At 45.2% G+C, this 72,089-nt stretch overlaps 4 protein-coding genes across 9 annotated transcripts in view; all 4 read right to left on the bottom strand.

Moving 5' to 3' along the window:
• slc8a3 (solute carrier family 8 member 3) overlaps window positions 1–1,771 on the bottom strand; it is a 97,320-nt gene extending 95,549 nt beyond the window's left edge. For 4 of the 5 annotated variants that reach the window (XM_013137553.3, XM_020053785.2, XM_020053786.2 and 1 more), the window contains exon 1: window positions 1,125–1,771. The gene's annotated coding sequence lies outside the window, so the exon portion shown is untranslated. Of the gene's footprint in view, window positions 1–959; window positions 1,102–1,124 lie in introns of those variants that run through there. The other variant, XM_020053784.2, reaches the window with a different exon arrangement.
• A 14,003-nt stretch (window positions 1,772–15,774) lies between these two features.
• Window positions 15,775–18,608, bottom strand: LOC105025528 (cytochrome c oxidase assembly protein COX16 homolog, mitochondrial). The gene is given in 4 exon segments (NM_001304233.1): window positions 15,775–16,756; window positions 16,885–16,953; window positions 17,526–17,603; window positions 18,471–18,608. Coding segments are annotated over 4 exon segments (321 nt in total). The 5' UTR covers window positions 18,531–18,608; the 3' UTR covers window positions 15,775–16,642.
• Window positions 18,609–22,290: 3,682 nt separating this feature from the next.
• On the bottom strand, window positions 22,291–64,435 carry actn1 (actinin, alpha 1). The gene is given in 24 exon segments (XM_034297570.1): window positions 22,291–22,979; window positions 22,982–23,099; window positions 23,640–23,798; window positions 24,458–24,523; window positions 24,937–25,017; window positions 27,060–27,206; window positions 27,586–27,765; window positions 29,145–29,279; window positions 29,504–29,686; window positions 29,785–29,925; window positions 30,211–30,319; window positions 30,498–30,648; window positions 30,985–31,132; window positions 31,786–31,890; window positions 32,359–32,484; window positions 33,604–33,696; window positions 38,173–38,258; window positions 39,892–39,973; window positions 40,572–40,650; window positions 41,706–41,793; window positions 42,258–42,344; window positions 45,384–45,503; window positions 46,870–46,984; window positions 63,963–64,435. Coding segments are annotated over 24 exon segments (2,748 nt in total). The 5' UTR covers window positions 64,080–64,435; the 3' UTR covers window positions 22,291–22,947.
• Window positions 64,436–68,982: 4,547 nt separating this feature from the next.
• The window catches only part of dcaf5 (ddb1 and cul4 associated factor 5), a 13,344-nt gene continuing 10,237 nt past the window's right edge, over window positions 68,983–72,089 (bottom strand). The window contains exons 9-10 of one of the 2 annotated variants that reach the window (XM_029125685.2): window positions 71,499–71,645; window positions 68,983–71,365 (exon numbers count right to left, since the gene is read on the bottom strand). In XM_029125685.2, coding sequence (XP_028981518.1) covers window positions 70,100–71,365; window positions 71,499–71,645 — 1,413 coding nt within the window. In that variant the 3' untranslated portion in view covers window positions 68,983–70,099. Of the gene's footprint in view, window positions 71,375–71,498; window positions 71,646–72,089 lie in introns of both variants that reach the window. The other variant, XM_029125683.2, reaches the window with a different exon arrangement.

Here is a 72,089-nt window from a genome sequence, read left to right as displayed (position 1 = left end):
TGAGTGAGCTTTGTAAATTTCTCCCCAGAGAAGAAGCCTTTTTTTTCGAGTTATTTGGATTTCTGAAATCCAAAATGCTCCTACCGGGAAATCAAAAGGTTCTATCGTATTTTAAAGGTTCCTCCAAGCCAAGTGGGGACACCCAAAGAACCGTTATGGAACTTTTTTCTGAGGGTATACCTTCACTATCAGAAACATTCCTCAACCTCATTCAGTACAGTGACAGGCTGGTCTAATACATACAGAGAGCTGATAGTGGTGGCCTAATTAATCGTAGCTTATCACAGTCAGGGGTAGGCCACCCGGTGTTGGTCAATCAGCAATAGAAATACCTACATACCATATAAAATGTGTAGCCATAAATTTTTTAAATAATCCAGCTGTTATTTAACTGTCCTGGGGTGTGGACCAAACCGATATAGTGATTGCGTTGTTTCTGTGCATGCAAACAGTCAGCATCCAGAGAGGCGGCGCAATGGTGACCCCCCCCCCCCCACACACACACACACACACACACACCCCTACCACCGTTTTAGCATGGCACACCGATTTAGTAAACAGAGAGATCGCCAATCCACAACGCATCAATTTCATCCTCAACTCTACATGGACCGGTTCATGAGGCATAGCGCGAGGCAACGACTGCTGTGATGCTGTCAAGCCATCCTCCCTAGTCGCGAATAGCCAAGCGGGGAATCGGATGCGGGTGGGTTTAAGGAACACGCCGCCGTTGGCTTCATTATAGGCTGGCATAATTAATTATCATAGGCAAATACATAAAGCACACCGAACGCGTCATCATTTCAATCATGCCGCCTCTAGGATATAGGTAGTAGGCTAGTCTCTCTGCACCGCTCCCTAGAAACGCTGTAGTCTGTCCTAGAAGGAGCCCTATTGCATGCGGATTATTGAGTTACAGCCACAAACGAGACAGGCAAATTAATTTCATTACAGCCTACCCGAAGGCCTATCCGTATCCTGAAGTGTTTTGGGACGACACTGCGTAATGCCTCTTTCCAATCGACCTTTCTTTACCCCGAGTAATCTATTTGGTCTGCTGTTAACTGTTATATCGTTTGCACCTCCTCCTCAAGTCAAACGTGTGCTGTTGCGGAGGCTCTTACCGTTGAAAGAATACTCCCAGAGGCTATATTGGTTTCCTCGCGCACAATCAAGCTAGTCTTGAAGCCTGTTCTGTATCCGACAGATCGACCAAAACTGAGAAGTGATGGCTTGCTCTTCTCCCCTCCTCTAGCTGTTAGCCCGGCAAAAGCCCACCGCCACTGGTCAGATATTTGGACCAAAACCGTAAAGCTGTTATTCTCAAGTCGAAGCCGTAATAAGCGATGGAACGTTACAATCCGAGTCCAAGCAAACCAAATGTCTCTTCCCACAAGCGGAGTGCTCGTCTCCTCTCCTTCTTGTCTCCTCTGCGTTAACGCAGACAATTTAGAATGAAGGTCTCTGTATAGCTGTGCAGTTCGTTTTCTGTCCAGTCCGATTAGCAACTTAAAATAGGAATAAAAAAATGTCACACTAGTCTTGCGAAATAAGCGACCAAAGCCTATAACGAATGTTACGACCTCAAATAAAGAATATACAAATATTCCATTTGATAATAAATGGAAATCATTTTGGCATACATACTGTTGGAAGCTGCAGATCTATTTTACAGAAGACACCCTACAATTCTGATGGAATATAGTATTCTCCACTATTCAATTCTAAAGATGACATGTCTGTATTCGGAAGCATCGCAGTTGTCTTGCGGTTCAAATAGCTAATCTTAAGTGAGCAATGCTTCTCGCCCCTGCATGCCTCTCCTACCGCCCCCTTCTCCAAAAGTCACACAGACACACACGCGTGTCTACGTCACTATCAGCTGGGGAAGCAAGAAAACGAGCTACACCACAGAACATGAATATTGTGTATCATTGCAATGGTGCAGACGGGGCCGCGCGGGCAGTGATGAGAGGGGAGGAAGACGCAGACGACAGGGGATAAACCATCACCTAGCAGGAGAAAATTATCATGTGGAACGTTATAATCCATCAGAATTATATTAGATCACGGTACGAATTATATTCTGAATTTTAACGGAACTATTCAATGGTCGCTGTTGAAATCAGCCACATTGTTTTCCATAGACACGGATCGTTCTGGAATGTTTCAAAATGATCAGTGGTTTTGACCCTAGATGTAGTGATTCTATAATTCATCATTCTCGCATTATCTCACCTCATTTTATGTGGGTATAATGGGACAGCGTCTCGTAAAATGGATTCACTCCAACAATTGACATGGGCCATTTTGTGGGATCTCCACAACTACACTTACTGTCTATTGTTAAATGAATGTCTGCTGTTACATCTGCTGTAACTACTCTGTTCAAACATCAAATGGCATCTTGGCTGATATATTTGAATGTGGGGTGTTACAGTGTATATAAGGGGATCAAACTATTGCAGTGTAAATCGGGGGGAATTGGCCCATGATTTCAGTTTCACAGTAGATGTTAATCAGACATTACAGTAGATGTGATACTAAATGTTCTGACAGATGTTCAAGTATACATTGCATAAAACATTACATTAGATATTACAGTAGTCACTATAGTAAATGTTACAGAAGACATTACAGTAAATGTTACAGTAGACATTTTGATAGTTGTTTAAGTATACATTAAATGTTGCAGTAGATATTACAGTAGACACTATAGTAAATGTTACAGAAGATATTACAGTAAATGTTACAGTTGTCATTATAATAGACATTACAAGAGATGTGTAGTAAACATTACAGTAGATGATACATTTCATAGACTTAATATTTTATACAAAATAAAATCCCATTTGTGGTACGCTGGATGTTTCTAGTACTGTAAATTATTGTGTGCTTTACCACACAGAGATCCTAACAATTGTATTGTGCTCACTTTGATCCAAGAATAGTCTGTTCTGCTGTTTTTATTTACTGGTCATAAATTATCTTCAAATACATTTTGATTTGATGCTACACCAAACCAACCCTCATAATGGGAAAAATATTCTTGGGTTTTCACCACAGGGCAGTGAGATGAGGCGCAGACTGTAACATCTCCCAAGTCAAACAGGCATATTTCCTAGCTGTAGTCGATACAAATACTCCCCACTCCTCATTTATACATACATGTAATATTCACACATTTTAAAGTCAATATGTTCTGACCATCATAGTTTAGGTGAAGTTTTGTCTCAGCAACTTCAGTAGACACATCTCTTACATTATTAGTTGTGGTTCAGGATTCTCAGTCATATAATAACTTGGTTGAAATACTATGCTTTTGATTTAAGATATGTCTACAACTAGATTTTTAAAGCCACCCATCCTTTGTTTATAATATTTAAATTCACCAGTTGTGGCTGCTGATGTCTATATTGTTGAGTCATTGGAATGCATGGACACAAAACTAGTGGAAGATCATCTGCAAAAGAACTGAAAACAGTGCCGTCCCATGCAAGCTCCCTTGTGGAACGCCACACTTCAAATGAGGAAAATTGGAGTATCATCTGTTAAAGAGACTCTCCCGGGAAAGAAAACAGCTATATGCAGCAGCAGCATTAAAGAGACCCTCCAGGGAGAGAAAATAGTGATGTGCAATGCCAGTGAAATGAATCCCGTCTGACTGTAATCACAGTGGTGCTCAGCTCTGAAGCACGCTGATTAGCTACTGATAGAGAAGCAGTTACTCTTCCTTACTGTTGAGTAAACAGTAGACAGCACCAGTGTTCTGTAAACACCAGACAGAACCTGACAGCACCAGGGTTCTGTAAACACCAGACAGAACCTGACAGCACCAGTGTTCTGTAAACACTAGACTGAACCTGACAGCACCAGGGTTCTGTAAACACCAGACAGAACCTGACAGCACCAGTGTTCTGTAAACACTAGACGGAACCTGACAGCACCAGAGTTCTGTAAACACCAGACAGAACCTGACAGCACCAGGGTTCTGTAAACACCAGACAGAAATTGACAGCACCAGGGTTCTGTAAACACCAGACAGAACCGGACAGCAAGTGTTCTATAAACACCAATAATGCCTAGAATTCAAATTAGGTTTCAAATGATACAGTAACTGTGTGTCCTTCCCTCTGGTGCCCTCTGTCTCTGTCTCCACTCCTCCCTCCGTCCATCTTTCTTCCCCTCCCTCCGTCCATCTCTCTCCCCCCTTCCCTGCTTCCATCTGTCTTCCCATCCTCCCTCCCATCTCTGTTTATCTCCTCCCTCTTTCCATCTCTCTTTCCTTCCTTCCACCTCTCTTTCTCTACTTCATCTCACTTCCTTTCCTCCGTCCTTCCATCTCTCTTCCCCTTGTCCACTAATTTATCCTCTCCACTGGTGAGATGGAGCCTTTAATTAGCATGGGGAAAATGGCAGCTTGTTTTAATGAAAATTCCTTATCTCCACTGGAAGGCAGGGAGGGATGGAGGGATTGAGGGAGGGGTTGAGGAACTGAAGGAGGGATGGAGGAAGAAATAAAGAAATGATGCAATGGCCACTTTGCTCATCAGGGGTCATCACTGCAGACCCCATATACCTTGAAGGTTTCCATTTTACTCTGAGAGATTGGAATTCAATGTATACCCCTGACATTTCGAAGGCATTCGTGTTAATGGAATATGCTTGTAAAAAACACACCAGGAATGTGTACTCGGGCAGAAGACGGACAGGCAGACAGACGGTGCTAGCTGATGTGGCTGTGGCAGTGTTAGAAGTAGGACGAGGAGGAAGACAATTAGTATTGGTAGTGGTAGTAACAGTAGCAGTGTTGTAGTTGTAGTAACAGTAGTAGCAACAACATCTGTTGCAGTATAGGGGCAGTATTGATAGAAATATTGTGGTGGTGGTTGTAGTAGTGGTAATGTAGTGAGGGGTGAGAGAGTGGTTTGAAAGGTTTGCCACTCAGAAGGTTACCGTGGGACAGCTAGGGAAATTAGTGCAAGGGAACGTAATCTTAGTGATAAATACATATATAAGTGCATAATCTGACTCCATATTGTTAGTGAATAAATGTTATCGTAAATGACCATATGTTGGAAGTTCTTAGTAAAGGTTAGCTACTCCTTGCATCACGAGGCTAACATTAAAATGACGTGTTTCCGGATCCATCTGGACTGGTCAGAAACCCAGAACTCAGGGATTCCCACAATGGCATGTGTCCCTGGGACCAACCTAGAACCAGAACTCAGGGATTCCCACAATGGCATGTGTCCCTGGGACCAACCTAGAACCAGAACTCAGGGATTCCCACAATGGCATGTGTCCCTGGGACCAACCTAGAACCAGAACTCAGGGATTCTCACAATGGCATGTGTCCCTGGGACCACCCAGACTGTTCAGAGACCCAGAACTCAGGGATGTCAGGTCTGGTCACTTCGACATGTATGTGTGTGATTATCAGTAGCCTTACGAGCTCGAGTGTGAAGATAAATGAGGAATGCCGTAGTAATGCAATTAATTCCAATCAAGTAAAGTTACAATACAAACTATAGTTACATACCACCCCTATTCAACGTCCTCCCAACTAGACTAAAAGTCTACTAAGTATACTATAAGACACATTATCGCACGAAGCTGTGCTAGGAGTTAGACTCCTAAATATGATAACACAAGAGAGGTCTCTTAAACAATGACAAACACAAATAACTTTTAAGAGACATGGCTATTTATCCTAAAATCAGACATATCTAAAACACTCCCCCGAGTAGTCATTAGCATTACTTAACCCTGGCCAACACAATGAACACAAAGGACAGGAACTGTCCCACATAATCAATGGAAAAACATTGAATGGATGGGGCGTTGCCACCAGTTGTTGTCAGACATGCAACAAGGACAATCATTTCTACAATGTTCTTGTGAAGTTTGATCCATAATTCGTACAGAACTAGACTACAGACTATTATGCCCTTCATGGGGAACAGGGGAAATCCAGACACTACAGATAAATGTCAACAATATCATGCATTAGGGTACATTCCACTTTGCTCAGAGTTTCACACCTCTCCAGGTGAGCTCTGGAGGGTGGGGCTGATGGCCCACACCTGGTGTTCCAGATTTTTAGAGACACAAATGTTATGCATGACCCCTGATTAACGTGACCAAGACATGGTGACATGATGGTTAAATACAATGCCACTCTTCCTCAACTGACATTTCTTAATACACTACAGTAGTAGTAGTAACAGAAGAAGTAATAATGGTATTGTATCATATTATATATTATTTAATTTCATTGGTTTTTAACCACAAGTTGATTGTGAACCAGTTCTAATTCTCACATGACAAGGCCTTTAACAAAACAACACAATGCCCTACAGAATGATCGGCATCCTAGGTAGATATGAACAAAAAGACTGAACTGTTGATGTTTATCAGTTTGAGCTTACACTCCAGAAATCATATGAATCAAGAAATATTTTATCCCAAAACATTGGCAACCCAAGAAATCTTATGAACAAAATCAAATTGATGTGTATTCCAATGAAGATTGTACATTTTAAAGTTCATCTGAGTCTTTGGGAACTTACATGTCATCCATGATGTCCTGTTTTACTGGGGTATAAATATGAGGTAACATACAGCCTAAACCCCCGTAGTCAACACAAGTAAGGCCAGAGAATACACAAATCAAATGGGACAAAAGTTTGTTGACAAATCAGCCAATGGCTATGAAGATAATATCTTAAAATACCCATCTCCACTATTAGGGCAATAATTAAGAAATGGAAAACAACTGCAGCTGTTATGAACCTGCCTGGAAGAGGGTGCGTGTGGTTTTTGCCTCCACACACTTTGACAAGGATGGTGCAAGTGGTAAAGAAATAATCTCCAAGGATCACTGTTGGAGAATTGCTTCAGCAATTTTCCCAAATTGTGACTAGACACAACTTACTTGCCAACAAGTCATTTGGAAGGGTTGCCAGAATGAGGCTACTGCTGTCATCAAACCAAAAACATAAGTGACTGATGTTGGATGAAACAAAGGCAACTTAAATAGGCAGCACAGCCCCAATTGGGCACAACCAAAATAGTAACACAGAGATTGCCTAGAGGCCCCTCTGCTGTCAGGCCCTGACTGTGGCCCCCAGGCGCATAGAGATGCCTAGAGGCCCTCAGCCAGAACCTGACAACATGTGGTGTAAAAATTGTCCTGGTCAAGCAATTGAAAGAAAAAAAACACTGTGAAGTATGGTGGTAGATCAGTGATGTTGTGGGCCTGTTTTATTTCCAAAGACACTGGGAACCTTGTTAGGTTTCATGGCAACATGGACGCCATGTACTAGGACATTATAAGCCAAAACCCATCTGCCTCTGCCAGCAGGACAAAACTGGGTTGTCCTTTGACAGGGGTATTCAAATCTAACATTACGAGGGCCGGAGCCTGCTTGTTTTTTGTTCTACCTCATCATTAATTGGACCCACCTGGTGTCTTAAGTCTGAAAAAATGGAGTGGAACTGGCTTCAAGGGCCAGATTTGAATACCCCTGTCCTATGATAATCCAGCAGACCAACAAACAAGCATTCCTCCAAACACATGAAAATGGTTCACTGATCATAGTGTCAAGTTTTGCGATGGCCGTCATAGTCACCTGACCTAAATCCCATGAAAAATCCCTTGGGGTGAGCTGAAGAGGAGATTCCCCAAGCAAGGGGACCACTGATCAATAACAAAAACATTTTCACAGTAAATTTTTTTGTGTAGATTTACTTAGGGTGCTAATAATTTCTTAAAAACATAGTTTCTTAAAAATAGAAAGTAAAAAATCAAGCGTTGTTTCTACATCATATCTTGGGTTCTATAAAAGTTTCAAACATGCAGGACAGGAGAGCAACAAATCAATCATTTCTCACTACGATCACTTCTGGGGGGACATAGTTCCCTAGCATAGAGCGACTGCTTGCTGATTGGTTACTGACTGCTTTCTGACAGTTGTCTGGTAACCACAGGCGATGATAACTGGTGTAAGGTGATATAAGCAGGTCAAGCGCAGCAAACACTTCAACAGGACTGTGCCTTTCATCACAGCTGTGAGGTCAGGGGTCAACATGGTTTCAACAGGCCCTGTTTTTCTGTCCTTTTACTCTGTGTGTGGCTGGAGGTCAGGGGTCAAACTAGACCATTCAGGTTGAGAGGTGAGAACTCAAACTTGCAAACCGTGCGCAGGTATACACGCAACACACACAAAGCACACACACATTCACAACACTGCCTGGGTGTCAGGATGTACTGTAGCAGCTCTGTGGAATGACAGCTCTGATGTCATGCCCATACCAGGATCCTGGCTCAAGACACAGTATCATATTATGTGATGTTAGCAACACACACAGCCAGCCACATGACTTAGTGAGCCTAAGACCTGGAGAACATACAGTTTGTCAAAACTATCTACATTTAATAGAAGAATTTGAGAGAATTCTGAGGTAATTTTGCGTTGTTATAGGTTCTGCAGGCTACGTCCCGATCTCAGCACTCCGTTTTCCTGTTGAGTCAATGGCATCGTATCACCTTCGGTCACTTTCTGTTGTGAGTCTTTGCTGCCCTGTACTATTGCTTTATTTTCTTTATTTTAACAGGGATCTGTTTGTTAGATCGAATGAAAACCATTACGAGAAGCCTAAAGACTAAGCAAATTATAGGTTACACATCGCCATTCAAAACAGAACAACATGCTGCGTTTCCACACCATGTAGCGCGTTAATACACAAATCCCGCCCTAAAGTCCTAAGGTTCGGGGCTTGGCCCCAAACGTGAGAGCCGGGCTACTCGGTCATAGCCTAGTGCAGTTGTTCCCAACCAGGGGTACTAGGACCCTTAGGGGTACTTGGCCTCTCCACAAGGGGTACTTGAAAACATTCATGACACATAGTACTGAAATTAACATGAGGGGTACTTCAGGGGGACTCTGAGCAGAGCAACATTCTGTCAGTGGTACTGTAACTGAAAAGGGTTGGGAACCACCGGCCTAGTGGCTGACTGGCCCTGACCGGTGTCATTGGAAACAGAAAAAAACACCAGTGTTTGGCACCAGTGGAAATGTGGCACAAGTCCGGGACCTTGAGAACACACAGCTAGCCCAGAACCTAGAGAACACTCACCCAGTCCAGGATCTAGAGAATACACAGCTAGCCCAGAACCTAGAAAACATATACCCACCCATTGCTAAATTTTAAGTTATCCATTTCTATTTCCTGTGGTTCCTGTGATCTATCACTATGATGTTAAATGTTTCTATGTTCGAAATGTATATGATTCCACACAAATATGGGTTCTTCGGATGTTCTTGTGGGGGAACCCTCTTTCTGATTTCAGGTGTTCTTTCCTTAGATGTTCCATCTCTTCTCATGGACCCACAACCATTCATCTGTCCTCAAATATCCCCAATAAATTCATTCTGTCGTCAGGGACTCCACATTATTCATACTCTTCACGTGGTCCCTGACACATTCCTTCTCCCTTCAGGGATCCAGAAACATTCCTTCTGTTCTCAGGGACACCCAGACATTACTTCTCTCTTCAGGGACTCCCAGATATTCCTCCTGTATTCAGGGACCCCCAGAGTTTCATTCTCTCCTCAGGGACCCCCAGATGTTCCTTCTCAATGACCCAGAGACAGTCCAATTCTCAAGGACCACCAGGTATATTGCATCTGTCCTTAGAGACCCCTAGGTTTTTCAACTGTCCTCAGGGATCCATAGACATTTCTTCAATTTTCAGGGACCCACAAAAATTCCTTCCGACCTCAGGGACCGCCAGAAACCACTTACGTGTTCAGGGACCCCCCCAGACATCTCACAGTTCCGTAGTTGTCCTGAACATCACCAGACTAACCTGTTCAAGGGCTTGAAGATTAGCTGACGGGTTGAATCAGGGGTATTGTCTCTGTAATAGATCGAACACATGGAACAACTGGGGGGTCCCCGAGGAGAGGCGGGACCACTGATCTAGGACCATTTTGGTCAGACTATGATGTCACTGAGCAGTGTGATCTTCAGTCATTGCCTCACCCAGCCCTCTGCCCGATCATGGTCTCCATGGCAACACGTGGCCCTGGCTGGCTCCTGGGGAGAGTGGCAACGACGGGGGCCATGGTGGGTGTGTGTGTGTGTGTTGAAGTGAGACAGCCAGGAGGTGTCTGTGTGTCAGTGTGTGTGTTGAAGTGAGACAGCCAGGAGGTGTGTGTGTGTGTCGGTGTGTGCGTGTGTGTCAGCATGTGGGTTGGTGTGTGTGTGTTGAAGTGAGACAGCCAGGAGGTGTGTGTGTTCTGCATGGACTCCTCCCCTTTAGCTCCCAAGCCTCACTCTATTTTTAGACAGAAATGGAAAGAATAAAAAAGAGAAGAAATAAAGGAAGCAGAGGGGCCATTTCTTTGCTCACTCCCCTCCCCTTGTTACAGAGCGTGTCCCCATCATTAGCTCTGAATCTGGTTTTAAGGTTCTCCATTAATAGCATGCTTTTGTTCTTGAGGTTCTCCGTCATTAGCATGCATCTGAGTTGGATCTTTAGGTTCTTGCTCTCTCTCTCTGTTTTCCTTCTTGCTGTTCTTTTCAATTTTCTCTTTCTGTTCTCTGTGTGAGACAGAGTGGTAGAAAGACAGAGGCTGGTCTAATGAAGGGCAGATAAATAGATGGCTAGAAAGACAGAGGAGTAAAAAGAAAAGAGGGGCAGAAAAACAGGGTGTCATTGAGGAGCAGTAGGTCCACAGTCCAGCATGTCAATAAGACACAAGTTTTGTTTTAGCCAGAAAGTTACTAAAGATGTTCGAACTGTTGTGTCAAATCTCTGTCATGTTCTCCGGTAGGGAAATGTATAACGAGGAGTTTTGGTTCTGTCACTTCTGATACAACATAATAGGCTATGTGGTAAAACACTGAGGAGGCATTATTCTGACTACTTAAGCAGAACTGGGTCTGACAAGAGACAACCTTAAGTAGCTGGCTGCCTTCAGAGAAGCGGAGAAGAAGAGGTAAATGGAATTGGGTGGAATATTGTATTGAGCAAACCCAGTGTGTAGGTGTGGGGGGGTTAAGTAACCCACACTCGGCTTTCAAATGACCCTTCAAAATCATTTCAAGGACTTCAGTTGGGTCTGAGCCTGAGGTTGTCTGTTAAAACGGAACCAACAGAGATGTTTAAAAAGCGTGAACTCTGTTGACATGACACGTTAAGGCCGTTTAAAGGGAAAGCTTAACGTATGTATGAAATAAAGATTTAATCTCAACAAGCCTGCAAATAACTCTCTAACATTATTCACAGCCTTTTCACACTACTCCTCAAAAACTTTGTCTGAGCTGCTACCTGATTACTACACCTGCTACGTGTCTTATCTGTATGTACTGTATATGTCACCTCAGTGGGGGCAACTTATGTATATGTCACTTCAGATGGTGTAATTCATGTACGTCACTTTACATGGTATAACTTATGTACAGTGGATATAAAAAACACACCCCTGTTAAAATGGCAGGTTTTTGTGATGTAAATGACAAAGATAAATCATGTCAAAACTTCTCCCATTTTTAATGTGACCTATAATGTGAACAATTCAATTGAAAAACAGAAACCTTTGAGGGGGTAAAATAAAAAATAAAAACCTTACAATAACCTGGTTTCATAAGTGTGCACACCCTCTTGTAACTGGGGATGTGTGTTCAGAATTAACCAATCACATTCAAATTCATGTTAAATAGAAGTCATTACACACCTGCCATCATTTAAAGTGACTCTGATTAATCACAAATTAAGTACAGCTGTTCTCCTGACATTTGATTAGTTGCATGTCATAGCAAAAGCCATGGTCAGCAGAGAGCTTCCAAAGCATCAGAGGGATCTCATTGTTGAAAGATATCAGTCAGGAGAAGGGTACAAAAGAATTTCCAAAGCATTACCATGGATCTACCATGGAACACAGTGAAGACAGTCATCATCAAGTGGTGAAAATATGGCACAACAGAGACATTACCTAGAACTGGATGTCCCTCCAATATTTATGAAAAGACGAGGAGAAAACTGGTCAGGGAGGTGTCTAAGAGGCCTACAGCAACATCAAAGGAACTGTAGGAATTTCTGTCAAGTACTGGCTGTGTGCTACAATGTGACTACTATCTCCTGTATTCTTCAAATGAATGGGCTATAGATAAGGGTGGACAGATGGAAGTATTTTCTTACAAAGAAAAAAATTCAAGCCCGGCTGAAGTTTGCAAAAACAAACATCAAGTCTCCCAAAATGTGTTATGGTCTGATGTTACCAAGGTTTAACTTTTTGGCCATAATTCCAAAAGGTATGTTTGATGCAAAAACAACACTGCACGTCACCTAAAGAACACCATACCCACAGTGAAGCATGGTGGTGGCAGCATCATGCTTTGGGGCTGTTTTTCTTCAGCTGGAACCTCCTTGGAGGGAATTATGAACAGTTCCAAATACCAGGCACTTTTGGCTAATAGTCTCCTACCCAAAAAGACTGAGTGCTGTAAGAAAATCCAAAGGTGCTTCAACAAAGTATTAGTTTAAGGGTGTGCACAATTATGCAACCAGTTATTTATTTTCCCCCCTCAAAGATTTCAGTTTGTTTTTCAATTGAATTGTTCACGTTATAGGTCACATTAAAGGTGGAAAAAGTTCTGACATGATTTATCTTTGTCTCATTCTTTTTTATATCCACTGTATATGTCACTTCAGATGGTGTAACTTATGCATATGTCACCTCAGATGGTGTAACTTATGCATATGTCACTTCAGATGGGGTAACTTATGTATATGTCACTTCAGATGGTGTAACTTATGTACATGTCACTTCAGATGGTGTAACTTATGTATATGTCACTTCAGATGGTGTAACCTATGTATATGTCACTTCAGATGGTGTAACTTATGTATATGTCACTTCAGATGGTGTAACTTATGTATGTAACTTCAGATGGTGTAACTTATGCATATGTCACTTCAGATGTTGTAACGTATGTATATGTCACTTCAGATGGTGTAACTTATGCATATGTCACTTCAGATGGTGTAACTTATGCATATGTCACTTCAGATGGTGTAACTTATGCATATGTCACTTCAGATGGTGTAACTTATGTATATGTCACTTCAGATGGTGTAACCTATGTATATGTCACTTCAGATGGTGTAACTTATGTATATGTCACTTCAGATGGTGTAACCTATGTATATGTCACTTCAGATGGTGTAACCTATGTATATGTCACTTCAGATGGTGTAACCATTGGACTTTTTATTATGGTGTACAATGTATTGTCATTGTATTCACGTGTAACTGAGTGTTGAAATCAATATGGTCGTCTTTACAAATGAGAATCAATTTTCAATGAGCTTACCTGCACTTCAACTCCAATCACAGCCCCTAAACCCCACACCCTCAGGCCATGAGTTGTGTTTTACAGCGTCACATCAGAATCTACTGGAAGGTCCACTTGCCCAAGCAAGGAGGAGTGATGATCAGTGTAAACCAACTTGCTACAGCGTTCAGTAGCATGCTACGTACCTCACAAGGGGCCGGACCAGTGAGTTTCACAAAAAAAATTGCAGTGTTGATTACATTTGACTACAGATTACATTGAATTCCAACCCTTTAAGTGAGCGAAGCAGTTATCTTGTTCCCTCAAGCTGAATCAAGGGCCGAGAGGGGAGCTTCTTCAAATTGGACTGGCACTTAAGATGGCAAGCAAAAGTCCCACTGGTCTAGATAGGGGATTCCCCTGAGAGATAGCTACTAGGGTGAGTGCCTTGGGACTGACAGTAGAGTTCAGGTGAATTAAGGTGAAAAGCTTTTATTTGCGTGTCACTCTACAGTGCTAAGGTACAAGTCAATGTGACGGTTATATGCGCGTCAACTCATCTTATGCTCACGTCATAATCACCCACTGCTGTTAACAGTAATTGCTGCAAAAAAAATTGCCATTTCTTTTTTTATTGCACAAATATCCTGCACCACACCAGGCCATACTGGACCAATTATTTGACAGGATATGAACTCAGGCTGCAGTACTTACACCGCACTGCAGTGAAGTGCATACATATAAAATGCCAGAGTTTAGCTTCTCAATGTCCAGAACTACATCAGCTGTTTCTCTCTCTCTGACTCCCCCCTGTCTCTCTGTCTCCCCTCTGTGTCTGTCTGTCTCTCCTCTGTGTCTGTCTCCCTGTGTCTCTTTGTGTCTGTCTCTCTGTCTTTGCTTTGTATCTAACTCACGACCTCTGTCACTCTGTCTATCTATCTGTCTCAGTTCAATTCCAGTTCAAATGGCTTAATTGGCATGAGAAACATTTGTTTTCAACATTTGTTGCCAAAGCAAGCGGAAAATAATAACTTAAAAAAGCTATAATAGCTAACAAATGTGTCTCTCTGTCTTTCTGTCTGTCTGTCTCTCCCCCTCTCGGTCTGTCTGCCGGGCTAATGAGTAATCTCATCTCTGTGGAGCAGTGTTCAGCAGAGTCCACATGTGGTAAATATTGAATTTGATTTATTCTTTTCTTAGCCTTGTCGCATTAATATTTGATAGCGTTCTCTTGCATTCTTGCAATGGAAAATTGAAGAGCGTGTGACAGGGTGGTGTGGAGAGAACCAACTTTTTGGATCTGGATTGGGTCAGGATGTCTGGGCCCCCTGTCAACCAAAGACATTCATCCTGAACACACATTGGCGTTAAATAATATCAGCCAGGCCAGGCTAACTGATTTCCGGATGCTGTCTTCCTAACTCATAGGGCTAACATCTGAGTCCCAGCAACTGTGGCATATTATTCACTCAGTCTGGTTGGAAATGTGTTGAGAGTGGCCAACAATAATTGCAATGAGAAAACCGTGAGGGAGAGAAGACATAGAAAGAGGACAGAGAGAAAGGAAATGAATTAATGAATGGTAAAGCAGGCACATAGAGCTTTACAACATCTGGGCCAAAACCATGGTTCTGGCTGGCCAGAGAACTCGGTCAGTGTGTTATAGTACAGTAGTAGCGAAATACATACTTTATTAGCCAAAGATCTCAAAGTGACAGATTTGGCTGGAGTAGCCAGCTTGACATCAGCTATGTTCCACCACCACTAATCGGCCATTCTCTCATGAGCAAAAACAGAGCAAAGGCAAAGCTGGAATCCAAAAGTAGTTTGGTTTTTGTGCCAAAACGGCACCACCCTCCCCAGGAGCCCAACACACAGCCACAGCCGATCAGAGGGAGCTTATGACAGCATCAGAACAGGCACCTCCAACACACTTCCAGGATAGCTGCCGGTCTACTGTATAGGATCAGGCCAGATATCTATATCATTACATGGCATTGCCATTGGCTGGCCAGGTAGGGAGGGGGCATTGCCATTGGCTGGCCGGGTAGGGACGAGCATCGCCATTGGCGGGTTGAGATTACAGCTGTGGTGATCCATATTTGTAGAACCTGTTGGATCATAATCCTCACCTGTAATCTGGTGGTTGCTGAGCTACTGTTGTCATCCCCAGATATACACCTATAAAAAGTTCTCAACATGGAGTCATTTCAGTTGTGGATTTTAGCTGTTGTGTTTGTGTGGCATTATCGCACTCCAGCAGTATTATGTACTTTCTTTTCACATCAAAGCAACAATGCTATTTACATAACGTACTATCACTATCATGAAACCTGTCGAAATATCACAGCACTAACATAACAGCTAAAGACACAGAGAGACAAAACATCAGTAAGACAGACAGTCATACCGGTGAGATCTTTTGCTGTGCCTTTAATGTAATACGACTTTGAAACACCTAGAAATGTCACTGTATCCTGGAGGAAAAATAGGAATGAAAGGAAAGAAGTGGAAAAGGGAAGCAAAAAAATAAATCCTGCAATTTGGAATTAACTTTTTTCCCTTCTCAGAATAATTAGATGGATGTCATTTAAACTTAATTTAAGGTCATTGAGCATGGTCTATTTGCCTCACAAATATAGTGAGGTCATCATCACGAACAACATCTGTCCAGAATAAATCCAACAGGTTTATGTGCTTAATAAGCAAGCCTGCCACACCAGTGAACACTGACGCCTAGTGGCCCTCTAAGCAATTACACTGATTTACCTATTTCGATAAAGGGGTCCGGGTGTTCATAAACTAAGAACAACTTACAGTTGACATAACATTTCATGGAGCTCAGATTTAACTTGAACACAGTCAACTTCAATCAATTTAAAATAACTCGGATTCGTCCGCTTGTGTTTCCATCAACAGCAAATGTGCACAAGCTGGCGAAGTGTAATCATGAATTGTTCTTTGTTACATAACACAAACAGATTCAAACTCCAGGAGCAGTGCAGGAAAGCTCCTCACGATGATGTGTCTCAGCGGCGTCTATCTCTCCTGCCCAGTCAGTCTGTCTAGATGCAGGGTGCCGACAAAATGCCCCGCTCAGATCCTCGCCCCCGAAGTGTGCAAAAAAAAAAAAGGTCCCCACCAGGAGTCCCAAACAGATTGGATAGTAAGCTGCGAGTACTCAGCAGAGTTTTACAACATTGTGAAATCTCCTAGATGGAGTGTGGAGGTTCACGATTCAGGACGAGGCTCCGCTTTTGCAGGCTGGTATCGAAGGTCGTCGTCATCATCATCATCATACTGCCTTTCCCTGTTGAGAACGCTGTTCCTCCTGGTACTGCTTTGAGTCCTCCCAAGGACGAGGACCCCGGACGTTCTTCCACTTGTCCAGGTCCACCTCTTTCATCTTCTGCAGGTGGAATGGGGAGACAGACAGCGAACGGTGAAAGCAGAACAAGAAAGCTGGGATTACTTACTATTAAACCCCAATGATGACCTCTACCCCATCTACAACCACATCCAGAATCAGACACCTACCTGGTACTCCTCTTCCAGGATGACAGACTGTTTCTGTTTGTTCACCTTGGCCTCCAGGGCTGGGTCCAGCTGGAGGGGACACACAGACACGCACAGACACCCGCCCGGATGGACAACGAGGCATCAGTGTAATTATTTGATCTACCTCGATATCCTTATAATAGTAATATTTTGGACTCCGAGGTACTGGGCAGTACTGGTCTGTGGGTGAGTACAGTAACATAGTGAAATGAATCTGTAGCATATCAGTAACATGATGTCCAGGCTTCGGTCTTAGAGGACAGTGCTGAATACATCTGTGCTATTTTTAGCCCATATGGGGGCGTGACTGACTCAGGCGCAGTACTACATCCCACCACAGGGAGGAGCTACACAGCAATGTTTGCACAGTGCCACAAACTAAGCAGTCATCAGTGTGATGTCCAAAACACCAACCCCACTTTGCTGATTGCCAGCCCTACGCAGTTTTTGTACAGTCCTGCTCCTGTACGTGTCTGCCCGCACTGCTCCTGTACGTGTCTGCCCGCACTGCTCCTGTCTTCCTCTCTCATCTTGTCTCTCTCTTTTCAAACAAAGACATATCACCTTCACAGCACAGAGGACCTATGTTTATGTAATGATGCAGACTGCAGTTACTGTACCTTCTTCCTGATCTTCTGGACATCATAGCGGATCTGTGTGAATTCCCGGAGACCAAAGGAACCTCCCACTATCAGCAACTTCAAGAAGAACACGTTGGACAGAAGTTAACTTCATTACCAGGCATTACCTAGCATTTTCTGGACAGCCATAATAATCCCTTGCAGACAGCAGTAACGTTTTGTAGTTAAAACTATTCCATCAAGGACAAATGTTTTTAAGTATTTAACACTTGCAGTTTAATAATTAAGCAGACGGAGCAACTTACAGTTGTGAGTGCGTACCTCATTTAAAAAAAAATAAACCCATATCCTGAGGGAGTTGAACCCACAACCCCAGCGTTGCCATGTTCTACCAGCCGAGACACAGGACCATTCAAATTGAAGACGGAGGGCTGACTAATGCATATACGCTTTAACTACAGTAGCTTATTATTTTAGTTTATTAACAACTGACAGAAAAGATAGAATTAAACATTAATGCTGCGAGGGCTTTTATTTTCAGTTCCAGAAAAATTAGTTAGTTCTAAGTTACTCTGGGCAGAAAACTAACTTCATAAACGAGTGAGCAATATGTTAATATATCTTATTCAATATGACGGTAGATCATTTTGCAGAGTTAACCTGGTAAAAAAATAAAAAACACACCTCGGCTGAGTTCAACAGTTTTGGAAAATTAAGACCTAAAAGGGAGTTCTTAATAACCAGCGACCTTCATTCATAGCTTTGAACCTCGTTTTTATTCCACTAACCTTAATTAGGAACGTCCTAAACGGCTGAACACAGCGGAATACTTCTACCTTTTACGCCTCTGATATTTTGTGGTCTACAATGTTAATCGTAGCTCTTAGCTGGTGAATGTGGACAACGTTAGGCTACAGAACCTGACTTTAGGCTACAGAACCTGACTAGCCAAACTGTAAAGACCAAATCAAGCATTTGACTCACCAACATGGGAATGCCATATTTCAGCGTTTTGTTCTTTTGTAGTGCTTTGAAGGACAACATGATTATACGACACAGACCCTACAAGCAAACGTCATTCACTCTAGAAAGTGAACACATCAAGACACCTTGCCGGGAAGGAGATCCGGACTACTAAAATGTCCCTTGTAAATCTAAGCTGGAAGTTATGGTTCCGCGTCTCTAATGAATTATTTTGAGAGTGAATTGTATGTCTGATTTGAAGTCAAATTAATTTGGCTATTTGCCCTTTGACGTCTTATAATGTAAACATTTGAGAATATATTATTAATATAAAAAACAATATTGATCTTTATTCTTCACCCATTACGTATTGTACATTTATAATTCCCTTAAAAAATGGTTCCGTGTGACAACACTTCTTCCATCTCTGAATACTATTCCTCCCTCTAACTGCGAGAGAAATCGGCAAGGCTGTAAAACCAGGTGCTCCAATACAATCAGTCAATAATCAGTCTGATACTTAATTCTGTGTTGCACCTTATTATATCAACATACATGTACTAGTCTATAGCCTACTTATTACACATAAACTTAGTAGTCTATAACATCAACGTATTACACGTATATGCTAGTCAATATCAATTACTTGTACTAGTCTATAACCTAATAGTTACACAAACATCTACTAGTCTAAGAGACACCTGTATTACACCTTCATGTGCTTGTCTGTTACACCTGCTTGTGCTTGTCTTACACCTACTGACCAGTTTCTTACCTACTTGTTAGAACTGCTTATTACACCTACATGTAGTAGTCTATAACACCTACTTACTATACCATAATGTAGTAGTCTAGAACACCGACATTTTACACCTAATGTATATGAACTAGTTGTTAACTTATTTATTACACCTACATGTGTTAGCCTATTACATATTTATTAAGCTTACATGTACTAGTTGATTATATACACTCACCTAAAGGATTATTAGGAACACCATACTAATACTGTGTTTGACCCCCTTTCGCCTTCAGGACTGCCTTAATTCTACGTGGCATTGATTCAACAAGGTGCTGAAAGCATTCTTTAGAAATGTTGGCCCATATTGATAGGATAGCATCTTGCAGTTGATGGAGATTTGTGGGATGCACATCCAGGGCACGAAGCTCCCGTTCCACCACATCCCAAAGATGCTCTATTGGGTTGAGATCTGGTGACTGTGGGGGCCATTTCAGTACAGTGAACTCATTGTCATGTTCAAGAAACCAATTTAAAATGATTCGAGCTTTGTGACATGGTGCATTATCCTACTGGAAGTAGCCATCAGAGGATGGGTACATGGTGGTCATAAAGGGATGGACATGATCAGAAACAATGCTCAGGTAGGCTGTGGCATTTAAAAGATGCCCAATTGGCACTAAGGGGCCTAAAGTGTGCCATGAAAACATCCCCCACACCATTACACCACCACCACCAGCCTGCACAGTGGTAACAAGGCATGATGGATCCATGTTCTCATTCTGTTTACGCCAAATTCTGACTCTATCATCTGAACGTCTCAACAGAAATCGAGACTCATCAAACCAGGCAACATTCTTCCAGTCTTCAACTGTCCAATTTTGGTGAGCTCGTGCAAATTGTAGCCTCTTTTTTATTTTTGTAGTGGAGATGAGTGGTACCTGGTGGGGTCTTCTGCTGTTGTAGCCCATCCGCCTCAAGGTTGTGCGTGTTGTGTCTTGCTGCATACCTCGGTTGTAACGAGTGGTTATTTCAGTCAAAGTTGCTCTTCTATCAGCTTGAATCAGTCGGCCCATTCTCCTCTGACCTCTAGCATCAACAAGGCATTTTTGCCCACAGGATTGCCGCATACTGGATGTTTTTCCCTTTTCACACCATTCTTTGTAAACCCTAGAAATGGTTGTGCCTGAAAATCCCAGTAACTGAGCAGATTGTGAAATACTCAGACCGGCCCGTCTGGCACCAACAACCATGCCACGCTCAAAATTGCTTAAATCACCTTTCTTTCCCATTCTGACATTCAGTTTGGAGTTCAGGAGATTGTCTTGACCAGGACCACACCCCTAAATGCATTGAAGCAACTGCCATGTGATTGGTGGATTAGATAATTGCATTAATGAGAAATTGAACAGGTGTTCCTAATAATCCTTTAGGTGAGTGTATTTATTAAAGTTGTGTTCCTTAAACCAGTCTTGAACCATTTTAGCTTTGTGGCAGGGGTGCATTTTCCTGCTGAAAGAGGCCAATGCCAACCGAGTATTCCGCTGCCATGAAAGGGTGCACATGGTCTGCAACAATTCTCAGATAGGTGGTGACATCCACATGAATGGTAGTACCCAAGGTATCCCGGGAGAACATTGCCCAAAGCATCACACTGCCTCCGCCGGCTTGCCTCCTTCCCATAGTGCATAGTGCATGTGTGTTCTCCAGGTAAGTGATGCACACACACTCAGCCATCCACTTGATGTAAAAGAAAACCTGATTCATCAGACCAGGCCACCTTCTACCATTGCTCCGTGGTCCAGTTCTGATGCTCATGTGCCCATTGTAGGCACTTTTGGCAGTGGACAGGGTCAGCATGGGCACCCTGACTGGTCTGTGGGTCGCCAGCCCCATACGTGTGTTGACACCTTTCTGTTAGTATCAGCATTAACCTTTTCAGCAACTTGAGCTTGCCCATTTTTCCTGCTTCCAATACATCAACTTTGAGGACAGAATTTTCACTTGCTGCCTAATATATCCCACCCACTGACAGGTGCCATGATAACGAGATGATCAGTGTTATTCACTTCACCTGTGAGCGGTCATAACATTATGGCTGATCGGTGTATCAGTGTTATTCACTTCACCTGTGAGCGGTCATAACGTTATGGCTGATCAGTGTATGTGCTTCCTTCATAGTCCAATTCAAATCAATGGAACATTACGGTCAGTGTGTGCTTGGGTGAAATCGGACAAATTAAAGAGAAAGTATAGCAATATTTCTTTATTTCAATGTTTGTTTCTTTTTTTTAAACAGATGAAGAAAAATACCTTTTTTTGTTCTGTATAATAAAATATGTTAACTTTATTTATTTTATGAAGAAAAACAATAACGACAAGAAAAAAAAAAGGGAAAAAATAAACGGTTCTCTCCCTCTTAAAATCTGCCCTCAACTCCAATCCCAAATTAGAGAGTCCCTAAAACACTACACCCTCGGCCCTTGAATTAGAATTCATTTCATCACATTTGATTGTACTTGCCCAAGCAAGGAAGAGCAATGATTGGAGCTAGCAAACTTTTCAGAGTTCAGAAAATAGCTTCACACCTCACAAGGAATGTGACACAAAAATGTAGTTGTATTGATTAAACACTGGCCGAGGGGGCGGCTTTTGTAAATCGGATCGGCACTTAAGATGGCAATGAAAACCCCTTTCTAGACTGGATGCCGATATCCCAAAGGAAGGTGGCAAGGGTGAGTGCTTAGGTTATGTCTACTTGGCAATTGGAGTCCAGCCCTGGAGAGTTTTCTGCATTGCACAGGAAGCAGGAACAGGAAGTACAACTGAGAAAGAGTATAGGACAGGGGAATAAGGAGGAGGTGGGGCTTGCTCCAAGACAAAGTTTCCCCTAGGTACAGATTTAGGATAATCAGTTTCCCCTCCCTCTCTGATTCTTAACCTTAAAGCTGTCATCTGCATTTGGTAAAACGGCTCCCTGGTCGCCCCAAGGCAAATTTTGTTTTGTATTTTAACCGGGGCATTCTGTTCCGTGGTCCAAAATATCACAGTACATACTTTTCTATTGTGCATACATAAGTGTGTGTGTGTGTGTGTGGGGGGGGGGGGGGGGGGGCGTGTTGTTGTGGTTATAATATCACAAACGGACCTGGCAGTTTCCCCGCTGTGTATACCAACTTCAACCGAAAAATGCTAACCTGATTCAAGACCAGAGTCTAGGGGAAACTTAACACTACGAGGGATGGGAACACAGGACAAATAGGACAAATCTGATAGGGCAAGCCTGGCCAGGGACTGATAACAATGTAGCGCAGGGCTAGCTTGGCCAGTGTGTAGCGCAGGGCTAGCTTGGCTAATCCCCAGAGCTTTCTGTGCACTTTTGACATGACAACCATAAGTGTCTAAGAGTTGGTAAGACAGCACAGACAGATCTAGGACCCAGGCTATAGCATGGCTGCCGTGATGGCCCAGTGAGCTTAAGATGTTTTCCAAAAAGACATGTATTCAATGTTTTGTCTGCATCTTTTCTAGCAAAAAAGCTTTCTCAACGTATTTTCAGCCAAAAAGACATTTCAGCGTCTTTTCGAGCAAAAACATATATATATTTTTTTAATATACTGTAAACACATCCTTAACGTCTTTCCAACGTCTTCTGCTCACTGGGTTCGGGGGTCTCGCGGGGCAGTGGTGAGAGCATGTAGGCTGGCGAGTGGACTCTGCAGGTCGCGGGTCAAAGGTTGCCCAAAGGTCACTCAGAGGTCACCTCTCTCCATAGAGTGCAGTGGAGAAGACATGTAGTCCAGGGCTCCGTGAACGGCGTCTGGGCCAGTGTAGGGCGCCATGCGGGCGATGCAGTACTCCGCCTGGTCTGGAGGCAGTTCGCGGCGAAGCTCATCGGCCAAGATGTAGTTCTGATGTAGGGGAAGAAGTATCAGATGAAAGATTACTATTTGGCATATTCACCTCCTTCATCAGTGGAAATATATATAGTTTTTTTTTAAGATAATGACAAAAACAAAATCTGAAGTGGTACACTCACTCAAAAATAGCATAAAGAACGTAATTGAGCGTGTGACACATTTGAATTCTGCTGTGTTGCCGTTGTCCAGAGCCTCTGATTCCACTGTCAAGGTAGAGCGATGTGAGGTACAGACGGTAAACGTAACAAAAGCATCAGTTTCCTCATATATATGAGAGTTTAACGGCGATGCACCACTTCAGCGCTGTTTCGTAGTCTTGGTTACGGCATGGTTACAGGCTCACATCAACCTGTGCACATGCCCAGATAACGCATGTGACTGTATCAGAGCGAAGCCCCGCCGTCTCCCTCATCTCAAAACCTGCGGTACTGCCCGCATCAAAGTCGAGTCCACCTCTAAACTCAAAATCTGTTGGTATTATTGGTCATAAATATTAACCCACTCAGATAGACAGGTCGCTAGGAGGTTACCCTTGTCCCCGGCCAGGACCTTGAAGGAGGCCATGACTTGGTCAGCCGTGTCGGTGTCGGCAGTCTCCCGGGACATGAAGTCTATGAAGGCCTGGAAGGTCACCACGCCCACCCGGTTGGGGTCCACGATGCTCATGATGCGAGCGAACTCAGCTTCACCCTATTGGACGGGAGCCATGAACATTATCACCGCGGGGGGCCATGGCGACAGAAACAGGCATCACATCATATCAGCAGGCAGACGGAGCTTTGACAAAGACCATAAATATAGATGGTCGTCCAAATGGCACCCGGTTCCATGTTATATACTGTAGTGCACTACTTCTAACCAGGGCCCATAAGGCTTCCATCAAAAGCAGTGCACTAGGTAGGAAATAGGGTACCATTTGGGCTGCCACTCAGACAGCAGCTGGTTGCCAGATCTTCTTATGGTGCCTTTTCAACTATGTTCACTGAAGGACGGCACAAACAGATGGGAGCAGGCAATGCAGCCAGTTCAGACTTTGAAAGGCTAAACGTTTCATTGCAACACACTTAAATCCAGGGGAATACATTTGCTTCCTGGTTAGCGATCCGTCAGATAGTGACTGGTGGACATTTTGATTCCAATTTCATGAAGAATGATCTTGAAGAGACAAGTAAACAGTTGTTATACAATTATAGGTTCACGGCCAATCATAGGCTGACGAGGTCATAGTGTCTATGGTCAAAGACTTCTAGGTTCATCAGGTCATAAGTTCACATAGGGTCATAGTTTAATTGGGTCATAAGTTCATAGGGACCGTACTTGACAGGGTGGGGTAGGTGTTTAGGCTTTACCATGTTGTAACCCAGGGAGATAAGGCAGGTTTTGAAGTCTTCTGCTTCCATCATCCCTGTTTTCTTCTACAGGTACCAGCGAAGGACAAACAGTACAGAGGAGGAAAAGATTGAAAGTTGGCAGAGGAGAGAGAGACCCAGGTGGATATGAACAAAAGCAGAATAGGGGAAAGGAGTTAAAGAACAGAAGACAAAAGAAGAAACAAAAGATAAAGAATCAGAGTAGGATGGAAAAGAAAAAAAGAACCAGAAGAAAAAAAAAATAAAAAATAATAATAAAGAGAGGAAAAAACAGAATCAAAGAAGAAAAAGAACCATATGAAGGAAAAGAGGAGGTAGGGGAATCAAAAGAAGAAAAAAGAACCAGAAGAACCGATACAGATACAGGAGGAATACAGAAAGAAAAAGGGACAAAAGAAAGAGAACAGAACAGCAACGTTATACCTCAGACTCCCACAGTGAGGAGCAGTGTTCAGTACCTGAGCATCATTGGCGATGTCATAACCCAGGCTGATCAGGCAGGCCTTGAACTCCTCCGCGCCCAGAGTGCCCGAGTGGTCCTGGGGTGTCAAGTGAGGACGGGGCCGTGTGTGGGAGGAGCCATGAGCCAAGTTGGTGGGGCCGTGGGCCAGGTGGGTGGGGCCGTGGGCCAGGGGGGGTGGGGCCGTGGGCCAGGAGCCGCATTTCATGCACCACAGCACACATCAGACGGTGGATTCAGAGGTTTGGGGTGGTGAGCGGTGTCGGTGCGATTGGGTGGGGGTCATGCAGAGGGACCAGGGGGTGTGGGGTTGGGAACATGGGTGGATGAGGGCCATGCACGGGAAGACAAAGAAAGAGAACAGAACAGTGCACAGACGTTAGGACATTGCAGTGAGGTGCAGTGAGGTGCGGTGGCACTGCTCAGTTTAGCGCTGCCCCGGCCACAGGGCATTCGTTCAGAGGTACAGGGTCAGTGCGACAGAGACTGGCGGGTTCTGGGTCTTCAGGGCCTTCTGGGCACGGGAGTGGCTCTACATTCATTTGGCATCAAACAGCACAGCGTTTCCCCAGACTCGGTCCTGGGGATCCCAGGGGGTTTTAGTGTCCTCAACACTACACAGGTGATTTAAATAATCAAACCTCAACGACGGACTGATTATTTAATACAGCTGTTTTTTTTTGCTAGTGCGAAAAATAGAACGCACACTCTCTGGGGTCCCAAAGACAGTGTTTGGGGAAAAAGCGATACAGGACATGTTTTAATCCTCCCTCAGACACATCTCTAGACACCCCTGTAGGCGTCTCCACATCAGAGAACAAACCTCTTGAACTCACTTGACTTTGCCAGAAAAGCTCTTAAGGAACGCTTCCTCACTGTAAACAACTAGTGGCACAGACACTAGAACCGCAACATGCTGGTGTTTCTAACTTGGGACTCCAGTTTTTACTGAGGTTACTGACTGATGTCCAGTGGGTGCAGTGACTCAGGAAGAATGCATTAGGTCATGGAGGAATTATGGAATTCCCCCCCTCCCCCCGCCTTCCCCATTCCTCCTGTCCATACTAGTCTTCACAGGTCGCGTCCGGAATGGCATCCGATTCCCCAAAAAGGTATTCGCTTCCACCTGAGAGCTACGGGGGCCTGGTCCAAAGTAGCGCACTACGCAGGGAATAAGGAAAGGGATCAGAGGAATGGGGGACGGATCAGGAGTGAGTCGGCTAAATGAAAACTCCGTCCCATCCATAATAGGTGTTGTTCCTTTCTGGACTGACGTACAGAGGCCGTAATGTATGTGAACATTGTTGTCGGGAGTACAGGATAGGGAGGGGCTAGAAGAGGATAACTGAAGAGATGGGATTGTAAATATTTAGTGTCATGAGGTTTGCTCTCATCAGTGGAGAAGGTTGAAGGTATAATCTACTGATATTCACAAAAGGCCAACGCTATATATTTACATATGTATATAGTTTTTTTGAGAGGCTTAAAAGCCACACGCTGTCCATCTTGGAACTCCTGGTAGGAGCAGCTCTCCATAGAAAGAATGAATGATCTTAAATTAGTTCAACACAAGTGTACATGTTATCAGCTGACTGATTAATCACATCATGCATGGTTGTAGCATAGCTAACTCAACCCCACGTTTTCCACTTGCATGACTAGTGTGGCTGCCTGGAGCTCAGAAAAACCTTACTCAGCATGTTTCAATGCCACTTTTTTTAGGCGCTTAAATCTGTATTTAAAAACCTAATGGTGTGTGTTGTCTGAAGTCCGGTTCACCCATAAAAGCCACCATTCAACCAGAATGGTGTTAAACATGAGGTTGAGTTAGCCTGGCTAGCATGTTTGATGACACATAACTCCAGTATGCGTTAGTTACACTATGGTAATTATGAGAGGATTAACACGGTCCAACGACCCACAGCAAACTATCCTCTCACCTCAACCGCGTTGCTTTGTAGATGTTTTCTAAACATGTAGAGAACAAATGATCCATAACAACATCCATCCTCGGCAGACAATACCAGTGTACGACACATCAGAGCACGTCCACAAAACCCTCCCACAACACCGTTTTCCTCCTCGTCTCGCTTTGTTTCCTGGCCTCCCCGCGGAACTAACCCGGTCAAAGTGGTTGAAGGAGGCCCTGAACTCGTTCATCTGGTCTTGGCTGATGCCCTTGGCATCTCGCGTCAGAATCTGGTTCTCAATCTCATTGATGGTTCTGGCGATGGTGGTGAGGAGCTGCTCCCAGCCCACACGGATGTGCTGCAGGGAGGAGGAGGGACGACGGGGGGTTGGGAGGAGAGAGAAAAGACAGAGGTTAGCGGCTGTACTGTATGCCGAGCGAATTACAGGAGCAGTTAAGCATTTAGGGTCAATGGTCGTCCTCAAGCCCACACATGCTGCAGTGGTCACTGCTTCATGGAACAACTGTTCTAATGCGGCCGTGTTCTAATGCGGCCGTGTTCTAGTGCGGCCGTGTTCTAGTGCGGCCGTGTTCTAGTGCGGCCGTGTTCTAGTGCGGCCGTGTTCTAGTGCGGCCGTGTGTTGTGTTCTTGTGTACTGTTCAATTCTTGTGTAGTTGTGTTGATGTGAAGTTGTGTTCTTGTGTGTAGCGTAGTAGTGTGATGCGTGTGTATCTTACCTCCATGGTGTAGTTGGTGTGCTTGTTGTCAAAGATCAGAGCTTCTTGGATCAGCTGGTGGTCTCCCTCCAATTGGTCAATCTTTGGCTTGTAGTTGACAATGTTCTTCTCGTATTGGCGGAGGTGGGTCAGCTGATCCTCCAGGGTTCCGTGCATCTCAATGGAGATGCGACCAATCTCCTACAGAGAGACACACGGAGAGAGAGAGTTCAGTAAAACCAACGGGAAGGGCAGGTGAAGGGCAGACATGACTCCTGAGGTAAGGATGACAGAAGTGGTAAAATGAGTCTTGGTGTGTACAGCCAGGATGCCAGGGTTTTATTAAAATCCCTATTAAGTCCTCAGTATTTAAGTCCCTAATGATTAAGCCCCATTTTATTTAAGTCACTGGTATTCAAGCTTAAGTTAAATTCCAAGCCTAGTAAACAACGACCTCTAACCTCTTATAGATATTAAGGCAGTCAAAGGCATGTTATTGCATGCAATTTACTGAAAATGCTTAATTATTTTGGTTTATAGTAAACTTTTTTTTGAGCATCTGAACCATAGAGCAAATACAACCCCATGTTCTTTTGACTGCTCGTCGACCCACAGCCTAGGCATGTGACAGAGAGAGGGCTAGAAGTATAGAACAGCAACCAGAGGTATCCAGCTGCTGAACAGACCATAGATAATGAACTAAACCAGCTAGCCAAATTGTCCCCTTGCCTCCTGGTTGCCCCAAGCAAAAGCTAACATTGTCATAGCAACTAACTACAGTAGCCTTTTCTACTGGAGCGCTGCTTGAACGGATTGAGTCCAAACAAAATGAAAAGTATTGAGATGACAAAGTGACAGCCCGCTGGTTATCTTACTGAAACAGGGTGTCGTTTTTATGTTTATTGGGACATAACATTGTAATCTAAGTTGAAGTAATACAGAAAAGGGGAGCTAGGTTCTAGCAACACCTCAAGTACAGGACTGCCTCCCATGCTGAAACAACATGGAACATTATCATTTCATACATGTACCAGTATATGGATAAATAAATTGTGTCAAATAAGCTTTAAATTTGTCAAATAAAAATCTGTTCTAGAAGTTTTTGTTTGTTTGGGATCTCATTAGCTTAAGTTTTATTTAAGTAGAATTACTGACATTCTTGAAAATGTCATTATTAGCTTTATACCTGGTTGGTGTCAATAGAACCAGATGGTACAAAATGACCAGAAACAGCATGGTATTGATAGTGAGAAAGATGGTGGGATTTGTGTACAAACTTAAAATTAAAGGAATTAAGCCTACCTACAGTACATGGAGGCATGAAAAGCGTTTAATAACTGTAAACTTTTTTCCCAAAATGAATAATTTTTTATAATTATTACTTTTGTCTTTTTCTTTCCTTTACAATAAAACGCACAATGTCTTTAAAATGACGCCCGGGTTAAAACAGAAAACGTTCTCTCTAAGGCCACACTTCTAATCACATTCTAAAATGGAAGATCTTTCAATCAATTGCAATTCATTATGATAATCGTTTGACCGATTACTGAATTCGGTCAGGGGTCGGGGGTTCAGGTCACCTCCATCTTGGTTTGGATCCAGGGCCCGATGACATTGGCCTGGTTTGCGAACTGCCTGCGAAGACGTTCATTGTTCTGCTGGCGGGCGTGCTCTTCGATCAGGGCCTGGTCCCTCTGGGGAACCAACTGTCTCACCTGAGAAATGACAGACAACTAGTTACACTAGAGCCCCTGAGGGAAAGGGTCTCATTTCACCGGTGCCACACGAATCCGGCACTACCTGCCCTCTAAGCCTCAGGTCTGCTCTAGGGAGGAGGTTAATCAAACGAGGCATGAAAGTACCTGTAAGACAAAATGAACAAACTGCAAGGGTTTTCACCTGTGGACAACGACACCCTGTGAATGTCCGCGCCACTCACCTTGTCCCACTTGGCGTTAATCTCCTGAGGGTTGATGGTGGTGTAGGGGTTGGTGCCAGCCATGTTCACGTGGTAGGTGGCCACTATCTTGGCGATCTCGTTGTGGATACCCAGGATGGCGCCGCGTTCCTTATCCGCTTCGGGGAGAGTGGCCTTGAACTGCTCGTGAGCTGTGCTGAGACCCTAACACACGCGCATACACAGACAAGTGATCAAAACGTACAGGAGATTGTGTTTAAGTCTTTGTGTGTGTGTGTGTGTGTGCGTGTATCCGTGCGGACCTGTATCTCCTCTATGGTATGAACTATAAAGGTGTCCTGTAGGTCCTCCATGGCCCCCTCCATCCAGTTGTTGAAGGGAGCGGCACGCTTGGCGAACTCCAGGTACAACTGGTCAATGGTCTCCAGGAGCTTCTCGGTCCTCTGTCGGTCACAAACAAACAGGAAGTGGTCAGTGCACACGCTAGGTAGCTAACACGCCAGCAGGAAGTTGTCCTGTAGCCGTTGAACCTGTTCTAGGCTTTTCTTTCGGAGGACTGTGTATTCCTTGTGTGGACGACACCATCTCTCTTTCATTTTTTCTAATTATTTCATTTTTGTGGAAAAGAGCCCACAACTAAACATCTGAATATTACTCGACACCTTTTGCTAACAGATCCCATGACGAATAATATTGGGGTCTGGATCTAACAACCTGCAGAGGCATACCTGCAGGGCTTCACTGCGCTGCTGTGTCAGGCCACCCAGGGCATCCCATTGGTCGCAGATTCGTTGGCAGCGAGCGTTCACACTGGGGGAGTCATAGTAGTCCAGCTCACTGGGAGAGGGAGAAACAACCATGTCGTAACAGATGCATTTAGGCTCTATAGACGCGTTAAACATATACATAACTATGTAATAACAACTCTAACAATGATCTAACAGCCAAGGAAACAGTGTCTGTAACGGCATTACGGCCAGCCGAAACGTCCAAATGACCACGTTCGTCGTCTTACTTTAACTCCTGGGCAATGGCGGCGATCTGCTCCACGCGGTCCTGGTGCGCGGCCAGGTCGCTCTCGAAGGCCTCGTGTTTCTTCAGCAGGGCCTTAATGTCAGACAGCGAGGCTGTTTCGAAGTCCCGTGCCTGCAGCATCTCCTCCTTACCTGCGGGGGGGAGACAAACATCACAGAGGGCACTACAATTTTACGGGCCGTATGCAATGAAGACAGTAAGCAAACTAACATTGTGTTATGGATCATGTCGCCTAAACTTTGGAGTGAGCTTCCCATTTGACACGCCATATAATGTATAGTATAGGTATATACTATGTAACTATATTTCTGTTTTCTGTGGATGAATTTACTTCTGCTTGGTGCTTTCCAATAAGGTGCATTGAATATCCATTGTGCTGCGTTTTTGCACAGTGAATAACTTTCAAAAAGCCTAGAAGTGTCAAAATGAAACCACGGTTGCGTTCTTGCAAGCTGCTGAGCAGGTACCTTCAGTCCAGGCTTCGTGGATCGTTGCTTTCTGACGGAACTTCTCGGCCAGGTGATCAAGTCTCTCCAGCCGACGTATCTCATTAAGGAGCCACTCCTCGTAGCCCTTCTCAGCCCCTTCCAGACCACCCCACGCGTTAGAGACGTCCTACAAATCCACAATTTGACATTCAGCACAACTTACTGTGCACCGAACAGTTTACTTGAACAAACTGTGATGAGAGTGAAAGACAGAGAGACAGAAAATGTACGTGTATGAGGTAGGCTACAAGGTAGTGTATGAGGTACAGTATGAGGTAGGCTACGAGGTAGGCTACAAGGTAGTGTATGAGGTAGTGTATGAGGTAGGCTACAAGGTAGTGTATGAGGTAGGCTACAAGGTAGTGTATGATGTAGGGTATGAGGTAGTGTATGAGGTAGGCTACAAGGTAGTGTATGATGTAGGCTACAAGGTAGTGTATGAGGTAGGCTACAAGGTAGTGTATGATGTAGGGTATGAGGTAGTGTATGAGGTAGGCTACAAGGTAGTGTATGATGTAGGCTACAAGATAGTGTATGATGTAGGGTATGAGGTAGTGTATGAGGTAGGCTACAAGGTAGTGTATGATGTAGGGTATGAGGTAGGCTACAAGGTAGTGTATGAGGTAGGCTACAAGGTAGTGTATGATGTAGGCTACAAGGTAGTGTATGATGTAGGCTACAAGGTAGTGTATGATGTAGGCTACAAGGTAGTGTATGATGTAGGGTATAAGGTAGTGTATGAGGTAGGCTATAAAGTAGAGTATGAGGTAGGTTACACACCGACACCATCTTCCCCTCAGATGGCATGAAGGCAGGCCTGTTGCTAAGCCTCAGCTTGGTTTGCAGGGTGTTAAAGTTGATCTCCAACTGGCACTTCTCCTGGACCTTTAATATAACAACAATAAACAGTGTGTTTTTTGAGGAGCTTGACAAAATGAATGGAGTGATCATGTGACCGGAGTGAACCTTTAAATCGTAAAAGCCATCATTTGCTGTTTTGAAGGTTGAATATTAAAACAACAGAGTGTAAGAGCCCCATAATGCTTACTAAAATCACAAAAATATTGTCTTGGTCAGTATTTGTTTATAGAAATGGCCAGCCAAAGAAGACAACCGCTGCATTTTGGTCATTGTACTCAACAACCATGTTGTCTTTGTTAAACTATGTAGAAAATTCGCCTATTGAAAACAACAGCTCCCAATACATCACACAGTTTGCACTTATATTGAGTTTTTTTTCTCCTGAGAAACGCAGAATAGAGTATAAATCCCTCCTCACAAATGCAGCATAACAGAAAATACATATTAAGAGTGAGGAATTCTCAAGTGGGTGGGCCCAAGCGGGAATCGAACCTTGGGCGGCTTGTGCTGACGGCGGTAGTCCCGGAAGTCCTCCAGTTTCTGCTGCATAGCCTGCATGGTGTTCTCGGGGGCCCGGTTCTCCAGCCACGGAATAGTACGACGAATCCACTCCAGGAGCTGGAGGAGAGGAAGACAAGGAGAAGGAGGGTGGAAGGAAAAGAGGGAGAGGGTAGGTGGTAAGGGTCAAGGGTTAGGGAGTGATCGAGGACCGATAGTGCAGGTAGCGATGGACAGCAAGGGTGAGGAGGTTACGTAGAGGAGGTAGAGGAACGCAAGCACAATGAGATGTTACTAATAATGAATTATCACCGTGTCCAGCACAATGAGATGTTACTAATAATGAATTATCACCGTGTCCAGCACAATGAGATGTTATTAATACTGAATTATCACTGTGTCTGAATTAACACTATGTCCAGCACAATGAGATGTTACTAATAATGAATTATCACTGTATGAATTATCACTGTGTCCCGCACACTGTAATTGTGCTGGACACAGTGATAATTCAGACACACTGAATTCATTAGTAACATCTCAGTAAGATCTGTTTGTTCTGTTATTCCACTTCCATGTCATTCTAAACATGAAGAGGTTTCAAGGAGTAGATGGCATGAACAAACAGGTACCCAGGCTAATCCTGTGCAGCGTAATAATATTTCTAATATTTCTGATACTTAGTAACTGGTATGCAGGCTAATCCTGATCATATTTCTGATACTTAGTAACTGGTATGCAGGCTAATCCTGATCATATTTCTGATACTTAGTAACTGGTATGCAGGCTAATCCTGATCATATTTCTGATACTTAGTAACTGGTATGCAGGCTAATCCTGATCATATTTCTGATACTTAGTAACTGGTATGCAGGCTAATCCTGATCATATTTCTGATACTTAGTAACTGGTATGCAGGCTAATCCTGATCATATTCTGATACTTAGTAACTGGTATGCAGGCTAATCCTGATCATATTTCTGATACTTAGTAACTGGTATGCAGGCTAATCCTGATCATATTCTGATACTTAGTAACTGGTATGCAGGCTTAGTAACACCGTGAACATATTGTCACCTGTGATGCATAAACTGGTGAGGTCTGTGTCTCTACAGAGCAACACGCCTCTGGACTGGGAGGAGGAGATGGTGAGGGGAGCGAGGAGAGAGGAGAGAAAGGGAGGAGACAGGAAGATGCAGGAGGATTATGAGGAGGACGGAGGCGGGACAGAGTGCTCACATCACTAGCCAACTTCTCGTAGTCCTCCATGAGCTGCTCGTTCTCCTGGTTGACAGCCAGAACCTTGCAGATCCGATTGGCCGCTGTCTCCGCCTGGAGAAGGAAAGAACATGGTAAATACATTCCATCATCACCATGGGAACCGTTACAGCCTGCGTCAGCTAGAACTGGAACTATAGATTTAGATTTCAACACAGAATCAACAAAGAAATACTCCTAAATATACACTCTCCTTCTAGATACCTAATTGTTTCTCCCTTTAGATCTATCGATCAATCTTTCCATCTCAATTTTTCGATTAAAGCTAGAAGCGGAGAGGAACGCATATGCACCTCCCAACTATATACAAGTACTGGGTATCACAGCAGAATTAGAAATACTAGAATGAACAAAGCCTGTCAGAACATATCCATGTCCGTTCTAGACATTCTATTTCTAGGTTTATCTATTTCCCTATTCAGAAGGAATAGGCATGGCCAAAGACAGGTGTGTGTGTCTGTGTGTGTGTGGACTCAGTGTGGGGTGTGTGTGTCCGGGCACCTTCAGCTCTGCAGTCTTTTAATAGAGTAGTATAATGTAGTGTTGAGTCCTTTTCTCCTTCAGCTACAGTCTATGGGGGTTAGTTTCTGTCCCACAGGCACCTTTAACAGTTCATGACACAATCATACTAACTTCACATAATGCATGCTTTCTTTAAAACTTATATTAAATACCTTTACTACATTTATAGTATAACTCTTTCTACTTATGTATGGTAATACACACTCGTGCCATTTCTATCGTTGCAACATGTTAATGCATCCCTGTAATTATAGCAGCAGAAACAGAGAGAAATGTCCAACCAGGAACTATAGAACAGGTACAGGAGGAATAAAAAGATATTTTCAGTAAGGCTTAAAGACAGCATGCAGAGACAGATGGACAACATACCGCACAGCCCAATCTCAGTGCTGCACCCAGGATTTAGGATGAAAAACAGGAATAAACCTGACCCCTATGGCTGTAACAGGAATAAACCTGATCCCTATGTCTGTAACAGGAATAAACCTGATCCCTATGGCTGTAACAGGAATAAACCTGACCCCTATGGCTGTAACAGGAATAAACCTGACCCCTATGGTTGTAACAGGAATAAACCTGACCCCTATGGCTGTGAATTAACTGATTAAACTCACGTTACATTCCCTCTTCAACCTGAACAGGGGGACTTAAGTGAGCAGGCTTTCATCCTTAAAGAAACTGTTGTTTTTCAGAACGGCTGATTTCTTTTTTTCCTCCTCACAGAAACAGTTGTTCTCTTTATCATGTCAAGGGGAGGGATGACTCTGGCCAGTGAAAGAACTGTCCCATGACTTTCTGCCTCACAGAGGGAGAAAGAGGGGGAGAAAGAGGGGGAGAAAGGAAGAAGGGGGAGGGAGAAAGAGGGGGAGAGCGAAAGAAAAATAACGTGAATGGCTGGTCTCTTTTGTTATAAGATCATGGGGGGAGACTTGGCTGGCAGGGTGGAAGCTACGCTCTGAAGCAAGCCAGTGTGTCCATTCCATGTGTGTGCGCGTGCGTGTGCGCGTGTGCCGTGACATCTGTACGTTTGGGTCCGGGTTCGGTGGAGGGAACGGTGATGAAGCTGCCTTAAAAGGCCAGTCAGCCAAGCACACAGGATGTCCAGCTCCACTCCTCTCTTCAGCTGTTTACATGAACAGGCCCTCCTTTTTCTGGGTCTGGACTGCTTTGTGCGGCCTGTCCAATTCGTGCAGTCACAATGCTACACGACAGAGGCGTCACCAGGATCACAATACGTTCGCCCCACCCAGGACAGAAAGCACACGGTTTTGAATGTACAAGCTGACATTTTTGATGTACACGCTAGCAGACTACACGTCTACATTGTCATAATGTGTGATCTGAATCACAGATGAATAGATAAAGGGCTATTTTTATAATGTATTTATTTTTTTGGGTCAATTTGAGATCCGGGGCTATTCATAAAAGCCCCGATCGCCCAGGCCTAATGACGCCACTGCTACACGATGAGCGAATGAGTTAGCTTGGAAATCAGTCTCTTTTTGCGATCCTTCCACTCCTTGTTATAGCTCAAGAGACCGGCAGCCAGACCGCAAAAGACTTGTCAGGACAGCACAAATGGATGCAAGGCTGGAGTAAAAACAGTGGATCTACAGTGGCTCTGGTCCAGGGCGTTCCAGTGGATCTGCAGTGGCTCTGGTCCAGGGCGTTCCAGTGGATCTGCAGTGGCTCTGGTCCAGGGCGTTCCAGTGGATCTGCAGTGCACTAGCACCAGTATGTGGGCAGGACAAGACATCGTAGCACAGGAGCTAGCTTTCCATAACCCATTACACCTCTAAGTTTCTCTGAGCAACTATGTTTGTTAAGGGCCATCACATCTATATGTATTTGTGGAAAAGGCATAGATAACATTGCACAAGCAACCAACATAAAAATACTGCCCAGAAAATAGTATTTGTTTCTAACCTGACGCACATGAGTTCCTCCACTAAAATAGGCAGGGACCTTCGAGTTATACTAGGGCCATAATATGGTTATACTAGGGCCATAATATGGTTATACTAGGGCCATAATATATTAATATTGTAGAACTATAGTAGGACAATGCTAGGTCTATGGCAGGACAATTACAGGACCATACTAGGTCTGTGGTAGGACTATTACAGTACCATACTAGGTCTGTGGTAGGACTATTACAGTACCATACTAGGTCTGTGGTAGGACTATTACAGGACCATACTAGGTCTGTGGTGGGACTATTACAGGACCATACTAGGTCTGTGGTGGGACTATTACAGGACCATACTAGGTCTGTGGTGGGACTATTACAGGACCATACTAGGTCTGTGGTGGGACTACTAAAGGACCATACTTGGTCTGTGGTGGGACTATTACAGGACCATACTAGGTCTGTGGTAGGACTATTACAGGACCATACTAGGTCTGTGGTGGGACTATAACAGGACTACAGTGCTCTGGGGGACTAGTGGTAAGCGCTCACCTTCTGTTTGCCTGAGAAGGCGTGGTAGTAACATGACACATACGTCATGACAGCCTTCTCATCCGGCCTCAACGTGCTAACGATGTCTGCCCAGGGAGCACGGGAGGAGGAAGAGGCGAGAAGGAAGGAGAGAGGGAAGAAAGAAGCACAGAGTGAAAGAGTGCACAGACCAAAGGAGCCAGCAGGGGAAGCAATACCAGTCACCACGGAGACAAAGGACAGCAGGCACCAGCCACCATCTGTAGACTAACCACCTTGGTTTTTGTTTGCTTGTTCAACTTATTTATTTCTTCACTCGTTTATTTGGGTCCCATTTACACATAATCCGGGTCACAGCAGACACCGTTCCAGGGACGGATGTGGACACAGTACTGGGTGGAGGAACTCCATGCCATTGGTCTCTTCATACATGTATCACTGTGTTATTGTGTGTTAACTATCTTCCCTGCCGTAGTTTCCGACGGTTATTACAAATATCTTTCCTGCTGTAATTTCAAACTGATTGTGTCTTTCCTGCTGTAATTTCTAACTGATTGTGTCTTTCCCGCTGTAGTGTGTTTCATTTTAAATTCCTTCACTGCTGTAGTTTACATCTGATTTGACCCGCCTTGTTTAAATTGTCCAGTAATCTGAGGTCACATGACTTTCCCCACATTCTGTCCATCCTTGTCGGAGCGCCCCAAATGACACCCCAGTCCCTAGGTAGTACCCTGCTCTAAACCAGGGCCCATGTAACTAAGGTCAACAGCATTACGGAGCAGGGCGCCATTTGGATACACAAACTGTATTTGTTATTATTCCACATGCCATGAAAGAGTAAGGCAGAGGCTACATCCTGTCTTCCTCTCCACCAACTGGAAACATCTCTGTTTTCGCCACTCCATCTTTTAACACAGCTGGTTTCTGTCGGACTGTCTGCCCACCTGCCTGTCTGTCTCTGTCTGTGATTGTGTGTCTGTTTGTGTGTGTGGGTCTGTGTGTGTGCGTGCGCTTTTGCTCTGGTTCTCCTCTCCTGTGAAATGGTCTTATATAACTGTACTCTTCACAGTTGCCAGAGAAGAAATGGAATACACAATTTAGGACCCAGTGTCTGCACGTGATTTCTATGGTACTTATTCTTTCCATTTATTATAAAATGTTTAAGTGTGTTAATACATTATATAGATGAATATAAATAAACAGTGTTTTTTCTTTACAAAACTATTTCCACCTATTTGAGCGACATGGCACAGTTAAACTGTCCCATTACACACAGATCGGTTGGCTGGTGCCCAGTGTCATAGCAACCAAGTGTCATAGCGACCAAGTGGCATAGCGACGCCATCATGCATCTGTAGGTGTATGTGAACCATGCGCAGAGGAGGAAGAGGAGCGTGAGCAACCCTCCACCCCCGCAGGGGGGGGGGGGGTGACGAGGAGGTGCACTGCTGAGAGAGGAAGATTAGCGGTCAGAGTTCACAGACTGACAGAACCAAAGACAAGGGAGGGAGGAGGGGAGTTAGAGGTGATGAGGAAGGAAAGTTGTGGAGCGTCGTATCCTGGGATACCTTCTGGGCGCCAGAGAAGGCGTGGTAGAAGCTAGAGACGTAGGTCATGATGGCCTTCTGATCCGGACGGGCCGTGCCCACGATGTCTGGTGACAGAATGGTGGGGGGGGGGGGGATTGAAGGTTGGAGGGAGGAGAGGGGAGGAGGTGAAGGATGTGGTAGGAGAGGGGAGGAGGTGAAGGATGTGGGAGGAGAGGGAGGAATTGAAGGTTGGAGGGAGGAGTTGAAGGTGGAGGGAGGAGAGGGAGGAGTTTAGGGAGGAGAGGGAACAGTTGAAGGGAGGGGAGGAAGGAGAGGGATGAGTTGAAAGTTGACAGAGGAGAGGGAGGAGGTGAAGATTGAGGGAAGAGAGGGAGGAGGTGGAGGGAGGAGAGGGAGAAAGTGAAGGTGGAGGGAGGAGAGGCATATGGTAATGACCATGTTAAACACAACAAATAAAATGACAGAGCAGCACAACCTAAAGACCACGGGTGATTCTAAACCACAAGGTTCTTTGAGAGTCCTTACCAGGTTCTTCTTATTTAAACCTCTGTAAGTTCTTTGAAGGACCCTTTAAAAAGGTTAATCAAAGAACCCCATTTTAATGGTTCCCCAAATACATTTTTGAATAACCTTTGGGGGTTGATGACGGTGTAGGTTCTTCCACCGCTTCTTTGATTAAAAATATCTGTTTTTAAAATAACAGTTTTTACTAGAGATTCCCCAATAGTTTATATGAGAAAGATCCTCCACAAACCCCTCTTTCTAGAGTGTATGACAGAGATGTTCCAGGACATACATTCAGTCATCGAAAAAAGCTTTTTAGTCCAGCACTACACTGAGCCTGTGTCCCGGAACTGGCCTGTATACAATAAACCTTATCTGGCCATGTGAAACAGAACATAGAGTTAGATAGAGGGCACATCTTGTGTTAAGGGCTTCTGTTACAGCAGAGCCATTAGGAATAATCAATACATTCATCAATCTCTAAGGCTTTGCAGCAGGTGCACTCTCTATTCAACTTTATGGTAAACAAAAATGTACAGAATGGTGACAGATGATGGATTGAAATCTGGGGGGATATCAATAAAGAGATGAGTATCCAGGAAGGAAAACAGCACTTAGAGTCCCTCCAGACCCTGTTCTACGAACGTTCTACGCATGCACACACGCACGCACCTCAGTTTAATCTGTCATCGGTGTCTCTACCATAATTACCACCCTATTTGCTGTATATCATTAGACAAAATGCATTATGATAACATTGGGAACGCATTACAAGATGTGAAATACAAATAATTGGCCTAAAGATTTGTTCTTTTAACAGATAAAAGAAATAAGATTTAAATGCGTGAAATACCTATATAAAAAAAACTAAGAATCCATAGAGGAAATACAGAACTATATTATTTGGCCAGTTATTACATTTTATTTGTATTTACATGTATTTCATATGTATCTTTACCTTGAGACGAAGGTCAACAGTAGCATACCACAGATATAGGCTCTTTACCCTTTTGTGGGATAACTTCAGTTTAAAACTAGTGTTTTAGGGGGGTTTTTGGTTTAAAAAAAGCTTCTGTTATTTCAACTCAAACTTTATGTCCACTCATTGTAATGTTAATCCACACAATAAATTGTTTTTCCTTTTAGCACAGAATTCTTCCCCTGCTCTAACAAATACGCAGTGACAACAGCTGAATCTTGAGGACCCTGTTACGGAAATGTCAAAGGTCTCACCCTCAGCGTCCAACATCTTAGGGATGTCCAGGTACTTCTCCGCCACGTCGAAGGCAGTGTTCAGGTTTGTCATGGGGTCATCCTAAAGTTGAGGTAGAAATAGAGGTCAGAGGTTATCTTAGAGGTTGGACAGAAAGATGGGTTTCTATGGTCTTGTCCTTGTGAGAGACAGAGAGGGCCGTGGCGTTGTTTGACGCGACTTCCACCCTAAGCAGTAATCACAAGTTATTCACGTCACATTATTAATGACCCCATGGACTTCCATTGTCAACCATTCATGTCGCAAAATATATAATAAATCATTACTAAATTCATTGAATATGTATTCAATACTGATATATTGAAGTTCATCATCATCACTGAACTTCTGCTAGCTAGCTAAATGCCAATTGGCAGTTATGTGGCACTTAACAGAATGGACGACTAGCTCAACTTTACAAATGACAACTGGCTTTGTCCTGTACTACGATCATGTGGAATTACATTCTTTATGAAAACATGCTATATCTATCTATCTATCTATATATATATATCTCTATCTATCTATCTATATATATATCTCTATCTATCTATCTATATATATATATCTCTATCTATCTCTCTCTATCTATAAACAACCGTTTAAAAGTATAAAAGCAATGAGGCACTTGAACCAGCCGATACATTCTCAAGTCCCTCACCTTGCGCAGCTTTCCGTAGTCAATGAGCTCAGGACGGTGTCTGTGAATGAGGGCACAGAATCCCAGGCCATCTTTCCAGCTGCAGGAAAAATACAGACAGATGGAGAGAGACAGACAGATGGAGAGAGACAGACAGATGGAGAGAGACAGACAGATGGAGAGAGACAGACAGATGGAGAGAGACAGACAGATGGAGAGAGACAGACAGAGAGGCAGACGGAGAGAGACAGAGAAAGACAGACAGATGGGGAGAGAGAGAGACAGATGGGGAGAGAGAGAGACAGATGAAGAGAGAGAGAGACAGATGAAGAGAGAGAGAGACAGATGAAGAGAGAGAGAGACAGATGAAGAGAGAGAGAGACAGATGAAGAGAGAGAGAGACAGATGAAGAGAGAGAGAGACAGACAGATGGAGAGAGTTATTTTAAAATGTTTATAAAAATCACCTTGATTGCCTCATCTGTTAAATCACTAAAAGCCCCCCGCCCCATAAAGAGTGCCCTAGTGCCCCCCAGCCTGCCCTCCTCTCTGCAGCTTGACTCAGATGCAGACCACATTGTTGCTGACGATCCTGAGTCAGGGCTTGTTTTCATAGAGACAGGTGGCATAACAATGGAGGGGCATGTTGAGCACGGACGCACACACCCACCCAAACACACACACCCACCCACCCAAACACACACGCGCATGTGTCAGTGACCGGGAGGAGAACACGGGGTGATAGTGAGGTCATTGTTCTTCCGCCCCTTTGATGTCCCCTCATCACGCACAACCACAGGCACGCACTCACACGCGCACTCACACACACATGCGCACACACCTTAACCCTCCTCTCTCAGGTAACACATCAAAAAGGTATCCCATTCCTAACACATGCACACGCCTCTTCTCTCCTTTCCTCACAACACACATCTCCTTTCATCTCATCTCATCCCTTCCCATCTCCTCTATTCTCCCCTCCGCTCCTTCTCCCTCCTCTAGTAACATGACACTCCTGGACCATGTGAGGATCCCAGGAAGAACAGCTGGTTTGGAAAAAGGTACTGGGGACAAACTTTGTGAGTTGTTAACTTCCTGGTGTTAAATAAAATATCCTCCCCCCGCCCCCTGAGCCACTGAGTGTGTCTTATATTACCTAATATGAAAGTTCTGAATGTTGACGTTCTTGTAGGGGGCCGTCTTTCTCTGGCACCACAGAAGAAGACCCTCTTTAGCAGAGGTTTCTGTGGGTGGAAAAACAACCAACAAGTTAGTGAGACTTAGTTAGATCCTTTTTTCCAACTTACTCCCCACTTCCTTTATGTTGAACTTCTTCCACAGAGTTGTTCTTGGTTAAATAATCCACGAAGGCATTTAGTCTGGGTATTATATTGGGCTGGCAGCCCAACAGTTTTTTCTTCATTTTTATTACTGTAAGTGTAGTGTATTTTTACATGGTAACTTTATTTTTGCAAGGTACTCTACACCACTATAGCATACATATTAAGCTAGATAGAAATGTACAAATGATAATGCGTCTATATATTGCTCAATCCATGACTTCTGGGGATACTACATGGAGAGTGGCCCTAATGTTTTCACATAAAGAAACTATGTGGAATGTCTGCAACCCGTCACTGTACGTTCACATTGAAGGAGTCAACAGGCCTGTAGACTAAGGAGGACGTCATCACGCCCCCACACTGACCTTCCACAGAGATGTCCTGTATGGCAAAGCGAAGGATTATGGTCCAGATCATTCCCAGGGTCATCTTAGCGTTGCCGTCCACAATCTCTGTGGGAAAACAAAAACAGAGACGTCACCTCACAGGGCTGTTAATGCTATGTAATACTACACGCATTGGCGTCGTAATACTGTCGCTGTTCAGCAGGTTGCTATTGGCACATGTTGGCGTAGGCAAGCATTTTTCACCAAAGCTACTCCTGGAATTGTCAATACTGACCGTGACATGAACCAGCGGCAGTTCGTGAAAACAGGACGTACCTTAAAAGGTCTGGATTCATGAATCAGGCAATAGCCTGTCGGTGTCTCTGTGTGTCTGACAGAATGAAACGAACAAACCCCTCCTGGTCAAAGTACTCAATTTTTTTTGCGGCTCATGTTGCCATAACTGTCACCAAGATGCTTTGCATCAAATTAGTGTAATGTCTGGTGGGACAGCCCATCAAACTCAGCTGTCGCTAGCCTATGAGAAAGTTGAGAAATTCCTGGCGCAATAGGCATTGACTTAATAAGCTAAGTTTACGGACCAATTATCTCCCACAAAATCTTCTCTCACAACATCTTGTACACCAGCTACCACCATGTAATGTTGTTGTGGGGTAGCCGAGCCACTATAACTTATTGACTGTGATAGAAATGGCCATTAGTTGTTTATGAAGTGTCTGGCTCAAGCTAGACGGATGTAATAAACAAGAGTTACCATGACCAAAAGTCTGAAATACCTTTGCATTTGGAGCCATGCCTTCCAACATGTTTACATGCAAAAATCTAAAGATTACATACTTTACTCCAATGGTTCCTAACTCCAGTCCTCGAGTACCCCCAACAGCACATATTTGAGATGTAGCCCTGGACAAAGCACACCCAATTCAACTCAATGAGAGCCTGATAATTAGTTGACAAGTTGAATCAGCTGTGCTTGGCCGGGGTTGCAATAAAAATGTATACTGTTGGGGGTACTTGAGGACCGTAGTTGGGAACCACTGCTTTACTCAGTAAGGTAACTTTCAGAATATGATACGGCCACGCCCACATAATGGTATGACCACGCCCACATAATGATACGGCCACACCCACGCCCACATAATGATACGGCCACGCCCACATAATGATACGGCCACGCCCACATAATGATACGGCCACGCCCACTAAGGTGAACTTTGAATTGCTGCTGTGCCAGGCTCAAATGCGCTGTGTCCAATAGCATGGGAGGACAAGGCTAATGCTACTGTTGTTAATCTGAAACCCCTCTTCTAGGTCTCCACCTCCAATCTCATAAGACACAGGGAACACCATTTTCTCAGCTAGCCAACTGGAAGCAGGCTGGGCTTCCTTCCAACATGACAGTTCAAGCTCTCCACAACACACCGCAGAGAAAATATGACATCAGGTTAGTCCTGGGCTATACGTTCAAATGTGGCATCCGGTTAGTTCTGGGCTAGAATTTTTTACATTTTGCATCATGTTTGTTTGGTTACATAGGTTTGGAATTTGGTATCAGGTTATAAGGCCATGCCTTCCGCCACAAGCTGAGACTTGTCAGTTAGGCTAGCTGACTGTGTCCTCCAACTGAATATCCAACTTTAACATAGCTTTCTGTCCCCAGAAAATAATGCTACAAACAGTGGACTTGCTACAAACAATCCCCCCAAAGTTGCAAAAAATTTAGATTTTAGAAGTCTAGGGCGAACTGATGTATTACACATGCAGACTTCACAGAGTACGCTTTTCCTAACAGAAACATGCTGGAATGTGCCAGTACTACCCAACTGGATCTTACTAGCTCGCACTCGTCTCTGCCCACCACTGTTCCTAGGTTCTGCACACCACCTTTAAGCCAATGGGCCTCAATACCCATCCCTTGGAAATTAGAGCTTCTGGGTTATCTTGGTCTAGTGACAAAAACTCTTTGGCCCTGGCTGACTGTTAGCCTTCTAACAAGTCTGACTGACTGTTAACTCAGCAGTATTCTAGTTTGCCTGGATGACTGTTAGCCTGTTAGCCTTCTAACAAGTCTGACTGACTGTTAGCCCAGCAGTATTCTAGTTTGCCTGGATGACTGTTAGCCTGTTAGCATTCTAACAAGTCTGACTGTTAGCCTGTTAGCATTCTTTGTAGCCAGCTCTGCCTGTCTGTTGTTATGCATGAGCTGTCCCTGCCTCTCCCCAGGCTAACTATGTCTTCTGATTGAAGGCCCGCCCCCTAGCCACCTGTCATGCACGGCTCTCCGTCACCCTCAGCCTACCAGCTACTCCGCCTGTTACTGCCCACTAGCCATTTAGCCTAACGTCCCAGCTGAACGGTGTCCACGTCACCCGCCCCCTGAATGAACTCCCGCCGTGCCGTGCCCCACCCCCTCCTTCCAACTGTCCACACCCTCTGGCCTTCCACCCCTCCCACTCCCAGTCCTCATCCCCAACCCCTTGCCCCAACTGCCTGTCATGTCAAAGGGCCCTCCGTTACCCAGCCTACAAGCAACTCTGCCTGTTGCTAACAGTGTCCAGAACACCCGCCCCCATAACGGAACTCCCGCCCACTCCCTCCTTCCACACAGGTCCCAGCGCAGCAGGGCCGTTCGTCCAAGAGGGGATTCCAGTCGGCTAATCTGTCTGGAATGCAAGTCTGGTTTAAACCCTTTTATTCTAGCTTCACTGTGGATTAACCCCAGGAGAGGAAGAGAAGGAAAGAGATGGGGACATGGGGTGGGAAAATAAAGGTAAACTATAAATACATGTAAAAAGGCAGAGAGCGAGGAAAGAGAGCATCAGGGAAAGACAGAGAGAGAGAGAGAAAGACAGAGAGAGAATGGAGCTGCTATGAAGAAAAAGAAACATGGGTAAATGACACAGTTCAGCAGCACATAGAGGTCCTTATAAGGTTTACCTTGAGACAAGAGAAAGGACAGAGACAGACAGACAGACAGAAATAGAAACAGACATAAAGACAGACAGACAGAGAAGAAGAGAAGAGTAGGAGAGGGACGGGATAAAAGACGGGGAGAGGATGTGAGGAGAGGACAGAAGACGGGGACGGGGGGGGGGGGGGTGTGAGGAGAGGACAGAAGACGGGGACGGGGAAACTTCAACTCACCCTCAGCTCCGATGGACACCAGCTTGACCCCTTTGCTGGTGATGTAGTGGAGCGCTTTGTTCACGTTGGAGATCTTGTGGACTCTCATCTTTCCTCGCTCAGGTTTGGCCAAGCGCTCCCCTGGAGGGAAAATAGACAGGGTTAGAGGTCAGGGGGTCAGAATGATGGCAGAGAGGAACAGGAAGCTACACCAAGAAAGGATTAAACCTACTGACGCTTTCTCCTATCAGTAGGCTACCTACATGTTCACCTCTTACCCGTGCCGATGGAAGGTTCTCAATGAGCTAATATGCAGCGTGCCGAGGTCATATGCAGCGTGCCGAGGTCATATGCAGCGTACCGAGGTCAAATGCAGCGTACCGAGGTCAAATGCAGCGTACCGAGGTCAAATGCAGCGTACCGAGGTCAAATGCAGCGTACCGAGGTCAAATGCAGCGTACCGAGGTCAAATGCAGCGTACCGAGGTCAAATGCAGCGTACCGAGGTCAAATGCAGCGTACCGAGGTCAAATGCAGCGTACCGAGGTCAAATGCAGCGTACCGAGGTCAAATGCAGCGTACCGAGGTCAAATGCAGCGTACCGAGGTCAAATGCAGCGTACCGAGGTCAAATGCAGCGTACCGAGGTCATATGCAGCGTACCGAGGTCAAATGCAGCGTACCGAGGTCAAATGCAGCGTACCGAGGTCAAATGCAGCGTACCGAGGTCAAATGCAGCGTACCGAGGTCAAATGCAGCGTACCGAGGTCAAATGCAGCGTACCGAGGTCAAATGCAGCGTACCGAGGTCAAATGCAGCGTACCGAGGTCAAATGCAGCGTACCGAGGTCATATCCAGCGTACCGAGGTCATATGCAGCGTACCGAGGTCATATGCAGCGTACCGAGGTCATATGCAGCGTACCGAGGTCATATGCAGCGTACCGAGGTCATATGCAGCGTACCGAGGTCATATGCAGCGTACCGAGGTCATATGCAGCGTACCGAGGTCATATGCAGCGTACCGAGGTCATATGCAGCGTACCGAGGTCATATGCAGCGTACCGAGGTCATATGCAGCGTACCGAGGTCATATGTAGCGTACCGAGGTCATATGTAGCGTACCGAGGTCATATGTAGCGTACCGAGTTCATATGTAGCGTACCGAGTTCATATGTAGCGTACCGAGTTCATATGTAGCGTACCGAGTTCATATGTAGCGTACCGAGTTCATATGTAGTGTACCGAGTTCATATGTAGTGTACCAAGTTCATATGTAGTGTACCAAGTTCATATGTAGTGTACCGAGGTCATATGCAGCGTACCGAGGTCATATGCAGCGTACCGAGGTCATATGCAGCGTACCGAGGTCATATGTAGCGTACCAAGGTCATATGTAGCGTACCGAGGTCATATGTAGTGTACCGAGTTCATATGTAGTGTACCAAGTTCATATGTAGTGTACCAAGGTAATATGTTGTTGTTTAGATTCACCAGACAGAAAGATGCACCTGATATGACCTCCAGGAGTAGCATGAGCTTCAGGCCGTCTCTGAAGTCCTCCTCAATGTTCTCGATCTGCGTTCCTGCTTTCCTCAGGTGGGAGTTACACCAGGCAGTAAATGTCTAGGGAGAGGAAGAGGGATGGTTTATAGACCAGACGAGAGTTGGGAACAGAATGCAATACACAGCAGAACAGACCAGTAAGCCTGTCTGTGTTCTAGAAAACAGCAGAACAGACCGGTAAGCCTGTCTGTGTTCTAGAAGACAGCAGAACAGACCAGTAAGCCTGTCAGTGTTCTAGAAAACAGCAGAACAGACCAGGAAGCCTGTCTGTGTGTTCTAGAGGCAGTAGAAGCAGGTCCAGAGGATTCCCAGGCATGGCTGGCACGTTACTAACATAACCGTCTGATGGGAAACATCTGGGTTCCTTTTCCCTCCATCCCTCTTCTTTCCTTCCCGGCCTCCCTCCCCCCTCTCTCAACAGCCTTCCACTTAACAGGAGCTGGCATTAGCACGGGGCACCCTGCTGAGTGTAACTCTTTATGAAAGCCTTGGTTAATTACACACAGAGTCTAACTGCAGGCAGGCAAGCAGGCGCGCACACACAGACACACATCTCCGGAGGCAGAGAGGGCAGAGCTTCAGGACCTTAACAGAGCAGAACAGCAGAGAGGTCTTTATGAACCAGCTTGTAACATAGACCTGCCTTCCACAGAGGAGTGCCACTATGTCCATTTAAAATGTCTACTTCACAGTTCTACTTGACATCAGAGTTGAGGCCTCCCAAGATGTCAGAAAGCCTAGTGACCCGGAGCAGAAGGTTCAAATCCCTTGGCAGGGAAGGTGAAAACAAATCTGCAATACCTGCAAAAACTGCACATCCTTGGTTGTGACGCCACGCTGAGAACGTCCCACGGACAATCCCCTGACCCCCTGACCCCGGAAACAAACCCCTGCATCCTGTAGCCTCGTCGTCCTCATTCTCGGACTCTTTACTTTCACCCTTCAGATCCCTTCCTTCCTGACGCTGCCCAGCCCTGCACTCCTGGCGGACGCTCAGAGAACCCAACAAACCGGCTCTGGCCGTGCTGCCATCCTGAACCGAGTGTTGTGGTCAGCGCTTTCCTGACCCGGCAGTGCACTGGACCGTCCAGTGGGCCCGGTTATGGCCTCAAGCCCCAATCGTAGTCCGGAGACCAAAGACGCAACACTCCGGCGACCCATTAAAACTTGGCTACTGCGAACGACACCCACAGGGGAGCCACCGCACAAACACTGCCCACCTCCCAACCACTGTGGCACCAGTATCCATCCTCTGTTCATTTGAATGCCTTGACGTTTTGAGCTTTGCTGTGTATGTGAAAAGTGCGAAAGCCAACGGTTGAACATTCTAAAACCGTGGCTCTCTAACCTCCCCAGCTGTCCCACAGTTTTGTTGACCGTGAGCTTTCAGCACAGCCCAGGGGCTACGCATTAACCCAACTCCATATCTTCAACATTGGTTGGTGACACCGGAAACTTGCAGTATCTCAAAGACTAGCCAGTCTTCAGAGCACGGTTGACGGCTGGTGGTACAGTGAATGGAAAAGGTTGGGAACCACTGGACTAACCCGGTTCCTCCTCTTTAACCAAGCGCCCAGGCTACTGCTTGCTTTTAAAATAGTTGTGCGTTCTAAATTCTCTAGGAGTTAGGGAAGCGTCATGCTCTTACCTTATCAAAGAGAGTCTTGTTTCTTTAACACTATCTTAGTTCTAGTGTGTCAAGTTTCTGCTACCCTAGTTCAGCAATCTCAACCTTCTACACCAGATATCCTATCATCTACACATAACGTATTGCGGCATTCCACCCTTAAGTTAGCTGGACTGAGTAGAGAAGAGAAAGGTTGATGGACGGCCCAATCTACTACACCACAGAAGGTCCAGGAAGGCTCACTCTTCCCTATCTAGGACATTAGTTTATATCAGGACTTATAGGCCATCCCTGTTACAGTCAGCCAAATGGACAAGAGAGATACAGACACATAATGTTGTCTGTAAGCGACACACAACCACACACACACACACGACACACTGCACGCACAGGAAGACGGAGACAGATGTACCGAGAGACAGCCTGACAGGGGAAATAAAGTAGTATTCGATGCAGTTTCTCAAACAGACTTCCAGCAAGTTCCACCCTACACAAGGAAGCCAAATGTGTCCCTCAGAGGCAACCCTGGGTTCAAATAGCACTTGGAATCTTTCAAAAACGCTTTGCATTTGCTTCAGCCTCTCTGGAATGCTAGACAGGCGGGCTGTTCACTTTCGGTTACATTGCAATAGGCCAGCCCAATCAAAGACAGATGTAGTATTTTAAATCATTTAAAATACTGTTTGAAGCCACAGACGAAACCAGATGGATCGCTAGGATAAAATAATTTACCTCTTTCCTGGAGAAAGCGTGCGCGCGCGCGCGTGTGTGTGTGTGTGTGTGTGTGTGTCATACACATCTTTTCAAGCCGCCACTAGAGTGCATGTGTGAACAGAATAGTTCACTTCCTTTCCAAAAACAACCATGCCTCCTAAATGGACTCATATGCCCTACACAGACCACTCAATTAGATCAGAGCTGTATGGGTCCGGGCTAATAATAGCATACTTGAAAGGGAATAGGGCACGACAGCCAGACAGAGGCAGGTTGGATTCACTCCTGTAGGGCCCGTTTGGGCTCTGTTCGTTTCCTCAGCCTCCTGGGGTCCAGACAGCAGAACAGGCGATGTATTCTACAAGCCTGGATGTAGAACTGAAAAGGCCTGAGGCTGCGTCCCCAATTATACCCTAACCCCATATAGTGCCCTACTGTTTACAAGAGCCCTCTGGGTTTTTATTATTCTACTCACATATTTATAAAATATAAAATTATATTCCCCACTGATATACCTAGGCACAGTTGTGAGGGGGGGGGGGGGGGGGGGGAGTATACTCATTTATTCGTGAAATGCTTTAGGATAAAATATCCTAGTATTATTTGTAGTCAGTTTGAGAGGTTTTTAAAATAAGAGGAACATTTGTTTGCAGCACTTCTATTCCCATGACGGACCAAAACTAATCACACCAGTGCTCTCCACTGCCTCCCCACAGTAGCAAAAAACGATACGATGAGAGACGTTTGGAACGGCGAAACACAATTGCGGCATCGAAGTAACGGAGTCACGCGAACGGTCGGTCTGGAGGGCAGTACGTATCGCAACGTGCCCAGGCATCATGGGAATGTCGACCTTCTCCTCCCTGAAGAACCAGACCAGTGTGTGGTGAAGGTACAGGTACTCAGCGATCCGCCTCACAGACAGACTTGCATGTTTACACTGAAATGCAAATTCCTTCCCTGCAAGTGAGTGGGTGGCTGGCAGGAGAGAGGAGGGAGCGAGAGAGGGGGGGGGGGGGGGGAGTGAGGAAGGAGCGAGGGGGGGGGGGGGGGGGGGAGAGTGGAGGGTGAGATAAAGCACTGCAAACACTCTTCTGCAGGCAGAAACATCATGTGCAATACAAATGACACTGACCTGAAGGAAAAACCACCAACCCAAAGCTACCTCTGTGAAACACACAAATACTTCCTGCTATCAGACACGCACACAGACACACACACAGACACACACACACAGACAATTTCAAATCAAACAAATCACATTTATTTGGTATAGGCTACTTATCGTAATTAACAACATCAACAGAAGGCCATGTTTTAAGTGGTCGATGTAATATGATGTTCAGTATCGACCCGGCTCTACAGCACACTAATCCCTACACTGAGCCCTACCTCTAACCAGAAGCCTATGGGTTTCCCTATTAGTGCACTACATTGGGAATAGGCTGCAATTTGGGACACTAGTCTAAGTTTATAAAGTGTCCAGTCAGCAACACCATTACATCACTCATACAGCCCTCTTCCTGCTGCTTCAGCACACACACACACACACACACACACACACACACACACACACACACACACACACACACACACACACACACACACACACACACACACACACACACACACACACACACACACACACACACACACACACACACACACACACACACACACACACACACACACACACACACACACCACTTTTGGCTCAACACTCAGAAAGCACAGCCACTGCAGTGTCACACATTACAGAGAACCCCAGGGAACCCCAAACACATGCACTTAGTTGGATTAGGAAAGATTTAACAAAATGCAAACCTGGGACAGTGCGTGACATCACAACAGCTAACGCAATGAATTGTCTGCTCTGCTGTGGCTGCCAGCACATTGAGTTAAGAATTACGTGGATTGGTTTAGTGATTAGTTGCGGATGTGCTTCTACGCCCCATTTTTAACTCTTCTTTCTCCATTCCCAAATGTTGTGACATCTAACAAACAACTCCAAATTAATGAGACATTTGAATATTGCAACAAGCATTCCTCTCTGGAATCCATGCCAAGACATCCTCCTTTCCCCCCACACTGCTCTTCGAACCAGGATGTCACTCTCATTCACCTGACGACATCAGTCAAATTTGTCCAAGTTGCCCGTGCTGCCCGAAGCAGCCTCTTGACAGCACCAAATCACTGCCGGTGGTGCCTCGCCTCGCCCCCACGTGATGCCGGTCAATTTGCATGACAGCCAGACAGCAAGCATCAAGGCTTGACTGCAGCGGTTAGCTGTACGCTTCGAAAGACTAACTAAGATTGCTGTGCCACCTGTGAGGCCTTAAGTGTAACACAGGAAAGTAGTGAATAAATAAAACATGTAGTGGGTGTTATCAGTGATGGACCCAGAATAGCGGTGTCCTTGGTTCAGTTTGTGCAACAACAACGACACACACACACACAGGTTTGTATGGCTATCCTCACAGGGACCAGAAAATAGAAATTGCATGCTTCCTTGCCCTTATCTTAACCCTAAACCTAACCCTAAACTAAACCTAACCCTAACCTCAATAAAGTAACATTTATGCCAAAACTTTACCAAGATGTAATGCCTAACCTTTACCCTAAACTTAACGCCTGGACCTTAAAGAAACCCCAATTCTAACTCTAAAATGAATTGTAAGTTTGACCCTAAACCCTGAGCCGGAAATTGACTTTTGCCTCATGGGGACCGGCAAATCCCCATGAGTCAAATTATTTCTGGTTTTACTATACTCATGGGGACATTTGGTCCCCATGAGTATAGTTAATATAGACACACACACACACACAACACCAGCAACAAAATCCAGTAGCTGCTTCCTTCCCTCACGCCGCAGAATGCTGGCTAATGCTGGAGGGTTGTTATGGCAACCACCGAAAGCGCCTGAAAACCAAACCTACAGACAAACAGGCTGGCTGTTGGGTGAGAATGGTATGTGTGTGTGTTATAGAGGCTAGCTAGCAGTGCAAAAATCCTTGCACCTCAATAGGATAAAGCTCTCCTCCTATTATTTCTCACAGTCAGGAGTGTGTATAAAGATTACAAACACAAATCTCACTCGCTCTACAAACATTTACACTATATACAGTATATTCACTCTCGGAATCAAACCAATATTACTACAAAAGAAGTTAGATCATACACACGCACACACCCACAAAGAAAAATTTTACTGCAGTATGCTCTTATCGGTCCATCTCACACACAAATCCAATGCAAATACCTGCGCATGTTTGTGTGCGAGTATGTCGTTACATGTGTGTGTGTCTGAGTAAAAGAACAAAAGTGTTGTGTAGTTGGTTAAACACCTGATTTAGTTCTGGGTCCGTACTGTACCATCTAAAGACAATCAGAACTAGAACCCGGAGTCTTTGGCCAATTATCCCCTTGCCCGTTTCAGAAATTCCCAAGACCCTAACACCTGTGAGAGCACTCAAGATTAATGTTGACTCATCTGTCAAAAGATGTCCTCAACATAGGTAACAGAGGATCTTTTGGGATTGGTAAGCCCTCTGGCCTTAGCTGTAGGATGGAGACAGTGTAGCTGGATCATGTCTCCTATCCCTTTCCCAGCTTCAAGCTAAAAGGTCAGATAACCTCTTACAGCTAGGGGAACTAAAGGTCAGTAAACATTTTAAAGCTAGCTGGCTAAATGTCAATTGGGGTTTAACAACTAGCCAGCTAATGGTTAATTGGATGTTTAACAACATTGTTTTGCTCAAGATGTTTATTAACTTTTTTTGGTTTACATTATGCGCAGCCATATGCACACATCAGTAGGATATATGCAAAAGTTTAAGTATCATTTACAAATGTAGAAAGATGTGAGACATACTGGTGCAATAGCGATCGTGGATGCTAGGGGGGCTAGGTTTGGGCCTCCACCTGCTGGACACAAGGTTTAAACCAAAAGAACATGGAGGACATCAATAGTTATTGGCATAACTTTACGCAATAATTCCGTGATTTCTAGATTTTGGCTAGGCTACTAGGTAAACTTGCTTCATGGAACTAGAGAGTGCAGGGTTTTAAACAAACATTTTTATGGTGAAACAGTCAAAGTGCTGACTGCCACTTTAAACTCCGATTGTGAGGTGGATGACGTGCGCTTAACAGGCCTTTATCTCTGACCCTTTGAACTGGACAAAACATGCCCCGAGTGTGTCAAAAGCATCAAGAATTTAGACCAGGAGTATTCAACTCTTACCCTGCGAGGGGCCGGAGTCTGCTGGTCTCCTGTTCTACCTCATCATTAATTACACCCACCTGGTGTCCCAGGTCTAAACAAGTCCCTGATTGTGGGGGTGCAAAGAAAAAATGGAGTTGAATACCACAGATTTAGACATTAGTGTTACTGAAAATATCCTCCATAATATTTTAAACCTGACTAGCTATTTGGCATAATTTCAGAACAGCTCATTAACCATTTAGGACAGTTGAAATTGAAATTGCACTTGGATATGGCTACAAAGTAAAGATTGACACAGAATTTGACTGCGATGCTGAACATGCAAACGATGACATCAAAAAGCTCAAAGCTCGTTGACAACATGCAGCTCTCCCCTATCAGTTGTGTAGTGAATAGACAAAGAAGCTTGAAAATGCATTTAATCTGATGTTACATCACTGTAACCATGAACCTTTCTGAAATGATGTCCCCTAGCTGCAGCCAGTTCTGAAGAAAGAGTGTTGAGAGAGGCAGAGTGTTGAGAGAGGCAGAGTGTTGAGAGAGGCAGAGTGTTGAGAGAGGCAGAGTGTTGAGAGAGGCAGAGTGTTGAGAGAGGCAGAGTGTTGAGAGAGGCAGAGGAGTGAGAGAGGCAGAGGAGTGAGCTGGTCCACAGCGGTTGGCAAACCTCCACAATCTGGCCCTGAGTGGTACCTGACCGTGCCAGAGATGTTGACGCGACGAAGTCGTTTATAACCACTGCTTTGCTGCAGCTATTGTTATTTTTGTAAATAATAATTACTGACGAGTAAATATTTGAACATGGGGGTGGGTACACACAAACAGGAACAGAAATCATCATAAGAAGACTGTTTTATTCCATTGCATTTTTAGATCTTTCATTTCATTGTAAAGCACATTGAATTGCTTCAATGTATGAATTGCGCTATACACAGTATCTCACAGAAGTGAGTACACCCCTCACATTTCTGTAAATATTTGAGTATATCTTTTCATGGTCTGATCTGGACATTTTCACTTAGGGGTGTACTCACTTTTGTTGCCAGCGGTTTAGACATGAATGGCTGGGTGTTGAGTTATTTTGAGGGGACAGCAGATTTACACTTTTACACAAGCTGTACACTCACTACTTTACACTGTAGCAAAGTGTAATTTCTTCAGTGTTGTCACATGAAAAGATAGAATCAAATATTTACAAAAATGTGAGTGGCGTACTCACTTTTGTGAGATACTGTAAATAAACTTGCTTTCTTGAATACCGAAATCTGTCTACTGAGTCAGGATGTGTGACGGCAAAAAAAAGTTTCACAAAGGTACAAGGGGACACAAACAAGCACCCCGTAGCTGGCCATTTATCCTCGAATGTGAGGTTCTGTAAATAAGTCCCACAATTGTTGCGGTGGGACTGGTCTCCAGGGGGAAAGGGGATTCCACACATGACCCACATCAGTTACACATAATGTAAACCACGTCTCTCTACAGTCAGATGTTGAGAATTGACTCACATCAGTTTCACTCATCGCAAACCTAATTTCAGTTCGAACACCATGTTGAGAACTGAAAGTCAGGTGGAATTTTCACTTGGAAAAACCAGAGAAGTGAAAAGTCTCAAATGCAAACAGGTCTTTGTAACAACAAAAGGTTCAACAATTCCTCCTCAGGTCTGGGCATGTTGCTACATCAACCACATCTGCTGTCTGACCTATGACCCTTGCCTACGGACAGGCGGGTTGTTAGATACAGTTGGTCAGAGCCTTGAATATCTAAAGCTTTATCAGTCCCCCTGGCAATTTACTCGCTCAGCCGAGTAGCATAGCAACAGGAGTCAGCTCTAGCGGGGGGGGGTATGGAGATAGAGAAGGCTTGGAGAGTGGGTGACACTCTAAGCCCAGGAACCACAGCGACTGTACCGCGTCGACTTCAGCAGAGGAGAACCGGCCAGTCCTTCACACACCGCCCCGTCAGCCAGTCCACTCTACACAATAACACTGCAGTGGTGCAGCCCTCTCTCTCACACACACACACACACACACACACACACACACTTTTCTATAGCCCTGACCAGAAGTGCAGAAACCACAGCTGACAGCGGTACGTGTCTTCATACTGCGCCCTTTAGCGCCCTTTTCCCTACACAGTGTGCACTAGTTGGGACCGCGCCCCTTCATCGTGCACTACTTTGGACCACAGTGACGTATTCCCTTTGTACTGGTTTGGACATGAGCGGAAGTGGTAATGCTCTGAGGCAACCTCAGCGCCTGGATTCAGCCCTTCTCCTGGGAGTATTGGCAACGTACCACAAACCTTATCACTATTACAAACTGGATAGCAAGTTCATAAGAAGAGTAAAAATGGATGTGTTGTCACACCCGTGGCATATGATATAACGCACCACAGCTGTCAGCCAATCAGCACTGCCGAACCACCTGGCTAATTGCGTGGAACGTTGTAAAACCGTTTAGCATCTTGGTGATGCTAAACGGTGAGAGGCTGGTTCGGGTGGCATGGTGAAGGACTGTCATGCAGCGCAGATATCCCCGTGTTGCTGAACTCCCGGGTTATACCATCAGCACAGGAACTGTTTAATTGACTGGGGTAGTGGTAATATAGAGTTGGCGTGCGCGTCGATAAGCACAAGGCCGTCCATCCAGGGGAAAGTTATCAGAAGCCTGAGGCCGGGTGAACTCAATTCAGACCCCACTGACACACTGCTAGTGGAACCGACAATCAATGTGCCGATTAAAAACACACACACACACACGATTAATGTCCTAGTATACGGCAAGAGAGAGGAAATGGGGTTACAGAGTGAGAGAAAAACTAAAATGTTTATTACTTGGATATTTGGGGCTTTTCAAATGTTCTGCTTGCTGTGAACTGAGAGAGTGAGAGGGACCACTTAGCCTGTGATACCATCCTCTACTAGGATGGACAAATGTAACAGGGGGTGACAGTAGTGGGCAATATGGCCAGAGTCCTAGCAGGTCCCAGAGTCCTAGCAGGTCCCAGACTCCTAGCAGGTCACTATATGGAGCGACCTGTTATAGGGAAATCCCAAAACACTACATGTGATCAATGTCAATTTCTGTCTGTCTGTGTCAATATCTGTCTGTCAGGCTGTCTGTCTGTGTCTGAAGGTCTGTCTGTCTATGTCTTACCACAAGTGATTCAGCACCTTATTCACACACGCTCAGTTTTGCAGTGTCAACTTGACAGGCCCAGTGGCCCATGCTCCTTTACTATTAGTACACAGGGTTAAGATTCTGGGTGTATGCGTGTGCGTGGGGGGGGGGGGGGGGCAGTGTAGATACAGTCCAGCTGTAAATCTGAGAAGAACTCTTTACTCCAACTGACCCGGCCCGGTCACGCTGCCTCGCCCTTGCCTCGTTTAGGCTGAGTGATGGGGTCACACACACACACACACCTCCTTAGATATAAAGCAGTGATCTAATGTCTAAGCTCGTCTCCTCTCATCCTCCCCCTTCTTCTCTCCTCCATCTCCCTGCACCCCCCCCCCCCCCCCCCCCCCCGCCTCCTCCAGTCTTCTGTGTGTACTGTAGCGGTAACTACTACCAAAGCCAGACCACCTCGCCAAAACACTTGTTTTTCATTGTCTGGTCTGGAAAGAGTTTCTTTGTAGTCATAAGATGTAATCCCTGCCTCTTGGGCATTTTTGAGTGGTGGAAAGCAGAAAGCCATTTCTTCCTTATTAAGTTATAACTGCACAGTGAGTGTATAAAGAATGTGGTTAAATAACAAGGGGCAGACTGTGCCTAGAAATTGGCATTTTGAAGACACTGGGCCATTTTCTCCCTTAAAGCACATTATTAGCCAGATACTTCAAATACTTAACAAGAAAACCATTTAGACAGGCGCAACAAGCTAAACATTAATCTGTCCATCAGGCATTTGCTTGAATTGCCAGATGACCAGTGAGTTCCTGGCATCTTAACTAGAGTTCTGTGATGTTACAGGGACACTCATGCAAATAATCTGCTCAGTCATTTCCCCAGGGCCATATCTGGACATACCTTACAGACGTTTTGTAACTACGCAGCACCTGAGCGTGTTTGTTGCCCTTATTTGCATCTATTTTGTGATTTTGGTTGCTATTATTTTCCGCAGTACCATACACAATACTGAACTATACTGTACTGAGGGAATTTGTCTTATACTGGCGGACAAACAAATCTAAGCATAGTATTTCAACAGAAATCAAGTGGATCCAGTTAAAACAGAAGGGAGTGACTGGCCGGCGCTGGAATCCCACCGTAGCTCAGACTTATATGATTTAACCCCAGCCTTGTGGGAAAGGAATTCTTCATCCAACACATAACTAGGGTTCACATCCTGTGGGGTGGGGGGTCAGGGTTCACATCCTGTGGGGTGGGGGGTCAGGGTTCACATCCTGCGGGGTGGGGGTCAGGGTTCACATCCTGCGGGGTGGGGGTCAGGGTTCACATCCTGCGGGGTGGGGGTCAGGGTTCACATCCTGCGGGGTGGGGGTCAGGGTTCACATCCTGCGGGGTGGGGGTCAGGGTTCACATCCTGCGGGGTGGGGGTCAGGGTTCACATCCTGCGGGGTGGGGGTCAGGGTTCACATCCTGCGGGGTGGGGGTCAGGGTTCACATCCTGCGGGGTGGGGGTCAGGGTTCACATCCTGCGGGGTGGGGGTCAGGGTTCACATCCTGTGGGGTGGGGGTCAGGGTTCACATCCTGTGGGGTGGGGGTCAGGGTTCACATCCTGTGGGGTGGGGGTCAGGAATATAGGCTTTTCAAAAAGGGTTGGACAACAGCACACACATTTATACAGCGCTTTGTCAAAGTATCCAGACCCGTGGCCAATAAGTATAAAACATTGGATAACTCAAATAAATGTAATAAAAATAAATATAAACTGCCTATTTCATGATCACATCATCGCGTATGCGGAAGTGATGACAGTTAAATGTAATGAATACAATTCCTTGACACTTCTGTTTTACTTCATTACCAGTTACAATTCCGCATAGCTTGAAGTTTCCAAAATTACACACTGCTTCCCTTAAGTTACTTTAATTTATTAAAATAATGATATGAAGTCACTTGAGGTTTCGCTAAGTATGTACTTTTCAGAATTGTACCCTGCTGAAGTCTTTGTGTTGACTGGTTAAACTGTCCTGATTGTCACTTCTTAATATTCAATTTAGAAGTTCTAAGACATTTCTAACTCAGTGGTTCATATTATTTAAGGTTTTCTTTTGCATTTCAGAAAGTATCGTAATTCAGTTGAGATATCGTGATGCATTGAATCGTAACGTGTATCATGATATATATCATATCGCAAGGTCTTTCCCAATACCCACCCCCTAGTGTGTCTGTGTTAGTGACTGGATGTGTGTGAGTGGATGTGTGTGAGTGGATGTGTGTGAGTGGATGTGTGTGAGTGGATGTGTCCAATGTCTGGCTCCATGAGGTCTCTGCAATTCCAATGATTTAGTTCAACAGTGCATTACCACCATCACCTCCACCCCCCCCCCCCCCACTACCACCATCACGTCCACCATCACCTCCACCATCCCCATCCACCCCCACTACCAGCATCCACCCCTCCACCATCACCTGCACCACCCCCACCATCACGTCCACCACCCCCACTACCACCATCCCCATCCACCACCATCACCTCCACCCCCCCACCATCCCCATCCACCCCCACCATCACAATCACCTCCACCCCCCCCACCATCACATCCACCACCAACAACCACCATCCCCATCCACCCACCCCCCCACCATCACGTCCACCACCCCCACAACCACCTCATCTACTACAACGTCCACAATCACATCCATCATCACATCTACCTTCACGTCCATCATCACATTCCTCCTCACATCCATTTCCATCTTCCCTAGGGGGTCTATTGGATATATTACATGTACTGAATATATTAGAGGACACACATCTGACTCAAGTCGTCAACAGGTGAAATCAGGCAGCGAGATCAGGTCTACAACAACACAGATATCTGGGGGACCAAGTGAAGAGGTTTGAGAAGCACAAATGTAGGCGACTGCACTCAGAATTCACTGGCTAGATGACAGAATGACTGACTGGCTGGCAAGCTGGATGACTGACTGAAAGTAACACGAACTAGATACAAGCTCTACTGCTGCTCCTCGTGAGTCAACCGAAACATGATAGAACACTTCTCTTTATGCTATCTAGTGCCACGGCGCTACGGTCAGACAGAAAGTTGGCCAAATCCAGAGCAGATTGGCAATAACAACTTCAGTGTTTTTGCAGAGAGGTGCTCCATAACAGCTAGGTAACTCAGGATGGACTGGATCAGCAAAGGAAGTCTCTAAGACAGACAGGACCAGCCGTACCGAACACACCAACACAGGACCAGCCGTACCGAACACACCAACACAGGACCAGCCGTACCGAACACACCAACACAGGACCAGCCGTACCGAACACACCAACACAGGACCAGCCGTACCGAACACACCAGTACAGGAGAAAAAATAATAACTACTGGTGAAAATCTTTATTTGTGCATTACCTTACCGTTTTTACATGGTGCACTTTTCTGACTGATGCCCCCAACTGCTACTGATACCTAAAGATGTCTTGCTCAATGTGTATTGGAGTGGAACGAGCGGTGACATTTGATGGCGGGACCTGCTCCATTTATTAACATAATCAAATAATAATTGTTAATTGGGAAGCAACTAAATAAAATCGGACACTGGCACCTCAGAAATTCTACCATCACCAACAACAGCATTTGTTGATGAAGCGCCATGTTAGTTACCAGGCAACCAACATGGTGAGTTCATACACGTTCCCGGACAGGAGGACAAAGACTTGCACACGCATGTTTTGAGCCCTAGTGCATACCTCCGATCCAGCAGGATTATCTAGTTACACGGTGGGAACAGGAAATAGTACTCACATAGTAACTGAATGTCATGTGAATGAACTGGTCATCGGGTCAATTGTCCTAGTCTAAACGTGCTCAGAGTCTTTCTTTTTACGGTGACCGGAGCGGAGTTGTAATATCGGCCAGGGGAGGCTGTTACAGCTACCGACCTTCAGCCCAGCCAGAGAGCTGGCCTTGCTCTTTCTTCCAGCCTGAGACAGTCATGAACGGAATGCAGTGGACAATCATTCATCCCCGAATTGAATGGCTCGTGGAATCAATTAAAATCTTATCCTCTCTTGGTGCACTGAAGAGGGGCTGGGCTGGGGAATGTGGGAGGCTCCACAGCTGCAGGGGGAGTGTCCTGTCTCTGGTATGGAAGTGGAGGGCGGGGCTTACAGACAGGCAGCGGGGGCAAACTGAAGGTACAACAGCTCAGTCGATTCCTTATAAGGACAAGCCTGGACAAATTAGCCCTATGCACCCAGCCACACAGTCAGTCAACCATTCAGACTCTCAGCCAATCAGTCAGTCGTTCAGTTAACCTGCTAGTCAGCCAGTCACCCAGTTAGCCAGTCAGTCATTCGATCAGTTAACCTGCCAGCACGCCATTCACACTCACTCGCTTGAACCAGTCAGTCAACCAGGCATACAGAGCCTACAGTCACAATATCTACTCCTCTGGGTTCTGGCTACAGCAGCACAGGAAGCCTGTTGTTGGTGATCAGATTATCAATCCGTAGATAGAAATACACAGAGATAGAAAGGAAGAGAAACAGATGGAGACTGAGGGAGAGGGAGGGATTCTGTCCCAAAAACCCAGTGCAAAGAATACACAAGCACCAACCCATACATTACAATCTCATTCAGGAAGACCGAGCTGCGCACTCAGTAAAGCCTTAGGAAAAACATTTTTGGTGACTGCCCAATTTCCCAGTTTTTTCAAAAATCCTGATTAGAGCACTCATAGATGTAGTTGTTTATTTGGATCCCCATTGTTATATACATTCATTCAAAAGTTTATTGAGTATTCCCATTTGGAAATTCTAGACACTTTTCCAACCAGGATTTCTGGAAATCCTTGTTATTTCGAGAAAGTTATTTTGCAACACTGCCTACCCGGGGCTTGTTTTCCCAGACACACCTGACTGAGAAGAGACACTCAAATTCCCCAGATAAGGAGAGCCTTTATAGCGGACAGTCAAGTTAAGACATGCTGAGGAAATTTTTTGAGCACAACATGATTATCCTAAGAGAAGCAACTCCTGTAGGAGACACATCAGGAGTTCTTTCAGAGAAATGACAGGAAAAATCAGTTCTTTCAGAGAAATGACAGGACAAATCTGGAGTTCTTTCAGAGAAGCAACAGGAAAAATCTGGAGTTCTTTCAGAGAAGCAAGACGTCATTGTCATTATGAGCGCATCCCAAATGAAACTCAGGGTTCCACTTTGGGGCACTTCTTTTGACCAGAGCCGGTGGCCTCTTTTTGGACTCAGACTACACAGAAGGCTAAAGGAACGTGTAATCAAACCCATACAAAAAACATCAACAAGTAGCGAACAAGTAGTATCTCCGTGTGCATGTCAGTGAAACACGCGATCCCTGGGGGTGGAAGACAAAGGCACACCAGACCTTTAGAAGTGCCTCCCATCCCATAATTAGTGTTTGTTGTCTAGTCAGAGCTCCACACAATAGCCCAGTTATCTGGATCTTGGTGTCAACACAGGAAACAATGGTGCGACGCCCACCTGCACAACAGTGGGGCCACCAAGATGGTCTCCCCCCCAAAAAACCACACCTCTGCTAAAGCTTCACTCTACCCTCTGTTGATGTGTCTGCCGTTGTGTGAGATGACTTTCAGAAGAATTGGTCTTCTGAAACATCGTTCGTTCAACACTGCTTCTTTCCACTGTACATAATCTCTTGGGTGGCCCATCCTTCCTGGGTCTGCACTGCTATAACATGTGGATATAATTCCATAATATGTGCATTGCATATTTATAATGCCTCCCATCTATATTTGCTATTTCCTTGTTTGGTTTAGACTCCAGCTAATGTAAACGCCACTGACTGCAGCTAAACTAAGAACATGGCCCTGGTCATTTGAAAATCTTGAGGTTTATATGATGACCTCATTCTTAGATCTCAACAAACTGTTAGATACATAGGACGGGTTGACAAATTAGTCAGAGGATTCTCATTCATGTGAGGACGAGTAGCTGCTGTTCTTTGCAGAAGTTAATGGGGATTCTAATAAAATCCTAACTTCCATGTTAGTAGGCTGCTATGGCAACTATGAGGCTGTGCACAATGCCTTAGGATGGTTTCTTGAGGCAAGCCGGCAGGCATGTGTGATCCAGCTAGTTATTCCCTCCCAGCACCTGAGATTATTTACGTGCGACCCCTGACCTTGCATAGACGCCCCGGTGATATGGTTTTTGAATCTCTCTTGCCGGTAGTACTCCGGCAATGACGAAATAATTCAGGAAACTAGAAGACGAATATTTCAAAGCAGCGGAAAAGAAACGGCAGGGAAAAGTTTTTCCAACTGCTGCTGCTTCAAGCGAAGGGGGCTGATTATTACCATTTTAGGGCACGCTCGATCCTATCCAAGCCCAACCCTAACCACAACGCTTACTCAGATTCCACCGAATTTTTCTTCCCTAGTTTTTTTTTTTTTTTTCCAAAGCAAAAAGGAAAAGTGTATAAGAGAGAGGGAAAGCAAGCGCGGGCAAGAAATGTTTCACCCATTCTCGAAATACCACTGCCTGAATGACTACACTGCTACTCAGTCTATTTCAGAACGGCCAGCTATAGGCTACTCCGGCAATGTAGCTTGGTGTCTAAACCAAACCTTCTTCGACCACAACAGAAAATGCCTGTGTTCTTCTAACTATATGACAAAGTTGGCCTGCGTCAACATACAGAGCAATAACACAGCTCACATCCCTGGAGCTAGGTTGGACCGGAAAAGCCTATGGAGGGGAGAACACTGGAAGAGAGGGGCCATGAGACAGCACTATATTGTAGGAGCGCATGTCAGACATCTGTTGCTCTGTGAGGTGGGCGGACTATTTCCAGTATTAATAGTTTTTTGTAGGGGGGATGGGTGGGTGTAGTGGAGATTAGACCATTCGTCGGTGCTACTGAAACTATGCTCCTCAGGCGGCTGCTTTTACGCATGAGGACAGACAAGCCTGAATCCGTAATTTCACTGAGCCTGGAATAATTATAAAATACGTTTTTTTTTTGTGAATATGCAATACGACACTTCAGTCTGGGTAAATAAGTGTAGTCAAAACTACAAAAAATAAACATCTAGTGTCAAAGAGCAAAAGTGTATGTTTTATTGTCACAGCCCATATGTTGGACAACAATCTCCCCAGTTCCCAACATTCAACGAGCGGTATCAATTTCAAAGTAGCCTACAGGTTGCCTGCTGTGCGGTCATATGTCTTCCCTCCACTCCTGGCTGCATTCAGCGGTATTTAGGCTCTAAGCAGTGAAACACCTTTACGCACCAAAAAAGACGGAGGCAGATCAAATGGTAAAATGTATTCACCTTTCTCTGTTGTTTCTCCCACGCGGGGTCCAACAGCATATCTCGGTCCCAGTCATCTTCCTGGTGCATATAATTGTTTTCATCTCCGTCATACGGGTCCATGTCGAAATTAGGCATGGATTATACTCCCTCGCACTCCTTTATTACCCCGGTAAACTACTGAGGCGGTGGACCGGAGATGATGTTGCAGCTATTTGTTACCGTCTCCCGTACTCTCGCACGATCAAGACCGTATGGATAAAATTAACGGTCCCCCGGCTTCACAGTATCTTTCTTGCTGCTCACTCTCTTTCCCTCCCTCCCTCTGTCTGTCTCTTGCACGCTCTCTCTCTCTCTATCCGCTAAACTCACACAACCCCCTCGCCTTCTGTCTTTCTTTTTCTATCAATTTTTTCCTCCCACCAAGCTGGAGCGATAAGTAGGCAGTTCCTTGAACGCCGCTCCCGACAGAAGCAAAACTTTGCTTTAGTGAAGAAAAAAATAAACCCCGATGCCGAAATATACATCGTTATTGGATACAGGGACTTATAAGACCCGCCCACTATTGAAAAGACGAACATAATTGGCTGTGGCACCTGTCAGTGCAGAGACTTAAAGTAGGTGACTGTGTTTCGCATTAGCATAGGTTGACTGCTGTGGACACGCAGGGACTTTGGATACATTCTGATCTCAGAAAGTGTTTCATAACGATTGAAACAATGTAACTTTGGACTTAAACGCATAATGCGCGCAAACTTAGGCAAACGTATTACGGTTTTAGCGTCATTACCCACCAAGGACAAAGGCGCTGATCCCAGAGTAGCCGAAGGCTATTTTCTTCTTCAGAAGCCCGAATTTGCCACCTGGAAGAGAAAACCACACCCATCTTCGTCATCAATCATAAAGATAAATGGACACGACTTGCACCCTCTAGGGCCTATGCAACCTGTTGCACATCACAGCGCGTATAGACACACACAATAGGGACAGCCTGTTGATAGGTGGTTGCCTACGGTGGTCCAGCAACCTAAGCTGCATCCCCCTCTGCACATTGGTGCCCATATACCGCTGCAGGATGGATTCCATTCGGGTCTACCGTTATTAAAATATATCTTTAAAAAAGGAACGTAATAAAATAGTTTTAAATGCACATTTAAGTAATTAAGCGGACCTCCTTATCAAGTACCACTTACAGTATTAAGATAATAAAAGCCCACATCCCTGGGATTGCAAGCACATTCAATGTCAGGGATGGGTTATAAATTATATCGAGGACTGATATATATATCAATGTGCCACCATATCCGGCACAATGTCCTGAGTATGGTGCTGTCTTTTGGATAGAATGCTAAACAAGTGTCCTGGACTCTTTGTGGTCACAAAAAATCCCATGTTCCTTTATGGCACTCTATCATCTCCTTGTTTATTGGCGCAAAACCTCTCCTCTCTGATAAATATTTTTGGTGAGCGTTCTGAGACGAACTGGTGGCAGTGCATCCCCCAAATGGGTGCCACACTCAATTGGCAATGGTTAAAGAGAGCTTCCCTCTTCGTAAGCTATATGGAGCGCTTGGGTGTCTACATAATTATACCGTTATTCACGAATCTACAGCGAGTTTCATTAATTAATTTCGCGCGTTTTAACCATATAGCGGAAGCAATTTACAAATATTTTCAATTGGTTGTGGCGTTACGATTTGTATTATTAATATTGTATCCTTATTTAGCCTTCATATTGGCTACATCTTAAATATTATAGCCTATGTTATTATAAATGACTTAGTGTTGGTCTTGATAGCTGGGATCTCGTCATTCGTCACTGGCAGCTCATGTTTCTGGGCCGTGCATGCGAGGTGATGTGCCACAGGCGGCTTCATTCGCCTAGGTCATATAAACACACCGAGCCGTAGCCAGGCTCTATCTCTACCTTGTAAGGTAAAGCCACATACTGTAAATCCTGACTGCGTGGAGGTATCTCTACCCCTCTCTCACTCTTTCTCAACAATGGAGAAAACCGCATACTACGACGGGTAGCCCTCGAATAGTTCTTAGTGGCTTCATGAAGCTCGAGCACTCTTCCATATATGGACAAACTTCCAAGCGGGTGAATGTTTGGGAAAGTGATGTCACAGATATTAAGAGCGCTGAGCAGGCTGCAGACTGCCAACTCACTGATCTGTGTTTAAAGAGGCAGAGTTCCTTTCACAGCAGGGTGTGAGTGAGTGAGTGCTGTGCCGACAGTCGGAGGCGAAATTCTCAGCCAAACAACGAGGCAGTGGCCTACAGTACAATCTGCAACTAGGTTCATATATAATTGAATTTATTCAACAACCGAGTTACAGGATAAGAGTAAGCAGGGAAACAAGGTTTCACACGGGGAAACAGCTTTTCTTTGGGTTCATTTTAAATAAAACGTTCAGAAGTTATTAGTGATCACCCTTTGAACCAGTAATTTCAGTCCTGGAGGTGGAGCAGGAGGAAAATACGGTGCTATATTGAGCTCCTCACAAACACATATTCAAGAAAAACCTCTGGAAATAGTAAAACAATGAGCTAGCGTTTATTAGTCTCTAAAATAAAAATGGTGCTAAGACTTTAACTGTCGTCTAGACACTACACAAGGCATTCCAACCATGAGGGAAATTCAAAGCGTCATCCTTCGGTTGCCAAGGATCATTCCTTGAATGGGATAACTAACGGAGAAACACATTGACAAAGTCTGTGCTTGGATTAAATAAACAAACACATTTTTTTTTGAGTATTATCACCTATCCAACGTTTTTTTCTTCTTAAAACAACTGTAGTAGAACACGTCTCACTAACATTGTGACTTCGTCATTATTACAACGCAAAAAAGTATTTCACAATTTTCTAAAAAAAGATATCAAAGTTATAATCAGGTGCTTTGCCAAGGAGAAGTGAAAAGTTTAGTGAAGTGCCTTTTCTTCCTGATTAAGCCATAGTCCCCAATCAAACCCCATCCCTTCTGTAGAGCAGTACTTTTGACCAAGACCCCAGGGGTTTCCTTACAGACTCTGACAAAAGCAGTTCACTATACTGGGATTAGGGTGCTATTTGTGACAGCTACAGGTAAATGGGAGATTACACATAGAGAACAGAACAGCTGCTTAACTTCTAACAGACAGAAAAGAGTGTCAGTCATTATCCCAGTCAGGTCAGTCATTTTGTCAGTGATTAGGTCTGTTATTATGTCAGTTGGGGTCTTCCCATAGATCAACAACAGAGCCAAGAGGACATCTATGGTGTGACCGGTATGTATGCTTGTATTGTGGCTAGGTACTCTGGGCAAGACAGGTATTTAGCTTCATGATGAGCTGCGATGACCTCATCTCTAGTGGACAAACAACAAAACACAAATGGCACCCCAGACCTGTCAAGACAGGAGGAGATAATCAGCACTAACCTCTTAGTGCTTTGGATGAATCAGGATTTTACAGAACAGTGTGAAGTTCCTAGGGAGGCAAGCATGTAGAGGGAGACGGGCATGTAGAGGGGGACATGCGTGTAGAGGGGGACAGAGAGGAGGGGCCAGTCCGCTGAACTGGGACTCGGAACCAGTGATTGGTTACAGTCCCCTCTGACGGACAGCAGGTGATTTCCTGGAATGTGTCAGTGCAGCGAAGGGGTCCTCGATAATGCAGGTTGTGTTCTATTATTGTATTTCATTGACATTTGTGTGTTAAGATATCAGTGACCCTCCCCACCAAGGGCGTGTCAGGACTAGGATGAGTAGCTCAATCCCAGGAGGGAGTGGGACAACACGTAGGCTGGTATTGTTTGACTGCACCCCAAATATCCCCCTTCTGGCCTATTTGGAACACCACTCTTGATCAAGGCATGGGCACTCTGTTACAGAATAGGGTGCCTTTGGGACAGTAGCCCTGTGAGCTGGACGACATCTCACTAGCCCTGTTACGGCAGATAGCTAGCCATCGGCCATGTAGACTGTAGACAACTCCTGGTTTCCTGGACAGCTGGTTACAGTCAATGAGATAATTCGCCCCCACTAATAATCAGCCCCCTGTCAGGGAATCCAAACCACCCCTCCCCCAAAAACCACCCTATTCGTGGCTGAAGTGCATCATTTTGTCAATAAGGGTTACATTTTGTCTAAGACTTTGGACTATATAGGAATTCAGGTGTATTTTGGTATACAGTTTATTTTAGCTTGACAGGCTGTGGCCTTTTTGTGTTTAATCAGAAGATATTGGTCCTTTTATGGAGGGTTGGTTCAGTCTGATTTCTTCTCTTTGGTATAGAGGCCCATATAAGCCCTCCAGTGGAATTCCTCTGCCGTCAATTACATTCAAATTGCTAGCTGCTGTTTGTGGGTGTTACAAGGCCATGTTTACAGTCAGCCCAATGCAGATTTTATTTTAACAATTGGTCTTATGACCAAAAGGTTCAGGTGTGAAAAGATATGAAGTGAACATTCATGTGAACCATTAGTTAAAAAAAAATATATAAAAAAATAATCAGTATTGGTTTGCTTGTGTAAACCCAGCTGTTAGAGTAAGAGCGCTGGTCCCAGAGCAGCATTACAGGAAGATTATAATGAATACACAGGATGGACCGGTTCCCTGGGTTAAAACCCCTAGTTTGAGGCCCTTCAAAAATAAACAAGGTCCACAAAGAATGGCCTGTTCTGGTCTTTAAGGGTTTGGTCTGGATTGGCCTGGTTGTCATTGGTTTGGACTTTATTGGTTTGGTCTGGCCCTTAGAATCATTGTAAATTCTACAGTCTATGATTGGTTCAGGGACGTATTTCTCAATGGAGTGTTGCAGCTTAGTTACCATGGTGACGAAGCACCATAGGAGCAGAAACTTCTAAGCAATGTTCTCTACATTTTGAGAAATGAAATACCTCACCAACACTACATTAGAAACAGCAAAACAGAGAAGATCCAAAATGAGTTACTGCCATTTCGTTCTATTCTTATGGCTCCTTGGAAAGACATTAAATGCATTATCATTACTGTGAAAGTGTTAACATTCATTAGCGCGGAAATAAGCTCAGAAATAGTATCAGTGTCATTAGCAGAGAATGAATGATTCTTTAATTGAAGAAACAAACATAAGACATTTAGCTGCTGCTTGTAACAGAGGGATGAGAACAGAGAAACAACCACCTTAAACACTGAAAACATCATATAATCTGTAATGTACCACTCAGCTGACAGTCAGACTGCCTCAGACTGCCTCAGACTGCCTCAGACTGCCTCAGACTGCCTCAGACTGCCTCAGACTGCCTCAGACTGCCTCAGACTGCCTCAGACTGCCTCAGACTGCCTCAGACTGCCTCAGACTGCCTCAGACTGCCTCAGACTGCGATGGATTTGCTGACACTGCACGCCAAGAATAATCTAAATTAAAGTTCAAGTTAAGGCAGAAATAAAATATACTGTCTGAAAGTCTCAGGTTAAAGAATGAGCTAATTTTCAGGTTTCTCTTAAAAAAAAAAAAGAAGATATTTAACAACAAGTTAACAAAATATTTCTCCCTTATTTAGACTAACCAGCATGATCATTTACAATACCATTAATGTCAATCGTATTACTTAGTTTAAATTATTAATGTCATCTGCAGTGGTTAGACCACAGAAGTGATGACGATGTCCAAAAGTTCCAGAAATTGTTGCTACCACAGAGATATTGCACCAACCATTATCCTATATGCTCTGATTGACAAATATGGGGACCAATCATTATCTAGTATGTTTGACTGTAAGAACCACGCCCACAGCTCTAAGCAAAACGCGTCCAAATGTCTCAAAAACACAAACTGTGAGACTCTTTAGAGGGATGAGAAAACAGGAAATTGAATTGTGAAACTCCAGAAAAAAAATCCCCTCTTGAACCTGCCACACAATATAGGCGAACATAGCGCCATAAGAGGTCTGTTCCAAAATTTGAGCCACACAAAATGATGTCGAACTAGAGCACAGCATTAGTGTAGTTTGAGTATGTGGCGGCTTTACAAGTGACTCTGGGTGACTCCTAAAAGGCACACCATCCACTACAAAGTGCACTACTTTCAACCAAAACCCTAAGTTTTTATTTTAGCCCTAACATAGTGCACTTTTAAAAGGCCCCGTCCATGATCTCAACTGTCAAAAGGGGGGGGGGGGGGGGGGGGCATCATGTTTTCAACTTCTTCTCTGAGGGTGAGGTCTCTGAGCCCCCCGACCCTTGACCCCCTGACCCCAGGAGAGTCCGTTTCAAGGCTCCCTGGGCAGGGCCTTTCTGAGAGGACTCACTCCGTTCCACCTCCGGATCCTCGGTCCGGCTGTCCGCTGGCTTTACCTCCGAGGTGACGCCATCCGAGTCGGAAGACTCCAACAGGTCGGGAGCCAGGCGGCCCCTGAAGCCCGCGGGCCCCTCAGTCCGGTCTGAACGTTGCCACCTGCTCACCCCGGGGCTGTGATATCTAGAGGAAGGGCGGATCCAGCTGCTGTGACCTTCATCTTCCTCCTCCTCCTCCTCGGGACTCTCCAAGCCCTCAGCCATCCTCTCAAGAGAAGCTCCGCCCTCCCCCGACGCCCTGGACAGGGCGTCCTGAGAGAGCAGGGAGGCGATGAGGAGCCCCTCCTGCTCCGCCCGGTCATCCTGGCTGTCCACTGACACGGCGGGACTGGAGCCGGGGAGGTGTGGCCTGCGCGTACACATCCCCGTTTTCGAGCCACTCCTTTGGGCCCTGATCCGGCTCGCTTCCTGGTTCCGCTTCAGCTCTGTGGAGGATGCGGAGGACGACGACGCCTCATCAATGGAGATCTTGGGGTAGGAGCAGGAGTCGACCCCCCCGGGGTAGAGGGCCTGGGCAGAATCAGGGCGCCCCACACTGGTCCGATGGGGGAGGTGCATGCGGCGCTTCCGAGTAGCGTTGCGCTGTCTGGTGCTGGACCTCCTCCGCTCCTCGTCCTCGGAGCTGGAGGAGGTGGTGTCTGAGGATTCTGAGCTGGAGGAGGCTCCAGCCGGTGAGGAGGCGGGGCTGGAGAGGGTGGAGTTGTCCCGGGGGCTGGGGGAGCGGGGGCGGGGCATAGGGTCGGGCCAGAACCCAGAAGAGTCTGAGTCGTCGGCCACCAAGAACGCAGACTGACCGTGTCGCCGACGTCTGGTGCCCCGCCGCCTCGGCTGCGGTAGCCCCAGCTCCGCCCCCTCATCAGGATGCTCAGCCTCTGGTGCAGCCAGCGAGGATGATGAGGAGTGGTCTGAGTCGGCGGCGGCAGCAGGAGGTCCAGGAGTGGTGACCCCGGTGATCTCCCGGATAGCCCGCGCGGAGCGTCGCCCACGGGCATGGAGCTGCAGGATGGCGCCCTCACTCAAGTCGCTGTCCGAGTCCGAACTCCAGCCCTCGATCTCCCGTCGCACCAGCGAGTCGAAGAACGCCATCATCCGGGGGTCCTCCTGAGTGGACTGAGATCACATAAGAAACGTGCAATTGGACTTAATTGATCCCCCAAAATGGGAGTACGTTTTACGCGGAGAGGAAGCGCGCCGCGAGAGGTTAGTGGGCAGCTGGAGCCGGCGGCAGGGTTACCTGGGAGACGTAGTCATGGCTCAGGCCACTGCCGCTGTTCAACACCAGACTGATGTACTCCTCGTGAGTGTAAAGACTCCGGGACTTCTCCTCCACACGGCCCTCCAGGTCACCCAGGCTCTCCGGCTGCCGATAGGGACTCCAAGCCTGGGGAAGGAGAGAGGACACCAGATAAGGAGGTAAGTTTAAAAGGTCAACACTGTCTCTTATTCACCGGAATGTGAGGTCATACCACCACCTACGGAACATCTTCCTATAACCTAAATCCTGGATCAGAGGTCATAACACCACCTACAGAAGATGCCTGATGGGTGCGACGGTGAATGAGACGGCCAGTGAGGATGCCGATGGACAGTGTGTCTTCAGGCCACTGGCCTATTACAGACGAGTCACTGACGGGACTCCACCAAGAACTCCCCGGGCAGGTGTGTGTGTGTGTGTGTGTGTGTGTGTGTGTGGTCGTCAGAAACTACAGTGGGGAGAACAAGTATTTGATAAACTGCCGATTTTGCAGGTTTTTCCACTTATCCCACTTTTATCATAGGTACTCTTCAACTGTGAGTGATGGAATCTAAAACTAAAATCCAGAAA

This window comes from Esox lucius, chromosome 15 (genome assembly GCF_011004845.1).
Source record: "Esox lucius isolate fEsoLuc1 chromosome 15, fEsoLuc1.pri, whole genome shotgun sequence".
Lineage (NCBI taxonomy): Eukaryota > Metazoa > Chordata > Actinopteri > Esociformes > Esocidae > Esox > Esox lucius.
The sequence above is the reverse complement of the archived record's forward strand: the minus strand, read 5'-3'. Positions and strand labels throughout refer to the sequence as shown.